This window comes from Sciurus carolinensis, chromosome 3 (assembly GCF_902686445.1).
Source record: "Sciurus carolinensis chromosome 3, mSciCar1.2, whole genome shotgun sequence".
NCBI lineage: Eukaryota > Metazoa > Chordata > Mammalia > Rodentia > Sciuridae > Sciurus > Sciurus carolinensis.
The window spans coordinates 39780121-39851557 of NC_062215.1; the positions used below are offsets into that span (position 1 = coordinate 39780121).

At 48.7% G+C, this 71437-nt stretch overlaps 2 protein-coding genes across 2 annotated transcripts in view; one reads left to right on the plus strand and one right to left on the minus strand.

The window, feature by feature from the left end:
* Positions 1 to 19848: 19848 nt before the first annotated feature.
* On the minus strand, positions 19849 to 45558 carry Map2k3 (mitogen-activated protein kinase kinase 3). The gene is made up of 12 exons (XM_047546336.1): positions 45332 to 45558; positions 32588 to 32654; positions 32248 to 32296; positions 31225 to 31338; positions 30892 to 31011; positions 29501 to 29617; positions 28646 to 28697; positions 27556 to 27683; positions 27064 to 27141; positions 22481 to 22620; positions 21453 to 21498; positions 19849 to 20894 (listed from the first exon to the last, which is right to left on the minus strand). The coding sequence occupies exons 1-12, from the start codon at positions 45378 to 45380 to the stop codon at positions 20811 to 20813; spliced, it is 1044 nt and encodes a 347-aa protein (XP_047402292.1). The 5' UTR covers positions 45381 to 45558; the 3' UTR covers positions 19849 to 20810.
* A 21715-nt stretch (positions 45559 to 67273) lies between these two features.
* Natd1 (N-acetyltransferase domain containing 1) overlaps positions 67274 to 71437 on the plus strand; it is a 13832-nt gene continuing 9668 nt past the window's right edge. Inside the window, exon 1 of the mRNA XM_047544781.1 lies at positions 67274 to 67523. Coding sequence (XP_047400737.1) covers positions 67418 to 67523 — 106 coding nt within the window. The 5' untranslated portion in view covers positions 67274 to 67417. The remainder of the gene's footprint in view (positions 67524 to 71437) is intronic.

A 71437-nucleotide genomic window follows, 5' to 3' on the forward strand; every position in this document is an offset into this window, starting at 1 on the left:
AAGTCTTTGTCTTTCCAGTTTTCTGGCTATCTGCCACTCTGCTGCCACACCAGTGCCACCTATTTCAGGAGTTTGCTATGGCCACATTTCTCTCTGTGTAAGTTAGTTTTTTATTGTTGTTTGTTTGTTTGTTCGTTTTTGTTTTTCAGTGCTGGGGGTCCAACCCAGGGCTTCACACTGAGCCATACTCCCAGCCCCTTCTTAGTGTGGAAACAACAGACCGCTTTAGCAAAGGAAGTGCATTAATGTTCAGTGCCTACACTACAAAAGTTTACTTTTTGTTCACACACTCTTGAACATGGATTGAAGGGAATGAAGGACTCGGATTCAGGCAGCCATGTCTTCTGAGATGACAATAGCAGTGAAGAAAGGAATGGAGGAGGGACACCAGGTTCTAATTGCCTCAGGTTAGAGGTAACCTCCCTGCTAACACCAGGACTTACCACACAGACCATGTGTGGTCATTGCAAGGGGTCCAGAGCGAGCTTGGCAGGACTGGAGCATCACAGGCCCCATAAACATGCTAAAAAGTGAAAACTCCCTTCTAGGTCAGGGCTTATGCCTAGAACTTATTGAGAGTAAATACAAATTAGACAGAAAAAAGACAATAGGAAATAAAAACTAGATACAGAAGGAAGGGAGGGAGGGAGGAAAGGTCTAGGAAGAGGGGAGCAAAAAACAAGACCCTATTTTTCAACATTTCATGAAGACAACATAAGAGAGAACCATAGAAGGGTGACAAGCCACAGAAAAATGATTCTGGCCCACCCTTCCTTGAGAGTTCGGAAAACGCATTTCACATAAAAATGACCAACAGACAAAGATTGTGATTACATCTCATACAGTTATTATTAGGAAAATGGAAATAAGGAGCAGTTCTCCTCCAGATAATAAAGGAATTCCAGAAATACATGCTCCAAAACAAAAAAAGAAAAAAGAAAGAATTCATTTTTTAAAATGAGGCAAGAAAAATTAAGAAAGTAATAAAAGCTATAAATGGATAACAAGTAGAAATCAGAAGACTTCAGAAAAGATGTGCTAGAACTAAAGAAAGAATTAAAATTCTCATTGCAAAATGAAGAATAATCTAGAAAGAACATGAGAACAAGCAATCCAATAGATAAAGCCTTAAGAGAATTATGAGATAAAATGGTGAAATAAAAAAAATAAATAAATAAGGAAAAGATTGAAGAGAAAGTGTCTGTGTAGGAGACAGGCAAAGGCTTTAACATATGTATAACAGTTCTCAAAGAATAAAACCAAAGGCACATAAAAAGTACAAATCAAAAACACCTTGCTGAAATAAATAAAAATTTGAAACAACAGTTTGTAACTGGAAAACTGACCTACTACATCCAAAAGAAGAATCCTATTATCTGACATGTTCTGTGGATGCTACTGAGGCTCCAGGGAAAGATCAAGTCCCTTGTCAAGAAAATCAGATTCTCTTCAGTCTCACCTACACCAATAGTTCATGGCAGAAGGTGAGGGAATAGGATTTCAGTGTTAAAGGGATTAAGTATGGTCCAAGAAAGTAAATTGACAGTCAAGGTGGCATTCAAGTATAAAGACCATAAATAATTACCAACACACAAGAAGTCCAGGAATATTGCTCTTGTGAGCACCTTCTGAGGACCCTATTAGAAAACAAGCTTCATACAACCTCAATGACCAGAGAAACACCAATATAAGGGATGATAAGTACCGAACAGGTAGAACAGAGAGTTACTTGTAGAATTAGGACCAAATATTGGTTGTAAAGTACAGTATGATATAGCACAACTATCAAATATTTGAAGAAATTGGGAAAAGTATGTCAAAAGTAGAATAAGCCTATAGCTCATATCTGGTAGTAAAAGGATATTAACTCAAAAGAGATCCTGTAGGAGAGAAAGGGAAAGGAAGAGGATAGCAGCAAATTTCAATATCTCTAATAACAAAGGGAACAATAGACATAGAGGAGGGGGAGAGAGGGGCTGTCAGGAAGCTCAGTAGGAGAGTGCTTACTTAGCATGCAGGAGGCTCTGAGTTCTATCTCCAGCGCTGCAAAAGATAAACAAGAAAAAGAGCAGGCTGAAAGTATCATATGCAGATATTAGTATAAAGGTAATTATTTATACAAAAATATGAACTTTCTCAAGTACAGAAACATACAATTAAAGGTATAAATAGAAATAAACACTTAAATGAAAGACAATTTGTTTATAAGGCTTGCATAGGTATAAATGCACAAAATCAAAGCTAAACATATTGATTATACAGTCTTAACTCACCTATTAATAGAAAAAAATTCAAATTGTCTCCATGTTTTAAAACTCCATGATTTAAATCTCTCCATACCAATGGCCAGGACATATTTTCTGTTGAAAAGCATGAGGTAAGGTCACTATCATGTCACCCTTTGTCTAATACAGAGACAGATACATATATGTATGAAACCATTTGTATCAAAAATGAAAAAGGAAGGATGTTCTGATTATCTATTGCAGCTTAACAAACTATCCTACTGAGTTTGTGGATCAGAAATTTAGGCACAACAGCCTAGTGAAGCTTTTAAAATAAATAAATAAATAAATAAATAAATAAATAAATAAATAAATAAATAAATAAAAAGAAATTTAGGCAGGACCTGCTGGATGGTATTTCTTTACCATGAGGCATTGATGAGGTCACACACAGGCATCCTGGTGCTGACTGAGCTGATCTGGAAGATCCATGATTGCTTCACTTGCACAACTGGTTCTTATGAGGATGGCTGGAATACTGGGATTACCTGGGACTGTGGAACCCTGTACCTACATGTGGCTGCTCCAGAAAGGGGTCTTGAAGTGGTGGGACTTCCTCACATAGTGGCTCAAGAGGTTTTGAGCACGAGTGTTCTGAGTGAGCATTTGACAACCCAGTTGGGAGTCCTGAAAATCACTTCTGCCACATTCTACTGGCCAAAGCAGTCACACATCCCCTGGATTCCAGGGGAAAGACACAGACTACACTTCCCAATAGGGTGAATGTTGAAGAATTGTGACCATTCTTTATAACTGCTGTAAATAATAAGCCAAATGTTTTTTAATGGTTACATATTGGGAAGAGTTGGAACAGGGTGGAACAGAGATTGAAGTTAGGCTTCTCTAGATCTGATTTTAGAACCATGTTTAAGTATATACAAGAACAAGCAAGTATATATGTACTTACGTGTAATCATAAGTTTTACAAATTCCCTAAACACCAAAAGAAAACAAATAAACCTGATTTGTACCCAAGTTTTGCAACTGTTACCATCTAAGGGTGCTGGGTTTGTTGTCTCCATTCAGCAAAGAATTGAAGAACAGGACAGAGGTAGCAAGCAAAGTAGGTTTATTGCAAAAGCTACAGGAATAGATTTTTCTGAAGAGAAGGGGCCCCAGAGCAGGGAATCCAGTGGGGGAGTTTTGGCCTGTTCTTTTTATGGTCTCTGGAATTTCCACCTTTCCTTATCTCCTCCCCTGTTAAGCACAGTTTCAATATTATTGATTGGTACTCCCTCTTTCCACGCATCTGTTTTCATTTTTCTCTTGGGTCCCCTGCTTAGGAGCACTAGTATAAAAGTATCTTTCCACTTGAGTCCCCCACTTGTGTCCACAGCACTTTCATCAAGCAGGAAGTTGACCTCATCAGAAGACCCTCTCCATGCTCCTTTATTCTGGCCCTGCCCCCCACATTCTCACTTGCCCTCTTGCCCTGGCTGCCTAAGCCCTTCTACATCTCCCTCATAACTACATGGGAAGAACTATTCCTAGGGACTTAACGTGCCATAATTTGACTATCCATCTCTAGTGCAATATATCCTAATATCAAAAAGAAATGCAAAAGAAAATCTTAAACTGTTTTCTGACATTGTATTGTGGGTAGTGGTGGTGGTATTTTAATAATATTGTGGTAATATGTACCATGGGCTCACACAGATGGTGCTTTAGTCAGTTTTTTTGCTATTGTGATTAAAAGACATGACAAGCACAATAAGAGGAGGAAAATTTTATTTGGGGGCTCAGGTTTCAGAGGTCTTCCATAAAAGGCTGGCTCCATTCCTCAGGGCTCAAGTTTAGGCAGCACATCATGGCAGAAGAGGGTGTAAGGGAAGCAGCTCAGGACATGATCAGGAAGTAGAAAAAGAACTGCACAACAATGTATACCCCAAAGGCACTCCCTAAGGACCTACCTCCTCCAGCCACACACTACCTACCTTCAGTTACCACTCAGTTCATTCCTTTCAGAGGATTAATTCACGTATTAGGTTAAGGTTCTCATAACCCAAACATTTCACCTCTAAACCTTCTTGCATTGTCTCACACATGAGGTTTTGGGGGATACTTCATACCTAAACCATAACATTCCACCCCTGACCCCATAAAAACCATGCCCATCTTACAATGTAAAACACATGTAGTTCATTTTCAAGAGTCTCCATAGTCTTACCAGTTCAAGCATTGCCCCAAAGTTCAAGTCCAAATTCTCCTCTGAGACTCAGGACAAACTTGCATTGTGCATTCCTGTAAAAATCAAAAGCAAGTTACATGTATCCAATATATAAAGATACAAAGTAAACATTTCCATTCAGAAACATAGGGGCATAGAAAGAAGGGATGAGACCAAAGCAAAACTGAAATCCAGCTGGGCAAACAAGTCCTATAGCTCCATGTCCGGCATCTGGGGCACAGGGCATGGTGATGTTCCATCCAAAGGGCTTGTGTAGCTATGACTCAATGGCTTTGCTGGTTTCAGCCCACATGGCCTCTCTGTTGTGTGTTTCTACTGGATTCTTGCAACTTTCTTCCACAGTGCTAGCGTTTCTTAATCTTGGGTGTCTACACTGCAACTTCAGCTTCCTCCTCACATCTCCATGCATCGCCCTTTCAGGGGCTGGCCGCAGGGACTCTGACCATGCTGCACTTTGCCTGGTCTCCCAGGCCTTTCTTTGAAATCTTGGTGGAAGCCTTCACAAACCCTTAACTCTAGTATCCAGCAATCCTGCAGAACCAGAACCACATGGTTACCGCCAAGGTCTGCCACCATTTCAAGCAATAGCCAAGCCTCCAAGGACCCTTGCTGCAGCAGCCTCTGATTGCCTGGGTGGCTGAGCATAGTGAAAAAACTTCCTCGGTCCCCTTGTACAAGCAGGGTGCCCCACTTGTCTCTTCTCAAGAGAATTTCCTTTTACTCCCTTGAGCCTGAGATGGGTATGCTCTTGCCAGCTCCTGAGATGCCTGCAAGACATTTTTCTTATTGTCTCTAGGCAAAGCCTTTAGCATTTTTTTGGTGGTGGCAATGTCTTTGACAACTGAAACTTCCTTAGCCCCAGTTTTACTCCCAACTTTCAAGTCCAAGTTTTTCAAATCTTTCTGCTCTGATTTCTGCTTCTGATTATCACAATAAATCTGGCTAAAAGCCACCAGCAATATCCATGTCACCACCTGAATGTTATGCTGCCTAGACATTTCTTCTGCCAAATTTAAGAAGTCCGTCAGTTTTTAAATCAACCTCACAGAAAGTCTCAGGACATGGGCAAAATGCAGACAACTTCTCAGCCAGAACATAACAGGAATGGCTTCTAGTCCAATTACCAGTACTGTCCTCTTTTTCCTCTAAACCCTCTCAAGCCCTGTCTTTACTATCCAGAGTCCTATTGGCATTCTGGTCTTCTGAGCTCCCAACAGAATCAGCCACTAAGCTCCTTTTACAACGATTTGAAGCATTTGCAGCTGACACTGCTAAGGATCTCAAAATTCCTCCCACCAATTCCAAAAAGCTCAAAAAGTTTCTGGACCACATGGTCAGGTTAGTCACAGCAATGACCCTACTCTTGGTACCAATTTCCGTTTTACTCAGCTTTTTCATCTCTGTGACCAAAAGACCTGAAAAACATAATTAGAGGAGGAAAAGTTTATTTGGGGGCTCCTAGTTTCAGAGGTCTCAGTCCATAGCAAGTAGGCTCCATTCCCCAGGACTCAAGGTGAGGCAGAACATCTTGGCAGAAAGGCATGGTGGAGGAAAGCAGCTCAGACATAATCAGGAAGTTGAGGGTGGGGGCAGCATGAAGAGTTAGGGAAGAAGGAGAGGAAGAGAGATATCTGCTCAACAAAAACAACGCCCCAAAGGCATGCCCCCAGAGATCCAGTTAATCCCTATCAGGGGGATTAATTCACTGAAAGAGTTAAGGTGCTCATAACCCAATCATTGTACCTTTAAACCTTCTTGCATTGTCTCATACATGAGTTTTGGGGGAACACATATCTAAACCAAAACAGATGGTTTTCTGATTTTATTGATTCAGTGTCATTGAGAACCAGAATCTGGCCTAGAGAAAGGAAATACAGATAAATCATAGGAATAAAAGCTCTGTAGTCCTGAATTTGAATCAGAAGTATTGGTATATATTAGTGATGTGGAAATTATGGCTAACACAGCAGTTTTGTGCATTTCTAACACCAGACTGTGTTTCCAAAATACTATTTCTCATTAAAAGACCTAGGGCTCCCTGGAGAAATAGTTGACTCCAGTCTAAACATGTATAAGATGAGCTTGTAACAATTTTCCAAATGAAATAGCAAGCACTCTCTTAAAGAATGGAGGGTCAGGTCCAAGGACTCAAAAACAACTCGAAAGATGGGACAACATGAAAGATGGGACAACAGCCTACACAAGAGTAATTATTCTAATTAATTAAAATACATCAAATGTCTTTAAATTCATGCATGCATTTATTTTTATCTGTATTTGATGGCAAAATTGATTTATAAAACTTCAAAAAAGACCATGTCAAGCATATAATCTGCCTTTCCTTTACCAACCATAACACCGGCCAGATGTGGTGGTGCACAACTGTAATCCCAGCAACTCAGGAGGCTGAGGCAGGAGAAGTTGCATGTTCAAGGCCAGCCTGGGCAATTAGTGAGACCTCGTCTCAAAACTTTTTGAAAAAAATTTAAATGGCTGGAGATGTAGCTCAGTGGTAAGGCACCCTTGGGTTCAATCCCCAGTACCAAAAACAAAAACAAAATATAGCATCAGGTAGCCAAATAGTAATTGTTTGGCTAAGAGGGAGTTTCTCTGCACAGAAACATTTCAGCTAATAATGAAGAAGGAAAGGTAGAATTAGACTCATCATTGCACAACCACTAATTTATTTTAGATTTATTTGCAACCACTAATAAATTAATGAAACCATCATTGACAATCAGCAGCTCTAATACCACAATGAGATGACAGGACACTGCCTCCTGACAGAGGGACACAGAACTCTCTACAAAATGTTCTTTCCAAAAATTAAAAACTCCACCTCTTCACCACACTCACACAAAATACTGCAACATCACAAACTAGGCCCACCTGTGCAACTATGACCCCAGCACCCATGCCCTTGCACAGGGGACAGGGATCCAGCAAAGCACAGGGTGCCACCTCCAAGACTTGAAGAACCAAGGTGCTTTTCCTGCCCCATGCCCCAGCCACCTACAGCACTTGCCTGCAGCACCACCATTAGAGCTCACCACTGTGGGGGCATGAGAATGTGTCTCTCAGGTTCCATGCACCCAGAACTAGCACTGATGTTGGAAGCCCCCACCACCTGTGATGCTCACCCCTGCATTCCTAGTAACATGTCCTTCATTCTCCACACCTTTGGTGCCACCACTAGCATTGCCAAAGGATCCCACAACAGTAGATCTTGCCCAAGTGAGGCCTGAGAATGTATCTACTGTGCTCCATGCTTTTGGCACTACTGCTCCCATTGTTGGGAGTCCCCATACAGCCAGAAGTTATTTCTTGAAGACATATACCCCATCATCCACACCTTCTGGCACTGCCCTGGCCATGACCAGAGACCCAACAAATATCAGCAATCAGCACTCTCCCCACTGGGTCCTGAGGTCATATACCCCTGTCATACACAACCACTGCATCTATTACCACCACAAATACCTGCAATCTAAACTACTGAGACACTCTCAAACACCACTGATGTTGATCACAACTGAGGACTTCACACAGCCTATATACCTTTGTGTTCACTTGGAATCAAAGCCAAAGTACCCTACCCAACCAACAACTTAAAACTCATTTACAAGAAAAAGTATTTATCCTCTGAAAACTAGTCTGTAAAATTGGAAGAGATGACTGTTACACCAGAAGCACAGGAGTGAACATAGCAACACAAGAAGCAAGGAAGCATGACAACTCTAGAGGAACAGAGAAATTTCCTAGAAACAGAGTGCAGAATAAAGGACATCTATGAAATGCCTGAAAAAGAATTCAAAACAATGATCCTAAAGAAACTCAATGAGATGGAAGAGAATACAGATGGATGAGTCAACAAAATGAAGAAAACAAAACATAATCTCAATGAAAATGCAACTAGGAGTTAAATGTCATAAGAAAGAACCAAAAAAAATCTTAGAACTGAATAATTCAATGAAATAAAAAATGAGATTGAGAACTTCAATAACAAACTACCCTAAACAGAAGAAAGAATTCTTGAACATGAAGAAAGGTCTTTGAAAATAATCCAGTCAGATGAAAAAAAAATAGAGAATAAAAAAAAAAAAAAGAAAACCCATAAGCCAGTTATGTGATTACATGCCTGTAATCACAGTGATTTGGGAGGCTGAGGCAGGAGGATTACAAGTTTGAGGCCAGCCTCAGCAACTTAGCAAGACCCTGTCTCAAAATAAAAGATAAAAAGACCTGGGAATGTGGCTCAGGAGTTAAGCACCCCTGGTTCAATCCTCAGAACCAAAAAGAAAAAAAAAGAAGAAAGCCTATGAGATTCATGAAACACCATAAAGTGATAAAATATTTACCTTATGAGAGTTACAGAAGTAGAGGGAAGGGGAATGGCATAGAAAACTTACTCAACACATAATAGCCAAAAACTTCCCAAGTCTTGGGAATGATATGAACATCCAAGTTCAGGAGACTCAAAGAACCCCAGACATATTTAGCCCCAAAACAGGTCCTTCTCACAGCATATCATGGTCAAACTGTCAAAAACCCAAGACAAAGAAGATAATTCTAAAAACAAAGGGAAAACACCAAGTCATATTTAAGGGAACTCCCATTACACAAATAGATTTTTCATCAGAGACTTTACAGGCCAGGAGGGAGTGGGATGATATATTCCAAGTTCTAAAAGGAAAACAAAATCCTAACTAATTATACTATACCCAGCAAAGCTGTACTTCAGAAATGATGGGAGATAAAGACTTTCCAAGACAAGAAGAGAACTAAAGGGATTCATCGTTCATCTGTGACTGACCCTACAAGAAACAGTTAAGAAATTCCTGCAACTGAAAAGACAACTACCATCATGAAAACACAAAATGATAAAACTCACTGGTAAAGCAGATACACAAAAGGAAAAGGGAAAATAATCAAAACTTATCATAAAAAAAAAAAAACCACCAAACCAGTAAGATAAGAAATCTGCTTTTAGTACATGGGGGGGAGTTCCCTTAAATGGGAACTGGTACTTTTTTAATTCTCTTTGTCTTGGACTTTTGACATGCTGTGAAGAGGATTTTGTAGGTCCTTGTGGGTAGGTAAAGGTGTGTGGGAGTGTGCACACACATGCATGCACTGGGAATCAAACCCAGGGCTTCATGAATACATAGTTTACCATTGAACTACCCCACCAAAGAGGACTTTCTTTGGTCAAGAGGGCTTTCTTTGGTCAAGCTTCCTGGACCTGAATGTTATTATTTTCAAGTCTTGGGAAGTTTTTAACCATTATTTCATTGAATACGTTTTCTATTTCTATTGTGTCAGCAAAATGATAAAATGGTGGGAATCGATTCTTCTACCAGTACTAAACTTGGATGTAAATGGACTAAATTCCCTAATCAAAAGATGTGGAGTAGCCAGGTGCAGTGGTGTATTGTAATCCCAGTTACTCAGGAGACTGAGGCAGAAGGATCACAAGTTCAAGGCTAGCTCAGCAACTTAGTGAGACCCTGTCTCAAAATAAACAAAAAAGAACTGAGGATGTACCTCAATGGTAGGACATTCCTGGATTTAATTCCTGGTCAGTACTGAAAAAAAAAAAAAAAAAAAAAAAAAAAGGAGGAGGAGGAGAATAGAATAGAGCTCAGTAGAGACTAGAAAGAGGAGAAAAGAGGAGGATAGAGAGGGTGAAAAATCCTGGTCACAAAAATAAAGTGGGGGGATAGTTCTCATGTTCTATATAGAACAGTAAGGTAACCATAGTCTGCAACAACTGACTCATATTTCAAAATAACTTCAGAAGAAATTGAAGGTTCTCAACCCAGAAATGATCATATTTTAGGAGATAAAAATATTAATTACCCTGATTTGATCATTATGCTATATATTTTTTTCAATTACAATACTGTGCCCCCTAAATATGTACAAACAGTATATATTTAATAGTAGTATTAAATAATAAATTTTTAAAAAGAAACATTAGTTATTAGTGTTTTCCTATAAAGGTTAAAATGATCACAGTGTTATATTCCAAAAGAGGGTGATGTTTTCTTTATATTTTTATCTTATTTAACTATAACAAAGCACAATATATTAAAATAGATATTTTTAGGGCTGGAGATGTAGCTCAGTGACAGAGTGCTTGCCTAGTGTGGAAGGCCCTGGATTCAATCCCTAGCACAGAATAAAGAAATTAATTCTGACCTGAATCTGATCAAATCTCTAGACACAGTTACTAATTTACAGGAAACATCAAGAGTTTGGGAAACTACAATCTAATAACTCAATTTCTTCAACAAAAAAAAAATTATAAGGAAGAAAACATGGAGAGGCAACCACCAGATGAAAAATACTGAGAAGAGATATCAACCAGTTGTGATGTGGTGTCTTATTCAGTTCTCAATCCTTTTATTGCTTTGGATATTTATGAAAGTTAGATATTTGAGGGGCAGAGGATTCAGCTCAGTGGTAGAGTGCTTTCCTAGTATGCATGAGTCTCTGGGTTCAATCTCCAGCACCACAGAAAAAAGGAAAGGAGAGGAGAGGAGAGGAAAGGAAAAGAAACTTGAGGGGAGATTGTGTATTGCCAATGTGAAGAAATTCCTTGATGTTGAATTATAATAATACTGTCATTCTTTTTTAAGATTTTAATCTTCCAAAATACTCTGGCATATTTATGGATTAAATTATAATATGAATGGAACAAATATCCAAATACTTTGAGAGGGGAAGTGGGAGAGGGTACGTATGAGATAACTGATTCCTCTAAGCTGGGTGGTGAGTTCCTAAAGGTTCATATAACACTCTCTCTCTCTCTCTGCTGCTGCTGCTGTTCATGTTTCAATCATTTATAATAAAAATATGTATGTAAATTTGTGTATATAAATTTTCACACAATTAAAAATTTAGATGTAGAATAAAGCTGGAAGACTCTAAGTCAAAATGTTAGGCATAAATAATTCTGATGATGGTGTTATAAGTAAGCTTTCTTTTTAAATTACTTACTATGTTCTAATAGTATTTTTTAAACCTGGGAAAGAAAGATTAAACCAAACTAGCCCCTCATTCCCTTCGGGCGAAGGTTTCTCCGGGCTCTGCAGGTGACAGGGCGAATTGGTACAGCTGGGCCAGGAAGCCATTTGGCTTCACAACCCATGGCCCTTACAGGCAAATGTACTTCCCCTCTACCCCACTTCTTTTCTGGGAATCATGCCCGAGGAAATCATCCAACATCTGAAATGTCAACAAAGCTGCCTATGCTAGGATGTCCACGTTGGAGTTATTTACCAGAGTGAAACCTTGGAGTCAGGGGCCACTTCCCACATCAGGGAATTGTCCCAGTCAAGTACAACTTGTGATGATGAAATGATAAGAAACCATCAGAAATGTAATCATGGGATAGAATGCCTTGGGTTCAATTTTTTGAGAAACAAGAATGCACATCTGTAACATCTGACATGATTCCAGTTTTGCAAATATGCGTGGAAAACAAATGGAATTCAGTTAAACCTCATGGGACACCCAGCTAATATCTAAAATTTAAAAGTGTCCTAGCCTCTTATGGGGAAAATTTGGCATTCTCGGCGCTCTTCCAGCAATTCTCATGAGACAAAAGTTCCCTTAACCCTGTTTGTTCCAATGTTCCACGTCTGCCTCATTCTCAAGTTGACTCTTTTCAGCCTTTCACTCTGTGTGCCTGGTGAGTCTCCATCCACACTCCACTTCTTTTCCTTGATCTCCAACACCCTTCCCAGGCTACTGTATGTGTCTGCCTGTCCCTGAAAATTAGAGAAAACTGAATGCTAAAGTGAGCGTCTTCTCATACTAGGCAGAAATTCCCTACCTTCTTCTTGTCCCTTCCACCCCCCTCTAACTTCTTGTCCTAGGGTGCCCTGGACAGTTAGATACCTCTAGAAAAATCCTCCGCTTCCTACTTCTCCCCTGTGCCATTTGGGCCCTCCCTGGTAAGAACTCTCCTTTATCTACCCTCTGAATCCTTAGCATATTTCCTTTAAAAAGAAAAAGACCTTTCTCTCTAAAAGAATATTATTTCCTCTTTAAAGTAACATTTGTCTCTACTTGTGGTGAGAATGGATAGTTTCCCTCCATATCTATTCCCCTCTCCTGTAGCCACAGAACCCCTGGAGTTCAGGCAGTTGCCCATCTATGTGCAAAAAAAGACTACATTTCCCAGCTTCCCTTGCCAACACAATGACCATGTGACTGAAAGATGACCAGTGGGACGAGCATGGTGTATGCTACCTCTGGGGTGCACCCTACCAGGGAAGGAATATGCTGCCTCTTTAACTTTCTCCTTCCTGTCACCTGGAATGTGGGTTTTGTTTTAGAACCATCTGGCTTCAAATGCCCTAGGAAGGGCAAAGCAGTCATGTAGAAGGAAACTAAACTGTGGCACCATGAAAACAACTTTGTTGCTACAAACCACCAACCCTCAGACTATTGGAAGAGAATAATTGTTTGTCTTGTTTAAACCACCATTAATGTGGGTTTTGCTTTTATTTTTTAATAAGTAGGCAAACCTAGATCCTAACCAATAAACTCACTTTATTAAAACCCACTTATGATTCATTCATACATTGCTGGTAAGACTGAAAATTTGTGCAACCACAATGGAGAGCAGTATGGAGATTTCTCAAAAAACTGGGAATGGAACCACCATTTGATCCAGTTATCCCACTCCTTGGCCTATACCCAAAGGACTTAAAATCAGCCACATCAATGTTTATAGTTGCTAAGCTATGGAACCAACCGAGGTGCCTTTCAACAGATGAATGGATAAAGAAAATGTGGCATGTATACACAATGAAATATTACTGTTCCATCAAGAAGAATGAAATTATGGCATTTGCCAATAAATGGATGGAACTGGAGACTATCATGCTAAGTGAAATTAGCCAATCCCAAAAAACCAAAGGCCAAATGTTCTTTCTGATATATGGATGCTAATCCACAATAAGGGTGGGGGGGGATATTGGAAGTTCATTGGATTAGACAAAGGGGGTGAAGGGAAGGAAGCAGGGGTGGGACTAGGAAAGGAAGAATGAATCATATATAACTTTCCTATCCTTATATATGAATATACAACCAGTATAACTCCACATCATGCACAACCACAAGAATGGGAAGTCTTACTCCATGTATGTATAATATGTCAAAATACATTCTACTGTCATGTAAACTAAAACAACAAATTTTTAAAAAATCATCTATGATACCAGTGCCAGCAATTCACCTTATCCTTTTATCAGTTTCTCCCAGAAGCAGAGTCTGAGAAAGAATCAGGATAAGGTACTTCATTAAGGAAGTTCTCCCAGCAGAAACCAGGGAGCAAGGCAAGCAGAGGTAAAAGAGAAGCCAAGCAAGGTGCAAGGTCCATCCCAGTGAAGCCTGACCTGAGGGAGCCCTACAGTATAAATTACATCTCGGAGTTTGTCCTGCTTTAAGCACAGGCTGGGTTTTCCTACTGCCACTTCCCTGAAGTAGGTCTGAGATATAAGGATTTGCAGCAGAGCATAGAGAAGTTGGGAGGTTAGCTGTGTCCCAGTAAGGAGGTCTGCAGTCACTGAGTGAGCCCAGATTCTTGGCAGTGGAGGCCCATTGTGATTCCCACTCATCTCTGCCCACCAAGATGAATACTCCCTTGGGACTCTCAATCAAGCACTCTGTCCCCCGGTCTTCATTGCCTGACTCCCATACATTGATGGCAGACACCATGAGACCTGGAATCCAGTTGCTTGGTAAATCAGGCTGGGACTTGCCCTGAGAAGGCTGAAAACATGGAGAGTCAGAGAGGTACAGTAACTTTTGGAAGGCCACACAGCTAACATGGAGGTGCTGGGATGGGCAACAAAGCTGCAGAAAAACCTAAATCTGTGAAAGAACCTAGAGGAATAGATCCCGGACACCCAAACAACCAGGAGAGCTTATGTGGAGGGTGTGAAACCAGTGGGGCAGGAAAGATTCCAGCAATGGTGACAATGATCACCTTTTCTGTTCTTTGATGGTACTGTGGATTGAACCAGGGGTGCTCTACCACTGAGCTACATCCCTAACCCTTTTTATTTTTCACTTTCAGGAGGATCTCACTAAGTTGCTGAGGCTGGCCCCGAACTTGGAATCCTCCTGCACCAGCCTCCTGAGCAGCTGGGATTACAAGCATGTGCCACCATACCTGGCAATAATTTTTAGTTGTCACAGATTTGAAGCACTATTGCTTTTTTGTTTCTTTCTTTCTGTGCTAGGAATGGAACCCAGGGCCTTGCACATGCCAGGCCAAATACATGACTGCCCTTGATGGACCTTAGCAGGTTCGAGGGGTTCACTGAAGCCATTCACCCCTGCAAGATCAGTATTAGTAGCACCAGTTAGCAGAGAAGAAGCCAGGTCTCAGGAGGTGCTAGGACATCTTCAAAGTCACACAAGTTGCAGCAAGAGAGTACAATTCAGGGATGTGTGAACTGGGGGTGACAGCAGAGACAAATCTTCACGTGGGTGAGGGGACAGAGAGCAGGCCTTGGGGATGTTGCAGCAGAGTACCCTTGTTCTTGTTTTTCTTCATGTCAATCAGATCATGTGTGTCCCCTACTTAAAAACTTCCAGTAACTTCCCGTGCAATCTGCCCTCCAACCCTGCATCCTCTTCAGTGCCGCCAAGGCCCCGAGCACCTTGGGAACTTTTAAATTCAAATATAAATCATTTAATTAATCAATCTAATTGAATCACATAATTATAACTAAGCTTAATGTGTTTGAATTATTTAATTAATTAATTTTAATTTAATTTGATGTTTTTCCTTAGAGAGCAATCATGGGGGAAAGGTGGGGAAGCCTGCTTTATGCATTTGTGAGTTTGCATCCACCATGTCTGATGTCCTCACTGAGCCTGCAAAGGGCAGGCCCAGGTCTGTCTTAGCCCCTCTGTATCTCCAGGTCTAGAATGCTGCCTGGTGCATAGTAGATGCTCAGATAAAACCTACCATGTGCCAAGTCCTGACGAGAACAATCCAGAAAAGATTCTGCTCTAGAGAAGTCATTCTGGGCCTCCTCTTTGCTGGGTGCCATGGGCAATAGGCAGCCATAGAAGGTTTGGAAACTGGAAAAGGGAAGAACTTCCTTGATACACAGAGCAACGCTCCCATCCCCAGAGACTGCTGCTACCAGGAGCTGCTGCTACCTCCCAAGCCTCACCCAATACAAGTCCCCCACAAGGCTGGCCCTGAGCAGGAATAGAGCAACCCACGGTTTCTGTGATGCCACAGGGGGCGGCTGCAGCTAAAGCTGGTTTGGCAGGTGTCCCTCTCAGGGTGGGGCAAAGCTATGACCAGGGAAGGATACCTGAGTTTCCAGGATCTATCTGACTTTGCCCACCTTCTGGATGGCCTCCAGCAGGATCAGAGTCTCAACGAGACTTCAGAACCTCTAGTAGAACCGGGATGTCCCAGGCACAAAGCTAAGCACACTCCGATAAACATAGTACAGCTGATGTATATATAGACCCTCCCACCTGTTTTCCAAAAGGATTTGCAACCGCTTTCACAAGAGGCAGGGAAATGAGCACTTAGAGTGTGCCAGAGTTTACACACGGGGCCCTCACATCACAGGCTTCAGGAAGAGAATAGGGCTAGAAGAGGGATCTCAGATTCCTCCAGGAAGATTGTCTGTGTAGGAGTGAGCTCCCCATTGGGGGAGGTATTCAAGCAGAAACTGGCAGGTCTTGGCAGGGGTGTGGCTGGGGAGGGAAGTGGACATCAGATGGAGGCTTGGGCAGATGCTTTTATATCCCTGCTGCGAGACAGGTGCCTCTGGCCCTGCTTGCCCAGCCACAACTCCTGCCTATAGTAAAGCCAGGAAAACAGCCTGAGATAAAGCTATTACAGGGAGCCACTTCCCTGGGCCAGAATTAACCAAATGGGTTTGTTTGTTTGTTTGTTTGTTTATTGGTACTGGGGATTGAACCCAGAGGCCTTCTACCACTGAGCTACATTACAGTCCTATTTTTTTTATTATTTTGATACAGAATCTTGCTAAGTTACCCAAGCTTGTCTGGAAATTGCAATACTTCTGCCTCAGGCTCTTGAGGGATGACAGGTATAAGACACCGTACTAGGCTCCAGAAAAGTTTTAAAAACTGGAGGGAAGAGGGATTTCAGTTGGTTTCTGGTACTGTGGTGTTGCCAGGTGAGCAACAGAGGCCTCTCCCAAAATACACCCCCAGGAGGAGAGTTGGGCAGCAAGTTGGAGGGGCAGGGTGGATCCCACTGGGTGCATATGGTTCCCAGCTGTGTGGTGCCAGCTGTCTGAACCTTCCCTTCTGAAATGCAGAGTCTTGGGTTGGTGCAAGAGAAGGGGCCTCACTCCTGAAGGACTCCCTCCCCCAGAATCAACAGAACCACATATTCCACCTCAGCCTAAACCTTGGCACGGTTCTAGCAGGATCTGGCTCTTGGACCCCACTGCCTGCTTCCTGGGCCCCGCCTTGGGCTTGGGGGCCAACTTTCTGGTGCCTGCCGTGTGTCCTCTATCATCCTACTGATCCCCACCCACCCCACACACAACTGAAAAAGACCCCCATCCCAGTTCAGTCCCAGAGGTAGAGAATGAACAAAAAATAGATAAATATGAAGAAAACAGGGCGGGCAGAGGACAGTCATGGAGGGGTCTCTGAGGAGGTGGCATCTGGGAGAACATCTCTGAGGAAAGCATCTGGGAGGAGAGGACAGCTAACTCACAGACCCTGAGGCACTTCCAGGCTTGGTGTGTTTGAGCCCATGTGAATGAAGATCAGGGAATAAGGGGTAGAGTGGTGGGCCTGCTCTGGGACATTATGGGCCATCTAGAGGGTCTGACTGGAGAAAGTGGGAGCCACAGCAGTGTTCTGAGGAGAGAAGAGACGGAGCTGATGTCTAACAGAGAGGCTGCTTGCCTTCGCCTCCAGAAGGGAATTCACCAACTCTTCCCTCCAAGGCAGCCTGCCTGTCTGTTGCAATTTTAATGCTGCCTTCTAAGGAGGCTCTCATAGCTGTAATTGAAACCAAAGTCCACATGCCTCTGCCATCTGTCAGTCCAGAGAGACACATTAATCCAAGGTCCGGGAGCAGAGACTGCCCTGACCCTGCTTCCTGATGGGAAATGGAGACACTTGGCCTCAGCAAAGGCGCCCTCAGCAGGTTCCTATCCCCCAGAACTCTCACCTCAGGGCCTGGGAACAGGGAAGAGGTGATCCTGAGGTAGGCAGCATGTTGGAGGGAGACCTTCAGTGAGGTCCTGGGTTGTATAAGCCCAACTGTAAATGTAAACATGATCTTCACGTTTGATGCCTGGACACCATAAATGTTAACAGTACCTGAAAAAGACTGGTGTTGGCAGTAATATGTTCACGAATCTGCAAACTTCAAAGTACAGTGCTTTATAACCCCATCGGGGGTTTGCAAACTGTAAGTTCCTTTGCAAACCCAGTTTGGTAAACTGTAGAGCTCTAGAAGCGGTAGCGATTTGTCAGCTGTAATGGGGACTGCACCATCATAACCTATGTGAGCCAGGCTTCCTGTTCTATCACCCGCATCAGCCTCTGAGCCAGGTCCACGCGTGGAGTACACGGATAGATCAGGTGACTAACCCTCTAACCCATACAGAAGAGAAGCCAAGACCGCACTGAGAGAATAGCATACCCAGGCAAGCCAAGTCCCCGCCCTTTCTAGGACCAGGGCGCTTAGAGGCCGGGCGGAGCGCCACAGGCACGCGGTTAAAGTCCGGGCTCTGCCGCCTCCTGGCGGCTGCAGGAGAGGTGACTGGGGCCACGCCCCTGGAATCCAGCAGGCCTGCACGCTCCGGGATGGACGCGCGCGTGCACAAACGCACTAGCACGCGGACCAATCCGTGCGCGCGCCCCTACATTCAAGGCTGTGGGACTCGTTTCCTCCCTCCATTCATTCTTCGGTAATTCATTCAACAAAGGCTAAGCCGTCGCTAGAGGTTAGCAGTTTTCTCGCGCAGAAAATAAGAATGGCAGGTAAGATCTGCCCAGTTAAAGCAGCCATTGGTTCAATTGGCTGGACCAGGGGGCCACCCTTAAGTCAGGGTGGTCCCAGAAGAGAGACCTGAAACCAGACACAGGAAGATGGGGGAGGGAGTGTTTTAGGAAGACAGCACAGTGAATTTCAAGGCCCTGAGATGAGACCCAGCCTCCACCATCGAAGGATTGAGAGAAAGAGGCTAAAAAGTTCTTGGAAACTGTTAAGTGCAGTGCCAGGGAAGGGTTAATGGGCAGAGGCCTGTTCCAGACTAAAGGCTGGAGATGAAAAATGGTGGATGGACAGGGAGGAGACAAATCCTATGGAGGCCCTGCCTTCACAACTCGAAGTGTAATGAGCTAATTCTTTCAGGTCCCATCTGTGCCTGAACAGTCAGTCATTCTTTACCCTCCTGGCCTGTAATTAACCTGGGGATGAGCATGTTACCCTTTCCCAGTGGATAAAAGCCACCCTTAGGACTTCCAGTGGAGTTCTGGGCCCATTTGCTAAGCTGGGAAGCACCACTGGATTCTGACTTGTCCCTATGAGGGCAGTGTAAAACTGAGAACAGAGCTTAAGGTGGACACAAGTCCTTCAGGACATTAATCAAGCTCCTGGATCCAATAGAAGCTGAAGTACAACACATTCCTGATTACATGAGCAAATAAACTCCCTTCTGCTTAAATCTGATGGAGGAGAGCCCCATCTGCCCCAGTCCATGCATCAAGATTCAGAGTTGGACAGACTCTGGCAAGGGTGACTTTACTGGGCTGTCCCAACACCCCTCAGAGCCTTCTCCACAGTTCTGCTACATGTCTCCATTTTACAAGTCATGTGGCTTTGGGCAAGTTTTCCCATGGGATGTGTGTAGCATTGTCAATGAGGCGCCCAGGGCCAGCCCTGGGCAGTGTCCAGGTGTGCTCGTCAATCTCTCTCTGGCTGTCATCACTCTTTGATGATGATAGGACAGGCAGCCCTCACCAAGGGACTCTGTTCACTGTCCTGTCCAGCAAGGGTCTGGCACCTGTATGGTCACACACTGAAGTACCTTGTCAGAGCTCTCTGGGAGCTTCTGTGTCCTCATATGGAAGAGGGCCTGCCAAGTGCAAGGCCCTGGTGGGTCAACAGGTCCCCACTCCCCTAATCACAACACCCTGGGACCCTGGGACTGTCCTGGAATGAGGGCTCTTTCTAGGAACCCCAGACCCTCCCCAAGGAAGAGTAGGGCTTGTGGCTGTCACTCAGTCTCACACAACTTTTTTATCCCTTTTTTTTTTTTTTAATTAAAACAGCAACCAGGTACCTGACCTGACCCATCCGGGAAAGAACCCAGGATGGGTAGGACTTTGTTCAAAAATATATATATATATATTCTTTCTTTTTTTTTTTTTTTTAAAACACCAAAGCAAATCCATAGCTCCTGTGGAGCCAGTCACTCTCCAAGAGAGGGAGGGGAGAGCTCCCCTGGCATACTCTGAGCAGAGACCTTGGGCCCTACTCCCTGGACCCCATCCTGAACAAAGGCACAGTTCTCAGCCTGCTGGCACCTAGAATATGGAAGTGATCAGCTCCAAACCATGCAAGGAAAAACAACAACAACAACAAAACAGCCAAACCCACAAAGCAAAAGAAAAAGTCAACATAGGATAAATTAAAAAAAAAAAAAAAAAAAAAAAAGTGGACCCACAACACTAGAGGTGTCAGGCTGGAGCCAAGTAACCAATGTGCTCCTCAGAGACTGTCTCAGTGCTGGGGTAAAAGCCTCAGGTGGCTCAAGGCACCCCCCTCATGGGAGTCTTGGGAGGATTCACATGGCTCATCCCCCTACTGTGTCCTCCACACCAAGGCCAGGAGAGAGGAGTGGCCACTATGGGCCAAAGTGTGCAAAGTCCATTCAGTTGAGAGATAAAAAAAATATACAACGTGGGTGCAGCCATGGCTGGGCTGAGGCAATAGTCTTGTCCACAGGCCAGGCTGGCTGCCTTCTCTGTGAGGGACAGCAGTGTCCAGCAGGGTTTTCCAGGCCCATCAAGTCCAGGGGCTCAGGGTGGAGACTTGGGGTCCTTACAGCAGCTGGGGCAGAGGCACTGAAGGGGTCCACATGGGACCAGCTGGGAACCCCCACAAGTCTAGTTCTTTGGCACTTGGGACAAATGGCTGGTTGCAGAGTCAGTTGGAAGCAGCCCCCTTGATTCCTCCCAGGACTCCCAGAGCCAGGATGGCAGTAGCTTATGGCTGTGGGAAAGCACTGTCGCAGCAGAGAGGGCTTTGGGGTGCTAGAGGGCCAGAGTCAGGTCCCAGGCCCAGCTCGCTATGAGTCTTCTCCCAGGATCTCCTTCACGAAGGCAGCAATGTCCGTCTTCTTGGTTTTGTGCAAAGTGAAGAAAGGGTGCTCCTGATGGGTGACAGAAGACACAGTCACCAAAGGGGAAACTTCCCCCTCCTTGAACCCACCCCAGCCCATGTGCTGCTCCTACCTGGCAAACTCCTTCCCACCCTTCTAGAACCTCTGCCCCTAGGAAGCCCTCCATAACCATCAGAGGACTCAAGGCTCCTCCTCAGCCCTCCTGCCGTGATCCTCCAGGCACACCAGCCTGCCTTTTCCCCACATGTGCCAGGCCTCTGCCTCTGCTGGACCCGCTGCCTGGAACAGCCTCTCCGCCCTTCCTTCCCCCAGCAGTGAACTCTCATCCTTCCTTCCAGGCTCAGTTCAAATGGCAACTCCTCCATGAAGCTGGCTCTGTCACAGCACTGACCTGAACCAGGATCAGGCAGGGAGGAGGATGGATGGAGCCTGAATGAGTGACTGAAAACCTAAACAAGTGGTGCATTGGCCAGGATGAGGAGCTGCCCCTCTGTAGCCTTGGGTTGCTGCTACATCCCCAGAGAGCCCCACCCAGCCACCATCCAGTCCCAAAGAAGAGCAGAGCAGGTCCTTTCTGTCCACACTCACCATCAGCTCCAAGTAGCTCATGCGCTCTGCAGGATTCTTCCTCAGGCTAGAAGAGAACAGGGTTGAGACCAGGATGTCACAGAGGAAGTGAGTCTAGATAGACCAGGCTGGCCCTTATTGGGTAACAGGGGGCACATGCTTCTGGGGCTCAGGGAAGAAGGGGCAAGACCATCTAGGGGTCTCCCAAAATAGAGGGGAAGCCATGTATGCAAACCAGAGACTTGGAGTCTTAGGGGTTTTTTGATTTTGATCTCTGCAGTGATCCAGGGAATTTCCATGATACCAAACCCTAAAATACTCTACCTAACAATCATACTTGATAGTCTTAATCAGAAGAGGAGACTCTGGGAGAAAAAGGCCTCAATTAGAAAGGGTCAAGCCAACTAATAATTCTTATCATCTGTTTTCAGTGTTTCCTATTTTCCAATTAAAGAAAAAAGACTATGAATTTTACTCTGAGCATCTCTGCCACAACACATAGATATTCATATGTTCTCAACATTTTTTAACTTCTAAATATTTTTAAAATCTATTTTGTTTTTTTTTTTTGTGTGTTTGTTTTGGTTTGGTTTGGGTCTTTGGTACCAGGGATTAAACCCAGGGGTACTTAACCACTGAGTCACATCCCAGCCCTTTCTATTTTTTATTTGGAGACAGGGTCTTGCTAAGTTGCTGAGGGCCTTGCTAAGTTTCTGAGGCTGGCTTTGAACTTGTGATCCTCCTGCCTCAGCCCCCTGAATCACTGGGATTATAGGTGTGCGCCACCGCACCCGGCTTAAATCTTTTATAACCCAATAGTTACTTAGATAAATTTACTTTTAAACTCCATGTAGCTTTTTCCTCTTTAATTATTAATTTCTTGTTCTGTTTAACTATGGGCAGAAAACATGGTCTGTATGATCTTGCTTTTTTCCTAGTGCCTTTGTGAACTGAAACATGATTAGTTTTTACAATGCTCCCGTGAGCATTTCCTAATTTGGTTCCAAGGGGTGGGGAGGCTGACTGGGCTCAGCAGGTCAGAAACTCACCACTGGGCAGTGAAGTCCACAAACTCGGGGGAGAAACGGTCAGCTGGGAGCTGGGGGGATGGCTCCTCCACCACCTGCTTCAACTGCTGGAACGGGGTCCCCCAGGACTCATACGGGAATCGTAGAATGGCCATCTCAATCTGCAGTGGGGACAGTGAGGTCGGCAGGTCCCCCAGTCACCATTATGAACCCACACATTGCAACCAGAAGCAGGGAGGTGGGAGGGACCCCCCTATCCTGGTGCAGTGCCCACAGCCACAAGACAGGCCGAGGGACTGCTGTCACTGACCTCCCTGATACAGCACCACAAACCAAAGATGGAAGCCAGGGGACACCAAGTACTGAGCTCCTCCAGCAAACCCAGCTAACAGGGAATTCAACCTGGGCTATGATGGGTTTTAACTATCATTGGTTTTTCAAACAATCTGATTTTGGAATACTCCCTAACAACCCAAGTTCCAGATGCTCTGTAAAATCTGAGGAGCTGGTGGTCATGCTCACCTTTCTGTGAGACAGCAACCAGCAAAGCACCATAATTAGATAGTTCCTCTGACCCTGGATAGTTCCTCTGCCCCTCTCCTCCCTAATGTCTTCCCAGCACAGACTTATAAGTGTCTACTGCCATTAATTTGGGTCACTGATTTTACAGAGGGGGCAAACAGGAAATAAAATAACACATACACAGCTCTCTTTCTACAGCTGGAAGGAATGAGAGACTGTGGCGACCTGCATCTGATGGGTTCACTTTGCACAGCCCAGTGGGCCCCATCAGGAATGCAAATCTACAGTTCCTTCTCTACAGAGTGTGTTCCCCCATTCAGGGATGCTGCCTTCCCTGAGCAGCCTTGCCCTCTCCATCCCTTTGCTATTGCTCTGACCCCCAAGACAAGTGGCTGGCATAATCTCACCCCTCCTGCTGGGCTGGACCTCTGCAGGTGACATGGGACCAACTGGTCTGTGCACCCACTTGTACTCCTAACCCCATGCCCTGCTTACAGTGGGTTGGAAGACATTGTGGGAGAGACTGGCTAGCCTACAACAAATTTTGGGTTGTCATTTTGACTGCTGGGATGAAAACACAAATCAGGTCACCCTGGGACCCTGCCTGGAATAGCAGAGAGCTCCATAGTTCAAGCACAAGGCCCCTCCACGACAGGCCATAATCACCATAATGAATGGGAGAAACCGCAGTCAAACAAATGCTTGTGTTGGCAACTGGCTCCCAAACAGAGCACTAATTAGTGTGCTGAGAAAGGGCCTTTCCATTAGGCCACAGGCCCCTTCCAGCCAAGACATAAGCATGCCCACAGATGCAGCGGCAGTGGGGATGACCCTGTGTGCACAGGCTGTCCTCCACACGAACCCACATGGAGTGGGTACTTTCTCCCAGAATTTTCACTGATTCAATGTGCAGAAGTGAGGCCCCTCTACAAGCTGCAAGAGGAAGACCAGTGGCTACTACAGTTTACAGTCAGAAAAGTGAAAAAGTATCCAAAGCCTTGACATCGTAATCCTTGTTCAAAAAACCACAAGAAATGAGAAATAAAAACTGCCTTTGGGCACAAAGATGCCTGGTAAGGTGTTACCTGCTGAAGTATTTAGAAACAGCCTGGGTCTATTGCCAGAGGGCCATCCCCTGCAGGCAGCAGGCTTCCAGCCAGGGAAGCAACAGTGGGACCCTGTGAGGCCCCTGTGACACCAGCCTGGCCAGCACTTGGCCAACACTTCCTGAGTGTGCCCAGGTCTATGCCCTTTATGTCACATGGTGTGTGCAGGAGGGGGGCACAAGTGGATGCCCAGAGAGTTCCTGACACCAAAGTCACCTAGAGGGATGTTCCTCGCTGCCTCACAGTGGCTCCCCAGGGAGACTGAGGCTTTCCAGTGGAAATGAAAATCAGAAACCAGGGAAATATCCTCCCTTAGGTCCAATAAATGGTTGTGGGGGTCTTTGGAAGAGATACCTCTAAGGGTTTATAATAATTCAGAGGAATATAAACCATAGGTAATACCAACTGAAAAAGGCAGAATAAAAGTGTGTGTGTGTGTGTGTGTGTGTGTGTGTGTTGCTGGAAATTGAACCCAGGGCCTCATGCACACTAGGCCAACACGCTACCACTGAGTTACATCCCCAGTCCTCCTTTTTCCTTAAGAATCCACACAAAATTCTAGAAGGAAATTTACAACACTGGCAGTTGGTGGTGGGAAAAGAGAGGTGTATATCAGTAGACAAGTATATTCATTTTTGTCCCCTTTTCCTCTCTATTTTTATACTTGGTTTCTATTACTTATGGAAACTCATGGGCGATTAATCTACCCTGTACCATGGCAGCTGGTCTCCAGAGTGGCCACCCCGCTTCTCCCTGAGGACTGGCATCTTCCCCTCACACAGGGAGGCTGGTCTCACAACTTCTCTGACCAATATGAGGAGGCAGCAGCAAGGCTGGGTCAGTGCCAGGGCCAGCACGCCCCTTCAGGAGCCAGCCACTATGAGTTCAATGCCCAGTACCAAAAAAGAAAAAAGAATTCCAATACGCCAACACAGCCATGCTGTGAGGAAGCCACAGGGAGAAGCACAGAGAGGAGCCCTGTGGTGAGGCCTTCTTGGACCTTCCAGCCAAACCAGCCAGTGTCAGGGTAGCAGAGCTCCCTGACTGAGCCCGGCGTGGTCACCAGAAAGACCAAGTGATTAAACCAGCCCCACCTGCTGGTTTCCTGGAAGGGAGGGTGGAGGCTGGAGGTGAAGCTCTATAAAAACTCCATGACCTCTTGGTCTGGTGAACACGTATGTGGAGGTGCTGGCAGGGCGGCAGGCCTCCCACTCACACACCAGTCCTGTGTACCTCTTCCGTCTGGCTGTTTCTGAGTTGTGTCCTTTATGATGAACCAGTAAACAAAATGTCTTTTTTTCTTTTTTGGTACTAGGAATTGAACTCAGGGCCACTTAACACTGAACCACATCCCCAACCCTTTTTATTTTTTATTTGGAGACAGGGTCTCACTGAGTTACTCAGGGCCTTGTTAAGTTGCCAAGAATGGTCTTGAACTTCCAATCCTCCCGCCTCAGCCTTCTGAGTTGCTGGGATTTCAGGTGTCCACCCCCACACCTGGCAAACAGTAAAGTCTTTTCCTGAATTCTGTGAACTGTTCCAGCAAATTATCACATCTTAGAAGAGGGGTATAGGAATCCCCAGGTAACAGCAAGTAGGTCAATGGTATGGGAAGTCTAACTGGCAGTCTGGTGGTACTGAGCCCTTAGCCTGTGAGGTCTGCATGAACTGAAGGTAGATACTGTCAGAACTGGACTACAGGTCACCTTTTAGAGGTCTAGAAAATCTTGGAGTACACTCCCACACATCTCCACAACGCAGATCCATTCGACTAATTCTTGCTATACCCTGCCCCCAACAAACAACTAGCCAAAGAGGTGGGGGGCAGCCAGAAACTTCCCTGGGTCAGGTTCTCCCAGACAGGGAGGGTGCTGATCCCAGGCCATGCTGCAGTAGTCCTGAAGGCTAGGATGTGGAAAAGGGACTAAAGACCACTCCAGCTGGCCATGTCAGTGGACCAACCCAAACCCACCAGAGCCACTGTGACAGCAACGCTCTTCCAAAACATGCCCTTGTCCCCTGCACATCCACCTAAAATGATAGGGGGTGTGGATACAGCCCAGTCATGTTCCTATCCCTCTAATCCATTCTCCACATGGTGTCACAGTGACCCTTTCCCTCCCCCGCCCCCCACAATGGAGATGGAACCCAGGGGCTCCCTACCACTGAGGTACATCCCCATCCCTCTTTTTAACTTTGAGACAGGGTCTCATTAAGTTGCCAGGGCTGGCTTGCAACATGCAATCCTCCCTAGTTGCTGGGAATACAGGAAAATGCCACCACGCCCAGCCACAGTGACCCTTCTAAAGTAGCTTGACCTTCACTCTCCCTCCTGAAGGGTGGGGGCTCTGCCAGGCATTCTAGAAGGAACAAGAGGCCCATCCCTACATCTGGAGCTCAGAGGCACCCCACTCCAGCTTAGCCCTGAAGGTGGCACACCTGCCCCCACTCGCTAAAACCAAGGGCCCTTTCAGTCTTCGCTGGCTCAGGATCAAGAAACCTCACCAGCCTCACGCTCCCAAGCCATGAAAAGCACCAGGATCCCACAGGCGATACAAATTCTGAACTCAGATCATGTAGGACTTTAATCGTTGAACAAACGAACCATTAGTAGCTGTTGCACCTGCAAAGACTTTTGCCATCTTGCTTTGGAGATTATTTATACAGCAAGAGCTCTCTTTGGGATTAGGTGGGATTTCCCAACATGCACCATGAGTGCAGTGGGCCAGACCAGGGGCTGACATCACATCACAGAACATGGAGAACATTCATGATGGGTAAACTGAACCATCGGGAAAGGGACAGTGTCATTCCTAGATAGGAGTTTTTCATTGCACATTTTCTTCTTAGATTTTGAAGCCAACACTTTTCTAGGACCTAACTATTTGACAGACTCCCAATAATTCGTGGCCCCAGGCACAGCCCTAATCCAGCCGCACCTGACCAGTAAGAGCTGGACTCAACCCCAGGCCATACCATGGTGATGCCAAGACTCCAAACATCAGACTTGACATTGTAGCCCTTCTGGTTCAGCTCAGGGTTGATTCTCTCAGGCTGCAAAGGGAATCAGTGAGACATGAACAACCTTTCCAGGGTAATAGAAGCCACCCAACACTCCCTCAGTTAAGTCTTGCCTTCCCCACCCCAAAACTGAGTGTACATTGTGTCCCACCTGTCCATCTGACAGAGAAGGAAACTGAGCCAGGGCCTAATGCTGCCTCGAAGTGAACCCCAGCTGCAGGGAAGGCCAAAGAGGTGCCACCTTACTGACTAACAATGAAGACAGGGCAGGACCTACCCAGACCACACAACTTATCCAATCTGGGGGTGCAGGTAACAGCATGGGTGAAGAGGATGGCCCTCTGTGGCAGGAATCACAGAAGCTAGGGAGGCCCTGCCCTGATGGATGAGGCAGTTCCTGCCCAGCCCTATCCTCTCCCAGCCTGGGGTGGGCACAGAACCACTCACAGCCATGTAGGGCTTGCAGCCAGCATCCATTGTCTTAGCAACAGAGTCCACCAAGTAGCCACTGATGCCAAAGTCACACATCTTCACATGACCCTCCTTGTTGATGAGGACATTGGATGGCTTCACATCTGTCAAGTAGAGGACACACCGTTCTCAGCCCTTATCTGCATAGCCCCTCCTGGAGGCAGGTGCCTCACTCCCATGCCGTGACCCAGGATCTACCAGGGCCCCAAGGATCAGGCAAGGGAACTGAGGCTACAGGAGATGCCACATCAGATACCAGGTCACAGATGGGGGCTCACAGCTAGGATGTGACCCAACTGGGCCCCCACCACTGAGAGGAAGACAGGGTTCTGACACATGGTCCCAGGAGGCACATGTGTCCACTATCCACATTCTGGACATGAGACCTACTGAGCAGAAGGTGACAGGTAGACAGACATGTCAGTGAAAGCACAGGGGACAGGGTCTGTGTGTACAGACACTAGGTCTCCCCACAGATGCACAGTAGGTGACCAGCACAGCAGGAGTCTCCAGACAAATGTGCACATGAAACACACACACATACCACATGTATGACAACATGAATAAGGGCAAAATGTGCAGAAAAAGACCCAGAAAGTTCCATGCCAAACTGTCACCCCAATGACCTGGGGTAGGAGCTGAGATGGTCAAAGGTAACTCAGCCTCACTTGTCTGGATAAGCAGCTGGTCCTCAGCAGTGCAGAGGAATAGCTACAACAATATCAGCAACCTGGTAAGTCCAGGAACTAGCAGCCAAGTAAGAGGCTGGTGGCTAATAAGCATGACCGTCACTGTAGGAAAAATCAGAGTCATGGCCACCACAAGCATGGAGGCCAGGAGGGAAGAATCCTCAAGTGTGAACTGGATTCAGACTCAAGGCCTGGCCTGGACATTTCACAGTATGTAAACTGTACATCAAAACCTTGGCCAGGACAAAAGTAGTTCCAGTCCTTGCTCCAAGCACGACCAGCACAAGGAGATGTGGGCAAAAGCAGACTGGACCCCACGGGACACATTACAATCTACCCCTCCCCAAACCTTAGTCTGGCAGGGTGGGGACACTAACCTCTGTGGATCACAGACAGCTTGCTATGCAGGTGCTCCAGGGCCCGCACGATCTGGGTGGGGATAAGAGGAAGAGACAGGACTGCTGTAATTCCAGGCTGCATCCACCATGACACACCCCCTACACACAGGACACAGCCCTTGTCACTTAGGCTCCTACCCACGCCCCAACATCTGCCCCAGCCATCTTGGTGCAGACATGCTGGGCTCCTGCCTTCCTCTCACCCACCAACTCTGATATGAATTGCCAGAGACCCCTGCAGATCCAAGCTGCATCTTCCAAGGGGCCATCACCGCTGCCTACCACGCTCCCTGGCTCCTTTCCCTCCACTGGCAGAGCCATCTCCCTGGGGGCTAGGTGGTGGGGGAGCCTGAGGCTTGGGCACATTTTAAATATTTCCAGATACTGTCAGGATTGAGACCCACAGGTATTCCTGGCCCCATTTCCCTTTTTCCTTTGGCTGCTGGGATGCCCAAGTCCAGAGTTGCTGCCTTCCTCTAGGAATGTTTAGGCTCAAAAAGCAAACACTTTCCTACAGCTCAGCTTATAACCCTGTGAGTTGGAACATTTTCAGTATGAGGCAGTAATAAATACTAAGTCCCTTTTACAAAAATGGTCCCAAATGAGAGTTGCATTCCATGGCCTGGAGGCACCTGCCAAATCTATGGGACTCTAGGAGCCCAAGGCCCTGGTGTCTCCTCAGTAATGCAGGACTGGTCCAGGTGAAGGTGACAGACCTCTGAGGGGCAGTCACTGTACTCAAGAGTCATCAGTTGGGCTGTGTGCCTGATGGGCAGAGTCTGGGTCTCTGCCGTGGATCCAGAACACCTAGCCCACTAGGCCCAGGACACTTACAGACACAGCAATCTCCCCCAGAATGTCCTCTGGAATCGTCATGTTCTTATCTAGCACCTTCCGGTAGAACTTGTCTAGGGATGTATCCATCAGCTCCATGCAGATCCACACATCTCCCTGCAGGGAAGACAGCCAGAGCTCAGCCCAGCCATCAGAGCTGCCTGTGCATGGACGACCACAGGCCCACCTCACCTTCCTGGGCCCCACCTCACACAATCAGCCTTCTGAGTGCCAGCCTTGGTCTCCACCTGAGAAGGGATGGAAGGGACAGAAGGGACATGTGCCCACCCACTGGCCCTCAGGTGATCCTGCAGCTCCTGGCCACTGCCATTCTGCCAATCAGCTTCTCTCGCCTCTCCCCTTCCTTTCCCCTAGGCTGTCCTACACTGCCAATCCATATGCCTGTCTCCATGGGCTCTGTTGCCTTGGCCTCCTCCACCTGACCTGATTCCATGGCATGTCCAGGAATGAAATCACAAGGCTGACAGTGTCCCTTCAAGAAAGCTTTAGGATATAGAGGAGACTGCCCAGCTCCACGAGCTGGCCCTGCAGCCCCTACCACTGTTCCTCATGCCAACTCAGTCCAACTCTGCCCTTGCCTGCAAGGACCTGCTCCCTCTTCCCAGCATGTCCAGCATACCCTTCAGGATGGTCTGCTGGGAAGGCAGAGACCCAGGGCCTCCCTGTAAGTCAGTGGTGAGGAAAGCATCCCACTGGGATGTGGGAAGGGGGAGATAGCCAGGGGGCCATTCAACAGCTCCACAAAGGGGGAAAGACACCATCAAAAGCCCTCCCATCCAACCCAGCTTCTATTCTCCCTCCTCACTCTATGTCATCACCTCACTCCTCACTCAGGCTGATTATTCCACCCACCCAGCTCCCTGGGCCCTGTTCCCTGGCCTCACCCTCGACTCCCCTCTTCCCCATGTGTACTTCTTCCCAGAAATCTGGAGTTCAACCCAGAACCTTACACCTTTATGGATGCTACCTGCTTGGGGCCCGCCCCACCCACCAGGCACTACTGCCAGGAAGGCAGATGGCCATCCAGACAAACCACAGCACTCACTGAGTGCCAACCCCCTGGCCACATCATTGGACCTTCATGACCACTTTGGGAGGCATGCACAGTCACAGGCCTCAAGGAAACCAAGGCACAGAGCAGGGCGATAACAGCTGGGTAGCAGGGGCGGTGGGCAGTCCAGCTCAGGGTCAGTGATCTCAGGAGCCCCTCTGTCTCCACCTCAGGTGGATAGGGAGCGACTGACTTTGGCTCCCCCATGTCCCCCTGAGTCCCCAGCACCTGGCACACAGGAGGGAACTGAGTGACAGTGGATCACTGGCCAAAAGATGAATTGATGGCAGGGAACATCCCCTCTCCTGCCATGCTGTACCTCTCTGAAGAGAGCCCCATAGAAGGTGACAGTGTAGAAGCAGTCAACTGTGCGCATGTTGATGTCCAGGTCCATAAGCAGCCGCTTCTGTTCCTGCGAGTTCACTGTGGCCCGGATCCGCTGAAGGGAAGGGTTGTGGTTCAGGGGTCACTGTGGCAGGGGCAACACCCCTTACCCATCACATGAGGGCCAGGAGTTCTGCAGGCCCACAGCCTGGGCTACCCTAAAAAGCTCAGCCTTATCACTGGTCACAGTGAGGGACAAAGCCACATAGCTGTAAGTCACCCTTCAGGTTCAGCCCCCACCTCCCTGGCAAGAGAGGGCCCTGCTTACCTTCACAGCCATGATGGTGCCACTCTGGGCATGCCGCACCTTCTCCACCACCCCATAGGCTCCACGGCCCAGCTCTGAGATGGTCACTAGGTCATCAGCCTCTACCTCAAAGTTCTTGGGGGACATAAAAGACAGGGGGTTGGTGGCCACCAAGCCAGGAGCTGGTCCTTATCCCTCACTCAGTGGAAAGAGAAGATGACAAGTTAGTCAGATCTGGGCCAAACCTCATATGAGCCACTCCCTGGTGTGTGGCCTTGGGCAGATCACTTGAGCCTCATATTGCTCTCTATTGAAAGGTGAAGCACCAACATCCAAGGGACCTCATGAGAGGCCCATTCCCTCTTTCCCTCACCCCACCCTGACAGAGCGATCATTCACTCAACTTCTATTTACTAAGCACCTACTATGTACCAGTCCCTATTTTAGAACTGGGGACTCAGAACAGACCAAAGGTCTGACCCATACAAAGGTTCCCTCTACTGGGAGACACCCACACACACAGGAGTAAGCCAGCAGATGAACAGGACATCAGGTGGTAAGAAGTGCCAGGAAGGAAGGACAAGCCCAGGAAGGGCTCAGCCAAGGAGAGGGGTCTGTGTCAGGACAGCCTGGCACATGCTATGAGCACTGCCTGGTCTGAGTCAGGCTTCTCAGTGGCTGGTGTCCTCCTGAGGGACCAGGAGTGCATAGAGTGCAGACTCCAGGGTCTAACCCGAGAGATCTGGGAGGCCCAGCAATCTGTGTGTCAACACACTATTCACAGGTGACACAGGGGTGGAGGGGCTCATAGCCCTCAGTCTGAGGTCAAAGAACATGCCATCTCTGGGCTCCCCACAGCCTCCCAAGGCTGCAATGATCCCCATTCCAGACAGGAAGGTCAAGAAGCAGGTGACCCAACACCAGGGGAGCAAGATGCCCAGCTATCTGCCACCCACAGTCACCTCCCAGTGGCCCTGCAGAATCAGCATGACCCCTTATCAGATGAAATGAGGGAGCCCCACCCAGGGTCCAGCCAGCACCTACTCTGTCTCCAATGGTGATGAAGGTCCGCGAGTCCAGGTTCCGGGGGGGTCTATGGAGAGAGTAGAGTCTGTGAGCTTGGGGAGAGCCATAGACTCCCTAAGAGAAGGAAAGGGCAGGTGGCCTGGCCTTTGGGGGTGACTCTTAGAGTGACCTCCTTTCATCAGTTGCTAAGTATCCACTCAGGGCTAGACATGGGGAATGGGGGGGCATTGCTCATGAGCCCCCAATCAACCACCTGGCCTGGTGCTACCCAGCCCCACTCCCTGTTGGCTCCCTCCACTGGGCCCCCTCAGGAACCCTTTCTAGGCTGAGCCAGGGTGAGAAACTGAGGCAGACTCACGTGGGGTTGGGCACAGCGGGCTTAGTCATACAAGATATCCTTAAGTCCTTCCTTCTCTTGGATTTTCCTAAAAAGAAGAAAAGGTGAGATATCTGGTCATCAGATCCATCAATGTTCCCTGTGCTGGACAAAGCTGGGGACAGAGATAACTCAGGTCCCCAGGTCAGAGTTGCCCAATGTAGTCAGTGCCACAGGGGGACAAGGCTCAGTCTACTGTCCTAGAAGGGAAAAGTGGGCAGCACCTAGCACGGGAATGGGCTCAGGTCTGCTCCCTGACGCTGGGAGAGCCCAAGCCCCACCTGCCCCCTAGAAGCTATGCCACAGCCAGGAACCATCATCTCAGAGCTGCCTGGCCCCACACATTTCCCATATTCTGCTGGGGGATGGGGATGGAGAGGGGGCTTGGGCAGCCCACCCAGGGACACAGCCTCGGTGATGAAGGCCAGGTCTGACCAGCTGAGGTTTTGCCAGGCACCAGCACTCCCGACCCTGCAGAAGACCTATGTCTTGAGTTTCTGTTATGGGTTGAACTGGGTCTCTCAAAAATTCGTATGTTGAAATCTTAACCCCAGGACCTTGGAATGTGGCCTTATTTGGAGATAAGTTCTTTACAGAGGTAATTAAATTAAAATGAGGTCACTAGGGTGGGCCCAAATCCAGTCTGACTGGTGTCCTTATAAAAGGGGAAACTGGGACACAGAGAAAGGGAGAGAGGGAAGGCAAGGTAAAGAGACACAGGGAGAGATGGCCACCTGCAAGCTAAGGAGAAGCCTGATGGATCCTTCCCTTGCAGCATGAGAAAGAACCAGCCCTGCCCAACCTCCATATCAGACTTCACCCTCGATGGTGAGAGACAAATTCCTGTTGCAGAAGCTGCCCAGTATGCTGTGCTTCACTGCAGTTGCCCTCACAGCTCCCCCTCCACTGTGCCAACCTTGATAGAGGCATCTGAGGCAAACCCAGCTCTATTCCGGCCCCAGCTCCACTCCCATCTCCTCCCCCAGCCTTGATTTCCCCATGTGTCACTCTGTGCAGACACCCACCTCAGGTAGCTGGGGCAGGAACAGGCTAGGGAGTCCTTGGTGGGGGCAGCAAGCCCTGGGCATCATACGCATCGCAGCTCAGGGATCTCCACCCAGGTCACACCTGGGCTCAACTCCCATCTGCCACCATGGGAACCCTGCCTCTCTCAACCTCAGCTTCCCCACTGCAGCAGGGACACTGACCCCAGAAAGGGCTCTTACAGGAAGAAAACTATAGGGGGAAAAGATATTGGAGTAAGACACCAGCCTGCAGCTCAGGAAGCAGGGACTTCCTTCCTCCCAGGATCCCGCCTGCCCCAGAGGCCCATGTTGCCTCACTGCTCAGATCAGGAACCTGAGGGCCAAGTAAAGTACATGTGGCTACCGGCATGCAAAGCATAGGGAGCAGGGCTGCTGGCTCCCCAGTCTGGTGCCTCCTGGAACAAGAGGCTGTCCAAGTGCCTCAGCTTCCCAACCACGAGGTGAGGGCACCAGTCAGGGTGAGTTCGGAGCAGTGGGGCCTGGGGCCTCCGGAGCACTCCCATCGCCATGAATGTCCCACTTTTGCTGCCCTTCCCAAGGCTACCTGGGAGGCCCTCACCCCTCCCCACAGCAGCCCCAATCCCTGGGACAGGCAGGAGGCCCTGCGCCCACACCTTCCTGGCACTGGGTTGGTACTAAAGAAAAATCTACATTTCTGGAGGGAGCAGGGCATGACAGGGCTGGCACACAATGGAGCACTCCTGAGTTAGGACTGCCCTTTGAACATGGCACAGCCATCATCTGATCAGCAGGAAAAGCAGGCACCAGGGAAGCCGGGAGCCTGCCAGGTGTTCCCAGGAGCTCTGATGTCAGGCTCCAATTTCTGAGCAGAGAAGTAACTTGCCCAGGGCACCAAGTATCTCCTGGGTGGCAGAGCTGGGACTAAACCACAGCAGAGATGTGCCAACCATAGACCTGCCCTTGGAGGAGCTTCCGCCCACTTCCCTGCCACCTGCCCTTTGTGCCCTCACCTACCACCCCACAGCAATGGCCACTGGGGCCTGGAAAATGCCCATGGTCCTGCCACCACCTGCCAAGGAGACCTTAAGCCACCTCTGAGCCACGTTCGGATCCAGTCTCAACCATGCCACAGAGCCATGTAGGTGGAGCCCATGCCATCAGACCCAGCTGGGAGTGACATAGGAGGTGACTGATTTGCAGACACCAATAGACCAGGCACAACCTCAAAGCAGCCCTGATACACCTCAGTGGAGAGACAGGCCCAGGTCTAGGATCTCATGCAGCACAGTGAAGTGGTCTCGGGACCCAGAGGCCACCCAGGATTTCCCTGGTCTGGCATATTCTACATGACAAGAAAAAAAAAAAAAAAGAAAAGCCAAGGTGTGCAGGACCACCATCTGGGCAGGGGATGCAGGTTACACTGCAGCTGGAAGATGACAGGCATTGTAAATCTTTGCACCCAGTGGTGACAGCAGGACACAGACTCTGAACCTCAGGCACTGTATCTGCAAAAGAGAATATGGCAGAAATGCCACCCACCCTCCATAGAGGTTGCAGGACTAAGCGAGGGGGCCTCTCGGCAGGGCACTGGGCACAGGGCTGGGCACACAGGAGGTGGCCCTATAAATGGTCACAAGGTTACTACTGCCACTAGGTAGAGGTGGAAAAAAAAATCCACCTTTAAATAATGAGAATTATAGGTAGTTTTTAATCTTGACTTGAGGCTCTTTGTAATGATAATATAGAATCTCATGATAAAAAGTAAAACTCTGCTGGGAGCACCCAGAGCTCAGCCTTCACCAGGTCCAAGCAGACCTGGCCTCTGCGGGGTGCACAGCAGCACCTGCCCTCCTGCACTGCTTCTGCTCTTGGCTTCCACCCACCTTCCTTTGGCTCTAGCCTGTCAGCCACCTCACCCCACGGGTTTGGAGATGTCATAAGATGGCCCCCTCCCCAGGCCTCAGTTTCCCCATCAGTCAAGGGCATGTCCACACCCGTAGCTGGACTGGGTGGTGAGGCCAACCCCTCCTCCCCAGCTGGCAGCACACAGCCTGGTCTTGCCACCTGCCCTGAAGGGATACGGGCCTGCGTCAGGAGTGACCTGGGCTCCATGGGGCAGCCGTACCAGCTGTCAGAGTGGGTGAGGCCACCATGGAAACAGCCCAGAAACAGGCCTCAGGCCACCAGTGACTGCCACTATCTGCTATCAATGTCAGGGCTGGGCCAGATGGCCAGGCAGCCTGGGGCTACCCAGGTGTGGCTCAAGGTGGCGACCGTCACCACAACAAACAAAGGCTCTTGGGCTACCATGGGCAAACCACAAGCCCGCCAGCTCCAGCTCGCAGGGCCCTGGTACAGGCGAGCCCAGTGCCAGGCGGCTGCATGTCCTCAGATCACTCTAGACTCACAGCGGCCCCCCAGGCAGGCAGTGAGGAAGTCAGACTAGGAGAAAGTCAGAGAATGGTCCAAAGTCACACCGCGATGACAAAGGTGCCCATAGACAGATTAAACTCCTGTCCTGTCTCCTCCCACCGCCCCTCACTCAAGCCACTGCCCACTCACCATTCCTTGAAGAAGATACCTTCTTTCCCACCTCAGGTCCTTTGCCTCTGCCATTCCCACTGCCCAGAATGCTCTTCCCTGCAGCGCTATCTAAGCTGGGACCCAACCCTGCCCGTTGTCAATTCAGAGGATCCCTGGCCACCCCAACTAAGACCCTTGTGACTAGCTCTCCCTAACTCCTCCTGGTGTCTTTCACAAGTGACCACTCTAAAGCCAAGTGGCCTGGTGGCCTGATTCAACTGCAACTCAGGCAAGTACTGAATCTCTCTGGGCATCAAGACCTCACCATGAAGAAGGGATAGCAGACTGAGCGCCAGGATTCTCAATGCCATGCCTTAGCAGGGCCTGACCGGAGGACATTAGAAGGGGCTGCCTGTGGCAGAGACAGTGCCAGGCCCTCCACCCAGAGAACCCCTCTGTCCACGCCCTCCACAACGCCCTGAGGAAGGGTTTTCACAGGTCTATTGTACCACGTAGATCAGAGGGGAGGGTGACTTGACAGAGGTCACCCAGGGAACTGGCAGGTGTGGACAAGAAGGTAGATCTGCTGGCTCCAACATCCAACCATCCACAGAGATTAGGCTGCAGGGTCCCTCACACAGGGAGCCCGCATACACCATATCCAGTCCCGTCCTGTGATTTCCAATGACAAAAATAACAACTGCTCCTAGTTCACCATCCCTGACTCCTATCTTTTGGGTATTCTGGGTGCTTCTCATGGTTCCCGATTCCCTGGGTCCTGAGTGCACCTTAGGAGTAAGGAACTGATGTGGCTGCCGAGATGTAGGTGGCAAGATGTCCCATCCTCACCTAAGCTGGTCATCCCATCCTGCAGGGTCATAGGGAGACCTCAACCAGACCAATCCACAACCACTCTGAGGGGAGAAGTTTCACCTCAATAGCTGATGTTTATTGACCACAATGAGCCAAAGCCTGTGCTGAACACCTGACATTCTCCCCGGGGTCCCAGATGCTCTCAGAGAAGTCCCCAAAGAGCTTTTGGGAGCCACAACTGCCAAGCATTCACAGGGAGCAAGGAGAGACCTAACAGGGCCCCCCTTTCCCTCAAGGCCCAGAGGTCCTGTCCTGGGGCTTTGGAGAGAAAGCGTGGGGATGAAGGAAGGGCCTTTAATTTACTGAGCACCTACTACATGCCACTCCCAGGCCTTCCCCATCTAGCCTCATAGCCATCCCATGCCCCCAGCACGGTCTGTTCTCCTGCCTCACAGGTGAGAAACAAGCTAGGGCCAGAGAGGGAGCTGCTCAAGGTCAGTCACTCATGCCTTGCCCTCTCACTGCCCAATTGCCTGTGGCTACCTGGTCAGGCCCTAGCGCCTGGGCCCTGGGCACCTCCCCATCTGTTCAACTCATAAGGCCTGCTCCTCTGCAGAGTGCAGGCCACCATGGCAGGGGGAAGGTAGGACTGGTGTCCAGCAGGCAGAGGTCAGGGACACACAACACACACACAAGCCCTACCACAGCAAAGTGACTCTCCAGTCAGAGATGTCCGCAGTATTGAGGCAGAGAAAACTACACAAACAAGAACCACCAATGCTTAGAGGAAGGGAGATCGGAGCTGAGGCTGACGCAAGGAGGAGGTGGCACAGGAGTCAAAAGAAGCCAGGTACAGGAACAGGGAGCAGACCAGGGAGAGGCTTGCTCACCCAGCAGGGGGACCAGGCAGCTGGCCTCACAGAAATCAACATGAGCGATAGTCATCTCCTTCCCCCACTGGACCTCAGTGGGCTGGGCCCTTCACCCCCAAGTGTACCAAAACATCCATCTTGCCAGGCAAAGTGGCCCACTCCTGTAATCCTAGTGACTTAGGAGACTATGGCAGGAGGACTGCAAGTTTGAGGCCAGCCCCAGCAATTTAGTAAGACCCTGTCTCCAAAACAAACAAACAAACAAACAAAAACCCAAGAACCAGGGGTATAGCTCAGTAGTAAAGCACCCCTGAGTTCAATCTCCAGTTTAAAAAAAATCCATTCCCCTTGACCCAAAAACTGTACCTCCAGCCACCAACCCCTACACTATAACTCCCACTGACATTTAGTGAGCACCAACTACATGCCAGGCATGGGTCATTCACTGAGTGCCAGCAATGCTCCTCACTACCTCCTGATTATGCCCAAACTTCTGCACTGACATCCAAGGCCCTTCACAGCCCTGTCCCAAGGAACCTGGCCTGTCAATTCATGCCTGCTGATCACACACTCCTCATGACAAGCATCTAAAGCTAGTAACATAAGCACAGTGATGCAGGTAAGGAAAGTCAGAGCTGTTGATACAGCTGCACAAGCTGAGCACTGCACAATTTGCATTACATCTCATCTGAGCCTCTCAGCAACCCTATGAGGCTGGAACTAATGTGATCTCCATCTCACAGATGAAGAAACTGAGGTCAAGGGTTTATGAAATCAAAAGCCTGGCACAGAGGATTGGTGAAGGTTCACTGGGGCGCCAGGAGCTGTCTCCCAGGCACAGTAAGCACTGACAGCAAAAGAGCAGTTTGTGAAAGAAAATGCTCTGCACAGAACGTTCCACAGAAATGCAAGAAACTGTCTTTTTGTTCCTTTGGGATTTCTGTGCACAACTTCAGCTACTTAAGTGTAAGGAATTTAAATAAAATTAATGAAAAAAAAGAGGCCTGGTTAAGTCTGGGTCCTGGTACTGCTGGAGTCTGGGCTCCAGTGTCCTCATCAGTCAAGGGGCAACTGTGTTCATCGTGCGTGACAAGGGTACCAAGCAGCAGGCTGCTCAGAACTGCAGTCAGTGCCCCAGAGACTCACCTGATGTGATACACCAGGGCAGAAACAGAGCCAGGCCTGAGCCCTGCCTTCCCCAGACCACAACTGAGTAGTCACAACATCTGCCCCAAACCACTCTGAAAAGGTCAAATGACAAGGAGTGGTATCAGGAGACCTGGCTGCTGTGACACCATGGACAAATCAAACTCTCTCTGTGAGCCTCAGTTTCCTCCCTTCATGTGTGGGTGCAATGGCCATGACCTCCAGAAGAGGGCCAGGAAGGGTAAAGTGTTGTTAAGATAAGCCTCTGCTCACAAGACAGACCTTTGTGACCTTGGGCAAGTCACTCCCCAACTCCAGGCCTCAATTTATTCATTCATAAATGGGGGTGACGACAACACAACACGTTACTGGGTTACCACGAGAGCCAACTGAGATTGTGCATATAAAATGCCTGCACAGATCAGGGGCTGCTCTGACCTGGACCCCTAAGTGCATGATGAGCCCCATGCACCAGGCTTCAGGAGGCCGTGACTGGGAGGGGGCTTCCATGTGAAAGGGGCACTTCCTCCGGCTCCAGCTCTGGGCTGTGCTCCCAGAGGCCTCCACCTGGGTAGTATGAGATCAGCCAGGCCATCCCAGGCCCCGTGCTGCACCTTCTGCAGAAGGACCTTTCCTTAACCAGTGCCCTCTTAGCTTTCATTGTTACCATCACTACAAAGCAAAATCTTACAAAGCATGGGGGCATTGGAGAAAGGTGTTCTTGGTAAGAAAAAACACCAATACATGGCTCAAGTTCAAATTCAGCACTGACCAGTAACTCCAGTGTCCCCGGACTTGATGTGTCTCATTGCTTCTCACTCTCAGCAGCAGCCCTGGGAAGTGGCTATTTCTCATCCCTTTCATTCAAAAGAAGAAACAGGCTGGAGAGGTCACAAAGTGGGTGGGGGCAGAGCCAGGCCCAGGACCATCCCTGCTGTTGGAAGTTGCTGCAGGTGAGTGGGGTTGGGGTAAGCCGTGACAGCAGAAGTCTGCTCTGGGGTCCACAAGAAGGCTTAGTCACAGAGAAGGACAAGGAGGGCAGGGGGCATCCCCCATCCTATGCCAAAGCTGTCCTTGACTGGCCTCTGTCACACCACCATCAACAAAGCACCTCCTTACTGGGTGGCAGCAACCCTCCTTGCTCCCACCAGCCTCCTGATGATGCCCAAACTCCTGCACTGACATCCAAGGCCCTTCACAGCCCTGTTCCAAGGAGCATGCCTGTCACTTCACACCTGGACTGGGAATGTGGCTTAGCGGTAAAATTCCACTGGGTTCAATCCCCAGTACAAAAACAAAAAATCGATTTTTTAAAATGCCAAAGAAAAGTAAACAATGATTAAAATAAAAGTTAGACAGCTATTGAGGGAGAAGGAAGGGAGATCGAATTCACAGGGGTTGGGATCCCAGTAATGTTGGATTTCTTTAGCTGGGTATTATGTACACAGAATTCATTTGACTCACTTTTTTAAATACAGAGGTACATTCAATGTATCCTTTTGGTGCCTGCAGATACATTTACAATTTTTTTTTTTAAAAGGAAGAGGGAAGGCCCACCTGCTGGGACAGAACACCAAAAGAAGGGGTCACAGAGCAGGGTACAGGCCTGACCATGGGCCCATACATGGCAGGAGGATCTGGCCAAGCTACCCAGGGCAGGGGACTGGTGGAGAGAGGGGCAGTTGGACACAGCCTTCCCAGAGAAGCCAGGGCAGGCCCTGGGATGCCAGCTCAGCTATGACATCCCAGAGAGGAGTCCACAGGGCAGGAGGAGGGTGACAGGAACTAGTGATGGGGACCAGTGCCTGGCACTGAGGGTGGAAAACTGATGATCCTCTCAGGACTGGACAGGACCCAGACTTGGCATCTAAGTCTCAGAAGTCTCTGCTCTGCTGTCTGTCCTGCGTCATGCTCTTGACATGAAGTTCCTAGGTCCAGGAGGCTGTATTCCAATTCCCATACCATGCCACCCACATGTCCCCTCCAGTTTTCTCTCATGCTGGATGCCAAAGTTAGGGTCAGGGACAAACCTGCAGAAAGACCCAGTCACCCCAGTTCTCTGCTCCCCACCTGCCCTTCCCAGGACACCCAGAAGGCAAGCCCCCAGCTCCAACTTGGGGACCAGAGGAATAAGAAGTTCTAAAGCCTGATAAATTCTGGCCAGCATTAAAACACCGTACAGCTAGGGAAGCCTCATGTCACTGAGCCCACAGTGCATAATCAGAAGCCCCAATCCTGTTGATTTGCTCTACAACGAACAGTAGTCACAACCATAACAATTATAAAACAATAACAGATGCCATTTGCTTGACAAACACTATCTCTGATCTTCACCACCACACTGCCAGGGAGGGGTGTTTACTCCCATTTTACAGAAGAGACCGAGGGTCAGAGAGGGCATGCCACTGGCCACGGTGAGGAAGCTGTGGAGCCAGGATTGGAACCCAGTCCCACCCCACTAAAGCGGAGGCTCCACCCCCACTTCCTGCCTCTCTGAGGAAGGGTTCCTTGCCAGTAGAGGCAGTCTTGCTGTGAACAGTACCTGACACTTCGTCACTGGGGAAAGAGGCTGTCTGTATTCACACAGGCAGAGTCCCCATTCCCATTCTGAAGGTGAGGGAACTGAGATTTCTCCTCTGAAAGAGGGGCCACATCCAGGAAACAGAAATCATTTACAGAAAACATAAAATATACCACATGTGACTTGTCTGATGTTACACTGCAAAAGGAACCTGGCTGGGATCTGAGACCAGGTAGTCAGGCCCCAGATCTGAGTTCTCAACCTCTCCACATCTGTCTTCTGGGAGCTCAGGTGGAGATCCACCCTGGCCAACCCGGCTGACCCTGTACCGCCTCCACTCTTGGCCCTCCCTGAGCACCTAGCTACACATCTTAACCCCAAGGAGTCTCTTGGGCCAAAGGCAGTAAACATTCACTGCCACCTGTCCCTGCTCAGTGAGCAAGAGGAAGCAGAGCCCTTTGCCTAACAGAGGAAGTTCCTGGGTGGGACAGAGGGCCTACCCAAGGGGTCCTGGCCCAGCCTGAGGAGGCCAGGCCACATCCAGCACCTCAGCTCAGGGCCAGGTGCTGCCCATGGGCTGGGCACACAGCCCTCTCCCACCCAACAGGCCCAGCATCACCCTGTGTGCAGCAGGCAGCTGCTGGCTGGCATGCCCAGGGTGAGTCAGCACCACCGGCTGCTGACTCACCCACCGGAAGCCCAGCTGCCCCAGCCCTCTCCCCACACAGGCCCACTGAGAACTTTGCTCCCTTCAGGCCCTGAGCCACGGGCTGGCTGATAGAGAGTTTCCTGTGCGTCACACCAGGGGTGGGGAAAGTCCCTGAGGTGCCACCCTCCAGTCTTTCCAACAGCCGGGAAAGGAGGGGGGACTGAAACCACAGAAGGCAGGGCCAGTCCGGGCCAGGCCAGCACAATGCTCCTTAGAGCCTTACAGGGCAGCCAGGAACTATGCAGCCACTATCCAAGCCATGTGAAGATGAGCCATGAAATGCTCAACGGGTGGCACTCCCAGAGAGGCAGGGGGCAGAAGGAGGCCCTGTTGTGAACAGCAACAGAACACATGTGGTGCCCCCCTAGGACACAGGTGGCTGCAGACTCGGATCATGCTGACCACATGTGTCCTGCACACCAGCCCCAGCACCAGCTGCCCTTGCCCTCTGACCCCAGCCAGAGATGGTATGGGGAAAACAGCAGGGTTATGGGACCTACAAAGAACTCTCCAGGCTCCTGGCACAGAAGATAGGACAGGTGCCTGCTGCCAGGCAGAAAGCCCAAAGGCAGAGCACCCATAAGGTCCAGTGCCAGCCACTCCCTCCTTGTTTAAATTCCTGAGGAGGTGGAAAGAGCTCTGTGCTGGGGCCCAGTGCCCAGGACAGGGAAGGCATGGGTGAGGACCCCTATTCTGTGCATTCAGTTAAGTTAGTCCCCTGTGAGATCTTGGCTTTGCATCTGTCAAATAGGTCAGGTTGCAGTGGCACACACAATGTGCCAACCGGGAAGGGCTACACACAGGAGAGGCAGCCTCTCTGTCTCAGTCCATCCTCCAGGTCTGGCCTGGCCTTCAGAAGATGCCCAATGGACATGGGGGTGGTGGAGATCAGCGGGTCAAAATGTCCCACAGCTTAGTCAAGCATCCAGCACAGGAATGGGACACAACAAAGCACTGGAGAGACCACTGTGAAGACAGAGTCCTGGTGGAACCCCAACTCCATGTGTCACAGTGATGCATCCTTTCTTTATCTATAAGCAGGTTATGACAAATAAATGAGACAACACATGGCAGTGGATAAAAGCTTGTTAAGTGGCAGCTCTTAGGATTTTTGGACATTGTAGTTCTCCAGACCCCAAAGAGGATACAAGGTCCCTGGGTCTTGGTCCCTGACAGCCATGCAATCCACTGATCATCATGCTGGAAATTCATCCTGGCTCTCTCTGCAAAGGCCCAGTGAGGGCAATGCCAAGCCTCAAGTCACACAGCACACAGTGGGGGGGAGGGGTGTCCAGCAGTGTCCCCCCACAGTGCTTTCTACCAATGACCCCTTCTCCCTTCACAATCTTGCAACTGCAACTATTATCTTGATGAGGCATCTCCTGCCTGGAAGAGCTAAAATGTCTTCAAAAGCAAAGAACACTTCCAACCCCTTCCCGTGCTCTCCTAAGTGGAGAAGTATCTGATTTCCCGGTTCCCAAGATCCATGAGGTCTGCACAGTGCAAGTTCCTCCCCAGCCACCTCCCCCAGCGAGTGCCTCCTGAGTTACTCACAGCGGTTGGGCAATGGTCAGGGATCCGGCCTCCCACTTATGTAAGACGTAATTACCCTGCCCACCCAGCTCCAGCCCACAGCCACCGCAGCCGCCAGCTGCAGGGGCCAGGAAGGGCCCACACCCTCCCCAGGACCCCACCGGCTCCGGGGGTCTGGGCTCCTCCAGAGAAAAGAAGGAAAGGAGACAAACCCTGAAGAGCTGGCCCTCTAAGTGCTTGCTGTTACCTTCTTCCTGCTGGCTCTACAGCTAAACCAGAGGTAAGGCCCTGACCCCACATGGATGAAGTTTTTCCAGTAGAAGAAACGGAAATAATAAGATGTGCAGCAACTGGCCCTTCCTGAACACCTATTATGTGCCACACATTGCACAGTGCTGAGCTCTTTACCACTTCACCACACTTGCTCTTCTGCATTCACAATCTCATGTCATACTCCGAATATTCAATTTATAGATAAGGAAACTGAGGCCCAGAGGTATTAAAGGGTTTGCCAGAGGGAGGCAGCAGCAGGTTGAGAGAGCTGGGAGTCAGCCCATTCATTACAGACGTCCGGTTTGGAACTCTCTCACAGAGCCCAGCCTACTGAGACTCAGACATGCCAAAAACATCCTTTCCTCTTCCTGAAAAAAATCCCCCTTTTGCCCTCCAAGTCTTGTCCTTCCCCCGCCGCATGACAAATCCTGCTGCTGCTGCTGCTACTGCCACAGCCACCACAGCCACCTCACAAAAATTTCCAGGAAGGCCAGTTACTTGGAGAAGAAAAGAGCAAGCCCTGTGCACGGCCAGCATGCTGGCCTGGCAGCTAGCCCAGGTCCCAGGAAGCAGGGACAGGCTGGGAGCAATCAGCCTGAAGACACCAAGTACAGGAGCGGTTGAGCTCCCCAAGTGCAAAGAAAAGCTGCAACTCAAGTCCAGGGGGAGCCCACAGAGAGGGGACTATGCTAGGGAGGGGCGGGAGGCCAAGAGACGTTTTGGGAAGACAGGGTTGCAGGATAGGGTGCAGAGCAGCCAGAGATGGGGCAATGTAGAGCCTACAAAGATGGACAGAGCTGGGGGAGGGGAGGACAGAGCCTTCTGAACAGGGGTGTAGTCAGGACACCTGTGTTGGGGACACAGTGAGGGCCCCCGAAACAGGAATACCTTTGGATGCCAGGTGGAGAGTAAAGTTAAAACCCATTCTGGACACAGCCCCATACCAGGGGGGATGGCAGACATGGACCCAGGAGGGGATCAGAATGAATCCCACCTGGGTACAGCTTAATTTCTATCCAGGCTGCAACCCTGAGGCCTAAATGAGGACGTCAGGGAGATGGTCCTGATCTGGCATGGGGTGGGCAGAACGAATTCCTAGCTCGAATCCAGCCTGGGAGATCTCGGCCTGGGTGCAGTCCCAAGGCCTAACCTGGGGATCCAGGTGAGGTACCAGGTTGGCACAGGACCTACGCCAGAACAGGGAGGGTTTCTGAGTCGGGGTGTTGCTGCCGGGGCCCGGCACAGGACGGGGTAGGACCACACAGAGGTAGGGGTTGACGACTGGAATTGGACGCGGGATTCAGGCGTTGTCCTGGCGGGCGCGCCTACCTTTCGACTGAGGCATGCTGGCAGGCTGGCTCGAGGCAGGCGACTCCATGCTGCAGACAGGTCCCAGGCGACAGAGACTAATCTAGAGGGCGGCGGGCTCCACCAGGACCGAGAGCACTCATGGCTGCGGGCGGGCGGCCCGGGCGCGACGAACGAGCAGAGGCGGCAGCAGTGGCGGCAAGTAAACGTCTGCGACGGGCGGTGCCACAGTCAGACTGGGCAGTGCCGCAGGGGCCTCGGCCGGACGGCGCCGACTCAGGTCCCGCCTCCTCTCGCCGATTGGCCTACCAGTCTCCAGGGCCCGCCCTGCCTATCATATGTCGGCCTGATCCTGCCTGTCAAGCACAAACCTCGCCCACCGTGGGCCCAGAATCCGACCCTGCCCACAATCTGTCAAGCCCGACTGCCACTCGGGAAACCCAAGCTCAGTCTAGCTCCGCCCCTCCGCGGCAAGAGCTGTATCATTCTCGCTGCCTATCAAGACACAAGCCCCGCCCACCACCCCCGGACATCCCTACCGCCCTCTGTCTGTTAGGCGCAAGCCCCGCCCCTTCACACCCCCGGTCCTGCAGCCCCAGCGAGTGCGCAGCGTGGGTGCCTCCCTCGTGCGTAATCTAGAAAAACCCGGAGATTCCCCAGGGTAGCCCCACTGCGCTGGTGCTGCCGGGGTTAAAAGTGCGGTCCTGAGTGAGACCCGGGTTCAGGTCTAACTCAGCAACATTGTAGCGGGGGTGACCTTGGGCAAGTCTCTGACACCCAGGGCCTCCGTTTCCGCCTCTGAAGAGCGGCGATAACCGCCCTGCCTCCGGGCGCGCCAATGAGAACTGGAGCCAGGCATCGGATCCCGATCCGTAAATGTTTGTTGACTGACTGTTGTAAAGGGCTTAACACCTTGCTCCGCGTGCACGCACTTATGTCCTGCATCAGCAAACATCCACGAGCCCCTCCACGTGCAAGGAACTGCTCCAGGGTGGAGAAGCATTGGTGAACCTGGTGGTGTCTAATGACAAGCCAGTGCAAGTCGCTTTCTTGGTTGTATCGTTAGGGCCCCAGTTCAATGCGGAGTGGAGGCAATTGAGTCTCAAATCAGGTATCATTTTGCTCCCTTTGGCAAACCCTGATCAAGGTCCCGCCTTGACTCCCACCTGGGCTTTGTTTCTCTCCTATCCTCCTGCTCATCTGTATAATGCCCAGCTAGGTCAGTACTCTCTCTACTCCCACTTGGAGGACTTTTAGGGGCCACTGACCAGTCTGGTGCTGGGATCAGGTGACTGGATTGTGAGGTCAGGAAACCCGGGCAAAGGCCAAGGGGTCAGGCCTGGCATCCAGGCTGGCATGAGTCTGTGTCCTGTCAGGGACCTCACCTGAGGGAAGCAGATTCCACCCCCTGCTAGGAACACTTGCAGCAGCGGGGTGACCTCTGCTTGCCTGTGTGTAAAACAGGGACCCTGCAGGGCCTCACCCACACAGTGGTGGGAAAGGCCAGATGAGATAAGAGGGAAAGACCTTATAATTATCATTATTCTCTTCCTGTGTCTCTTGCTCATTCTTTCCAGGCAGTAGGATGGAAAAACATGAGTGTTGAACTAAAAGAGATATGGGTTCAAATGCCAGCTCTCCCACTTCCTAGTTGGATGACCTTGGCAAAGTCACTTAGCACCTCTGAGCCTCAGTTTACTTAGCTATCGTGTGGAACAATGAAATGCTCTGAAAGTATTTCATGAGTTCAAGCTTGGAAATACCTGACCTAGAACGTGGCATTCACTACATGTCCAGGAAATTAGTTCATAAACAAACTGTAGCCCACCTCCTACACGAAGTCATCCCAGCTGCACACCCGCGTGTTCAGAGCACCTTGGGACCTGCACTTACCTTTCTGAAAAAGGGGCACCCAGTAGAAAATATCTCCCTACCAGAACTGCAAGCCCGGTCTGGCAGGTTTTCTGGGTTTAGGCCCCCTGCCAATTGCTCCAGCTTCTGCTTCTCTCAGTCTCCTCCTTTCCCACTGTGCTTCTTGGTATGTTGAAAGGTGTTAGTGCTGCCCCTTGAGTATAGCAACACAGGTCCACCTCAGGGCCTTTGCCCTTGCTGCTTCTTCTGTCTGGAATTTCTGGATGCCACCCCATCGATATTTCCTGGGGCTGGGTGCCTTTCATCTCTCAAACCTCCTCCTAAATAAATGTCCCTAATAGGCTTTCCCAGTTATCAGACCCAAATTAGTCTTAATTCTCTGCACAACATTCATGCTGCCCGTGCTTTGCTTATTTCTTCTGTTTCTAATGCATCTCTCCCACCAGCCCATCCACCTTTTCTGAGCAGGAATTCTGCTCATCTCGTTCTCTGTTGCATTCCTGAAGCACAGCCCAAAGCAGGGCATACAGTAGGTGCCTAATAACTATTTGAGGAATGAACAGAGGAAGGAGGAAAGCATGCCACAGACATGGGTGAAGCGACTCTAGTCCCGTGCTCGACTCCCAGGCACTAGGATGACTCAGACAAGGTCTTCACATATGAGGAGTTTACAGATTAGTCAGGGAGGCTGACGAAGGGCCCAGGAATCACAGAACTTTATGCGGGATGCTATAAATAGATGCATAAGCAGGAGTCCCAGGAAGGGGCCTGACTCTGCCTGGGTGAGGTCAGGGATGGCTTTGCAAATGTGGTGACCTTGACACTGGACCTTTAAGGACCAGTGGCAGAAGCTTGCCAGGCAGAGAGGCAAGAAAGAGCATCCCTGCACAGGTGAGGAATGCAGAGCTGCTGGGATGAGGAGTATTGCTGGACAGCTGTCCACTCTTTTTCTGTTGCTGGCTTGTGACAGCAATATCTGTTCATCTCTTTCTGTCTCTGAGTGGCAATTCAGGCTAGGGAACTTCACAACCATTCAGAAACTGGAAAGGGGCATTGGACACGGGCCCCAGTAGGCTGTGTCTTATCCTGACTCCCAGCAAAAAAGTTGCAAACACCCCTCTCTGCAAATGAAGGGAAACTGAGGCATTGGATGGCAAGGGGTGTGACCCAAATTAGGACAAAGGTGTGAACTGAGGTGGGCAGGACCTGGGGTGAGAAAGAAATGGGAAGAGAGGATGGCCCAAACTCAGGGTTGAAGGATCTCATTCATTCATTCAGTGAATAAATGTTTATTGAGCACTTACTGTGTGCCTAACACTGAGGATAGACCATTGAAAAAGACAGCAGCAATCTTGCCCTCAGGAAGAACAGAGAAGCAAAATGCCTAAGTTAAATTATAGGATGTCAGAGAATGACAAATTCTAGGTGTAAAAATAAAGGAGAGGACAAAGTGTGTGTCTGAAGATGCAGGTCTGTTATTTTAAAGAGGAAGACCAGGACAAGCTTCTCTGGAAAGTGACATGTTGGCAGAGACCTGAGGAGAGCAAGGAGAGGAAGAGCATTACAGGCAACAGGAACAGCACATGCAAAGGCCCAGAGGCAAATGGCTTATACCGGAGAAAGAAGGTGCCTACTGTGGCCAGGGTGATGGGAGGCAAGCAGGCCCTGTTCTCACCCTTGCACATGCTCACCATTGCATAGTCTCATTCCTGTGTACTGACCACACACACAAGCACACACTCAGGAACATGAATGGGGTGCACAAGTCTATACACAGTTGTGGGCACATTAACAGACACAACCAGTTGTTAACAGCATACACAGTTGTGTTGTGGAACGCCCTGCCACAAGCACCATCCACCATGACTTGCTGGTCCTCAGCGCCCTCTGGTGGTCATTCCTAGTACAGCAGTGCTTAGAGGTGCCCTGTTGCAAGACTTTCTATCCTCTGATTTGATTACCATCTAGCCTCCTCCTCTCCGTGCTTTCCTCTCGGAAGCCCTCTCCTTCCTGCCCTGCACAGTGCCTTCCACACTGCAGTGAGAGGGAGAGCCTTATAAAACAGGGCTGGTCATGCTCCAAACCTTGCCATGGCTTCCTAGGTGGGGAATTTTCCAATACGGGCACATCCAACCCAAGCTTTCTTCCTTGAGCCTTTCTTTGCAAAGGCTGTTCTCTTGGCCAAGAATTCCCTTCCCTGCATGCTTCAACTGACACGTTCTGCCTCTTCCTTGTCCCACCCTGCCCAGTACCCCTGCCTGGGACCTTCTCATCATGGATCATCTGTCAGTGGCTAAACACATCTGTCTCTCCTGTTAGGCTCACACTGCCCCAAGGCAGAAAGTGGGAGTGGTTCCTCCCAGCCCAAAATCAGACCAGGCTGGCGGTAGTGCTTTGGAAAAGTACTTCCAGGAGTTTGGAGGCAAGTTGAAGTCTGTTGCTCAGGATCAGTTTCTGAGACCACAATTGATAGGAGAAACCAGAAGGGGAGGGTGCTTACCTGCTTTATTTATCTTTCTATTTATTTACTTATTTATTCATTCATTTATTTTTATTGTCCTTCGCTTGCTTTATTTAATGGTCACAGCCTTGAATATCAAAGGATGAATTCATACAAGTGACATAGCTCCACCAGCAAAATAGTAAGCACCAAGAGTAACTACTATGTGCTCATCCCTCAAAGCACATACTCTTGCAAGCTTCATGAAAGCAGTGCCATGCTTTGATCACTGCAGCATCCTCAGCATGCAGTAGGTGGTCAGCAAACACTTGGTGGAATAGAGGAAAGCTCACAACACCCCAGCAAGATGCCTATTGTTATCATTGTTCTCATTTAGCAGAAGAAAAAACAGAGAATCAGAGAGGTTCTGGAGTGTGCACAAAGCCACTGACAAAGGCAGAGCTATTGTTCAAACTCCAGTCTGTCAGATGGTGACAGTTTCCCCTGCCTTTTCCTGCCTGTGCTTCCATTAAAATGGTTTGCAACACCCTGCTTCTGAACTTCCTCTGCTGCTCTCTGAAAAGACACCAGCTCTTTCCTTCTGACAGAGCCCTCAAGTCTGGCAAGTCCAGGTTCATGCTAGGGTTGCATAAAAACCCTGTGGTCACACAGACACTTATCCAGGAAACCCAGGAAACTCAGCATGGTGCCTGTTTGCCCCCAGGATCCTCAGACACACTGCATCCTCCTGAGAGGTGGAGGACAGGTGCAGGACAAGTGTGCAAGGTCTCTTGACTCCACATTCACCCTCATGAAGCTGGTAAGGTTAGACCCCGAGGCCAAGGCTTCAAGCATCTTGCCCAAGTCTCATCACCAGCAGGATGAAACCAGAGTTTGAGCCCAGATTATCATGATGACTGCCTAAAGTACTGTATATCAGGGTTCTGTCGTTGTTGTTTTGGTGCTGGGAATTGAACCCAGGGCCTTGTGCATGTGAGGCAAGCACTCTACTAACTGAGCTATATCCCCAGTCCTATATCAGTCTTTTTAACTGGAAGGCTTGCTCTTCTTATCTGGAATCCAGAACCAGAGGGGTGCTCTTATCATGATGTTACAGGTGAGAAGTACTGCAAACAGAGACAAGCAACTCCCCCATTATCACACTACCAGGAAGAAGAGAGGCAGAACATTTGCACTGAGCTCATTCCACAGCATGAGCACAGTATCTACCTGAAAAGGGCTGTCTTCTAATCTAAGCCAGAAAGTAACTGAGTGACTTTGAGTCAATCACTCATCTTTGCCAGACCTCAAAGGCCATCATGTCCATTGCCATCATTGCTCTGTCCCCTTTCAGCCATATCCAAACTGGGCTTATATCCCTCCCTTGATGGAGTCTCACCCTCTCACTGGAAGCATCTTAAATTCCCAGGAAGCTCTGACCAGAACCAGCTCCTTCCTAAGTAAGACTGAAGATCCTCAGGGAAATCCTATGCTCATACTGATGCAAGCATGAGTTCAACATGTTTTTCCTGAGCATCTGTTTTTGCCTCACACTGTGAAGCACTGACTATATACCAAAGATGCAGTCAATAGACAAGGTCCTGCGTTTGTGCAGCAAATATTCTGGCATGAGGGGCTGGAGAAAGAAGGTAAATACATCTGTGAACACAAATAGAGAAAATAGTATCCAAATAGTGATAAGGGTTATAGGCAAAATTAAAACAGGTGACACTGTAGAGAAGCATGAATGGTCATCAAGGCCTTCCCAGAGGTGTCTTCTGAGCTCAGACCTGAGAGACAAGAAAAAGTCGTGTGGAACTAAGGGAAGGGTAGGGCTATGACACACAATGGGTTTTTAAAAAGAGGTCAATGCTCATTAAAATCTAAGGAAGATCAGTAGAGTAGAGGAAAGGGACCAGGGGAGGAAGGACAGGAAGCAAAAGGGAGTGATACTGGCCAAATTATATTGTTATATCATTTACATATATGAATATGTAACAACAAACCCTACCATTACATACAATTAGAATGAACCAATAAAAAAATTGGAAAATAAAAGAGAGATCAATAACAGAGACAAGAGGGACAACTTTTCAAAGCTGGAAAATGAAAAGAAATGGTAACCAACTTTAATGGAAGCTGAAACCAAATTCTGGAGGGGGAAGAGCCAATCCAAGGTCAGACTACTGACATGATAACCCCCCATAAACACATACTCTGGAGGTGGAGAGGCAGGTAGGGATGGAAACAAACTGAGTCCAGAATTATGTTAAAGCAGTTATGCCTTTCAGTTTCCCAGAACCAATCAAGTCTCTAGATTGAAAGGATCCACTGAATGCCCAGTTCAAGGCAAGAAGAAACCAAGGCAATTATAAATTCCTTGAAAAACAAATAACACAAAATAGAAAAATAGTCATAAGGTATCAGTCTGGGATGATATTTACATAACCATAATACTGTAAACACCAAATACTGACATATCCCCAAATTGTAATGAAATGAGATTGGGACTTACAGGAACCACATATAGGAATCCCTATGTAAGAGAACTAAAAATCCTTATCTTCCATGTTAGGAAATCATCAGATAAATTGAAAAGAAAGAAAGGCGGGTCGAGTGTGGGTCAGTATAAGCTTGTGATGTAGAACCAAGGAAGGAAGGGTTAGAAGGGTTGGAGGAAGTTACCTTCGACTGACAGTTGTGGGAGGGTGGGAACTTGGTCTGTTTGCGTCACTGTTTTATCCCCAGTTCTAGAAGCCCTGCACATAATCGATGCTTAACTCGATTTGAGTCTGGAGTAGGAGCAGTCCTGGGGAGTAGGTGGCTATTGGTTTGTTTGGGGTTGTTGTTAAGTGTCTTGCCGTGCTAAGTAGCCAAGTGTGTACTATTGCCTTAATAAAAATAAAAAGTAAACTTCAAGGAAAAATAAAAAGGCCAGGGTGTCCAGGGTCGAGGGCATGCTCAAGGGGAGGGGAGGAGGGGGAAGAGATGAGGTTAGGAGGTTAACGACCCAGGTAGTGAGCAGGCAGAAACTGAATATTTTTAGAATCTTGAGTTATTCTGGGACTCTCCTGCCTGCCAACTACACACTCAGGAAAAGAGCCACAAGCCACTCAGCAGAGCCACATGAGTGAAATCGCCACCACTGCAGCAGCAGCTGGGCACCCAGTCACAGCCAGCCTGTGTTGCCGATCCCACCCCCGACCTAGCCACGCCCCCAGTCCTGTCAAGACTTTGATTGCTGTTCCACATCACGTGGCTGTGTGACCGCCAGGCAGGCTGGGAGAGTGTGTGCTCCCAGCTTCTCCGGGTTAGTAACTTTCCGTGGGAGAAGAGATGAGAGAACCCCGGGCCAGGGTCTGCTCTGAGTAGGCAAAATGCGGACCCAGAGCCCTCCACTAGGGTTCTTAGGTAAACCTCGGGCCTTAGCTGGGAGCATGACCTTGGGTTCGAGGTTTGAGTGGCTGCCTCGCTAGCTCCAAGAGAACATGGCGGTCCCAGGAGAGTATCAGTCTAGGCAGTCAGCCAGACCAGAAGTCAAGCCCCATATGTGTCCTGGACGCATGGTGTGACCCAGGAAAACACTTAAACGAGAAGTGCTATCAGATGCTGGGGTTTTCTTCCCCTCTGAGCAACTTTCTACTTCCCCGTGAAGAAAGGAGACTGTTTGTCCTCAGAGGCAGTGAAACTTCCCATTCACCGTGTTTCTAGCGTGCACCGACTGTGGGTCTAGTCTTTTGCTCAGGACTGTGGCCCTCAGGAAATGCCCTTGCCTGCCACCACGACCACCCCAGGCTACTCCAGGGGTCACAGGCTCACCCACCCCATCTTTCCATCCTGTAACTGATCTTGTATAAACGAAGAAAGGGCATTCAGATGGTTGACCTTGGGTAACTGCTTTATAGAGTGTTGCAAAAATTCTTGGGTGGAGAGAAGAATTTGTCCCTGGTGGAGGAGGGCTGCTAGGAGCTTGTGAGCCGCTGATGAAGGGAATTCATTTCCTGTCCCTGGTGCCCAGCACTCAGATGGATTCAGACATCTGTTGGGCGGTCTGCCAGGATGTCCTGGGCATGCTTAGAGCAGTGGCTTCTTTGCCCTCCTGAGGATAGATTTACACTGTCCTGAGTCTGCAGGTTATTTTTTGTGCTTGAGGATTTGAAAACCAAGAACAGTCTGTGGCAGGAAGGATGCGGAGTCTTCAAAGTTGTCCCTACCCAACAGGGAAGAGCCTGTGTTGCAGAAGTGGACTTAGAGGTGGGGCTCAGCCCAATGAAAGGAGTCACTGGGATAACCCTGTGGGGTGGAGGGGATGTGCAGAGGCAGAGAAGGAGTAGCCTCCTGCTGGGGACACTGAGTTATTTTCTTTCAGGGCACAGAGGGCACTGAACTGGCACCCTCCTCAGAGGCTACATGCTCCAAACATGAATTCTTAGGCTGATGGTGTGATCTTTCCCTTTTGCCCACTGGTCTGTTCCCTGCTTGAGCCAGGAGGAAAGTTTGCTAAAGGTTACACCCTGGCCCAAGTGGCATGGTGGAAACAGGAACTACACCGATCAGCCATGGTGGTTTGTGAACATTGAAATTGCAAGAAAATGCCCCCTGCCCCCATTCCTCCCTCTCTCTGTCACTCTTTTTCTTCCTCTCTCTTTCTTCCCCTCCCCAACTTTTTTTTCCCCTTTATTTGAAGTACTGAGGATTGAACTTCTACCACTCTACCACTCAGCTCATCCCCAGAGGGGCACTCTACCCCTCAGCTCATCCACAGTCCTTTTTATTTTTTATTTTGAAACAATGTCTTTCTAAACTGCAGAGGCTGGCCCCTAGCTTGTGATCCTCCTGCCTTCCAAATAACTGGGATTACAGGTGTGCACCACTGCACCTAGCTGTTTTTCTTCTTCACACTTTTTGGTCAAACATTTCTGCAAGAATGTTTGTATGTATTATTTTCAGGATGTATTAAATAAATAGGATTTTAAAATGTTAATACAACTGATTGACATACTGTAGATAAAGTATTTTAATAAAATACCATATTTATTTTAATTTTTCCTATTCTTCACAGTTCAAATCCTGCTCCTTACATGCAACCTTTCTGGATTACCCAAACTGAGACCTCAGGATTTCAGATCAGAAGAGTCTCAAACCCATCTAGTGATTTAAGACCCCAGACTACCTAGGTACAGGGACACATACCTGTAGTCCCAGTAACTCAAGAGGCTGAGTGAGGCGGGAAGATCAAAAGTTCAAGGCCACCCTGGACAACTTAGCAACATCCTGTCTCAAAATAAAAAATAAAAAGGGCTGGATGTAGCTCTGTGGTAAAGCAATCCTGGGTTTAAACCCAGTACAAAAACAAAACAAAACAAAACAAAAAACTCCAAACTCCAATGGTGTCATGAGCTAAATATGGGTAATGGTTTTTGGAGAAAGGTGTAGCTTCCCAGTACATTTTCCCCAGATCTAATCCTTTCCCGTTGTTTTACTGGAGCAGAGGAAACAGTGGTCTGGGGTTTGACCTCAGGCCGAGTTCCAAACCGGTGCTGCCTCCACATCCCCCAGTCCGTTCCAGGTTCCAGCAGATACCTGTCGATAAAGGAATGATGATCAGCAATGGAAGAAAGTCACAAAGTCCTCTCCCTGCCCACATCCTACTACCATCCAAAACAACCCAAATTCAGTGGCAGAAAACAACTGGTACAACAAGGAGGATCTGGCTCTGTCCCATGGGGTCCAGGGCCTCAACTGGATTCATCTGGAGGATCCATCACCTGAATGCCCAGCACCTGGGCAGGGAAGACTCCAAGCAGAGCCCCACCAGGGCTGTGAACTGGAATGACTTATCTGGCTGCTGCCCTGTGGGCCAGGGCTTCTTCAAGAGCACAACTGTCCTAAGATAACCAAGCAATTCTGCATAGCCTTTTCTGATGTAGTATGGATAGTCACCCAATGTCACTTCTGACTAACCCTGTGGATCAAAGCAGCCCACCCAGATTTAAGAGGAGGAGACACTGACCCCTACCTCCCACTGAAGGAATGTCAGAATTTATAGCCATTTGTTCAAATGTCCATCCTCCTTCTGGAGTTTATTGTAGACAGTGACCATTCACAGGGCCACCCACAGCACTTCTCAGTTTGTCAGCATGTCTCATAGTGCAGTGGCCCTGGCAGGGGCTTCCCTCTCCACTGGGAAGGCTGGAGTAAGTATACATGGGACACTGGTGGGCATGGAGTGTGCAGAAAGAACCTGAGAGTCGGAGGCCATAGTCGCTGGAGGGAAAGGGATGGAGACTGAGGGAGGAGGCCGGTCAATGGGGAAGCGTGGAGCCTCCTCCAGATTGAGGGTGGAGAGCCTGTTAATCAAAAGAAAACCAGGCAGAGCAGTAAGCGTGGGAAGAAAAGATAGTGAGCCTGCAAGGAACTGGAAACATGATGACTTCCTCATCTTTCTGGGTCAGGCACCAGCAACACCTTCCCTGGGAAGTCTCCAGGTATACCAGGTGTAGTTCCCTATCCCTCCACTGAGCTTCCCACAAACCCTGTACTGCCCTCATCACACTGAATCAGAGCCCACAGACTTGAGCCAGATGCATCTTTGGGTTCCTAGCTTGATCAAGAGAAAGGATCCCTGAGCTGAGACCTTCCAGTGGGTTCAAGGACAGGGACCCAGGCCACTCTTCCTCAGGAGGCTGCCAAGAGCCTGTGGGATGGAGTTCTCACTCCAGTTTACTAGTATATCATCTGGCCTGTTATGGAATTTAACTGAGACTCCTTCCTCAACTGTAAAATGGGTGTTTTAATCATACTTTCTTTAAAGGTTTAGGGTGAGGATTAGAATGTTCCAGACCCATGGTCAGAGCAGACTGAGGATTGGCTGCTAAATGCAATCACTCCTGAGGTTCGGGGAGGGGCAGGAGGAGTCCTCACCTGATCTGGGTGGGTTCAGTGGACTATTGGCTGAACACATGGAAGGCCCCTAAAGGGCCCTTCCTTTAGAAGTGTCCAGCCACACCCAAAGAGGGGCAAGGTGGGAGCTGGTGGGAGATACCTCCCAAGCGCACATGGGACAACCAAATTTAGAAAAGGAGGGCAATGAACCTCACCTCTAAATTACTTAAATTACTGAGGACATCTTGAGCAACAACAGCAGCAGTGTCCTGGTGGTAGGGGAAGTTTATGTTCAAAATTCAAAAAGTGATGAGGTAGAGGGTGAAAAGTGTGTACCACCACTATCTCCTAACCCCCTCTACACCTGCCTAAGTCGCAGCTCCTTGGAGCTCCTTGTCAGCTCCTTGGATGTCCTTGCAGAGAAAAGTAAATATCTTTTTTTTTTCTTTATTCACTGACCTATACTTAACATTCTCTGTACATCTTTGCCGGGCATACCTGTACTGGGAGACTGAGGCAGAACAATCACAAGTTCAAGACCACAGTGGGCAACTTAGCAAGACCCTGTCTCAAAATGAAAAATGAAAATGGCTGAGGATGTAGCCCAGTGGGAGAGCACCCCAGTACCATACACAAAAAATAATTCCCTTTATATCCTCTATATCCTTCCATTTCAGCACAAGGACAGTACTCTTGTCCTGTTTTGCAACTTCATAATATGCCACTGTTTGACTCTCCCTGGGTGTATGGAGCCAAGCCCTGCTGGCAGGCATTTGGGTCTCCAGCATTTTTCCATGACAACAAATGTCTGTGTGCAAACAGCATTTCCCACATGTGAAGCGCCTCTGAAGAAGACAGTTCTAGGAGGGACTGGTTTGGGCACAGGGGATCTTAGACAGACCTTGCCAAATCTCCCTTTAAACATGGGGCCCTCAACAGAGTCTGAGGCAGCCTGTTTCCACTGAGAAATGTGAATGAATAAGGGTGATTCTCGTGTAGGAGGGTAGGGCCGCCAGCAGCAGCAGCACAAGGAATTATGGGGAGCCAAAACGAGCTTCAAGCAGGGAGGGAAGAAGGGACATCATGGATGAAGTGGGGATTCCAAGAGGCATGATGATTGGCAAGGATGCACACTATGCCTAGGGCCCCCAGAACTGTGGCCTTACTGATGGGGGCAGGTCCCACAAAAGGACAGAGGCAGTAGAATCAGTCTGGCCCCACAGTCAAACCCTCAGGCTGGGAGACTGCCTGCATTCCAGTGCTGCTCTCTACTGACTTATTGAGTGAGTCACTCAATCTCTTTCAGTCTTAGTTTTCTCATCTATAAAATGGGATAACACAATTACATTTATTTTCCTTGTGTGAGATCATTCATGGAGAGCCTGGTGCTTGACACCTGCAAGCACTCAGTAGTCACCATTTGCTCAGGTTGGCCCCTGTGTAGTCTGGCAATATGTGGAAGCTGGAAGGACGTGGGCTAAATGAGAGTGATGACATTAGTGCAAGGAACTGTGTCCAGATCACAAAGCCACCCCTTCTGGCATGTGGGACTTTGGGCAGCTGCATTGGTTCTAAGCCTCAGTTGTCTTGTCTGGCAAATGGAAATCAGAATCTAGATCAGGGTACTATGCTGTGACACTAATGAGGGGACAGAGCTACATGTGTCCAGCATGCTGGGGCTCTGGATGTGGGCCAGGAGATGGGGAGGCAGTGGCAGGAAGGGCAAGGCCAATCTCTGAGGCTTTCCCTCCCCTCCCACAAGCAGCCTCCTGCCAAACTGCAGAAGCCAGCTGGCAGGTTTTGATAAATGAATATTATAAACAACAAACAACCCAGAGAGCGTGACCTGGAGCCCTGCTGGAGGCTGTGGCTCTCTCAGAAAAGTCTGGCTGGAGGGGACTCAGTGATGGATTTCGGGGCACTGAGGAGGCTCCATGGGTAGGTGCCACTGGCAGTTCCTAGCCACATGACATGAAGGAGTAATAAAACAGTGGTAATCATGATGACGATAAGAGCAACCACTCACTGGGTGTTAATGATGCTATTTAGTGCTTAAAATAACCCTGAGAGAAAAATCTGTCAAAACACATCTCAGATAAAAGGTTGGTGTCTAGGATATAGGAAGAACTCCTGCAATTTAACTGTAAGAAAACAAACAACCCAATAAAAAAAAAATGCACAAAATATCTGAACAGATACCTCTCTAGAGGAAATTTGGATTGCAAATAAGGTGCCCAACATCATTAGTAGTCAGGGCAATGCAAATGAGAACCATAAGGAGATTCCACAACACGCCTATTTAGAATGGCAAAAATTAAAATGACACAATCCCAGGTATTCGTGAGAGTGTGCAGAAACTGTAATTCTCACCTATTTCTGGTGAGAATTAAAATTGATGTGACTACTCTCACTGTGGCAGTTTGTCACAAAGTTCATGTACTCCTATTTAAAACTCAGCTGTTCCACTCCCAATAGAAATAACTATGTTTATAATCATACACAGACACACATATATCGGTATGAAAATGTTAATAGCAACTTTGAAGGAAAGAATCTAAACATCTATGAACTTGGCAATGGATAAACAAATTGAGGTCCATCCCTCAGTGGAACATTACTAAACAACACAAAAGGAATGGATTATGAACAAGCGTGACAATATAGATGAAGCTCAAACCATGCTACCAAATAAGAGAAACCAGATAAAAGGTTTTATTCAATATGATTCCACTTCCAGGACATTCCAGAGAAGGCAAAATTATAGTGACACAAACAGATCCGTGGTGGCAAGGGGCTGGGTGTAAGGGGGAGGGAATAAAGGAACCAGAAGGAAATTTGGGAGTAAAGATATGTTCTATATGATGGTGGTAATGATTAGACAACTGTATACATTTGTGAAAAGGCATCATACTGTGCACTTGAGTGGGTGAACTTCATTGTATATAAATTGTAGCTCCCTTGAGCTGGAGGAGGAGGGAAGCCAGTTCAAGGAAGGAAAAATCCCTAAGAAGAAAGGGCCATTATTTCCATGTTACAGATAAGGAAACTGAGGCTCAGAGAAGTGACATGAGGGACCTAAGCAAGGGAAGAAGTCAATGATGGGCCTGGGGTTCGTCTGCCCTGAGACCTGGGTTCTCACCCTTGGACTCTTCCCTGTGTTTGCCATATGACTGCAGGCTGCCTCAGTTTCCCATTCTGTGATGGTGGTGATGAACAAGATACAGGCTTTCCCAGTCAATGGGGCAGACAGACACACATCCAGTTCCCAGACAGAGGCCATTTCTAGTGTCTAGTACCCTTATATTTTTTTTCACCTCCATGGTCTTTTTTTCTTCCCCTTTTCCCCCCAAATTTTTATTATGAAAAGTTTCAAGCACACAAGAAGTCAAAAGTATAATCCCAACCACTGTTCACCTGTAACCCAGTATCAACTATTCCTGTCACTAGGCCTCCCTTGGTAGTGTGGTGCGTGCCAGCTCCCCACCCCCACCACCTGCAGCAAGGTACTGTTTTCTGAATCATTTGGGAATGTCTAGCATCATGACATTTTTTTCCCCCAGAACAAGGACTTTCTCTTACATAACCACTATGTGATTATCTCACCAAATTAAAAAAAAAAAAAAACCACCATAATCCCACAAACATCTAACACAGGTCCGCATTCCAGCAACCCCGTTGTCCTCAAAGTGTCTTCTACAGCTGAATTTTTTGTTTCAAACCAGGAGGTGACCAAGATTCACATGTTACATTTGGTTTTATCTCTCAGTGGGGGGGGGCAGTTTTTAATTTTGAAAAAATTTACATCTCTAAACAAATAGCCAGAATCATGCCATAATTCTAAGCCTTCACTTAGATGCATTGATTAACAGTTTGCCAGATCCTCCCACTCTCTCTCCCCGATTCTCTATCTCTGCATCTTATCTTTCTTTCTCTATCTCTCCCAACCATTTACATCACCAGTAGATGCACATAATTGTGTTTTTCAATCAGTTGGTATCATTTAAACATCAGGAGTCTCCACTATACTTTGATTTCATTTGATTTCCAGCTCCTGTTGTCAACACAGAAAACCTGGAACAGGTCTCCATTGTGGGACAGTCAGCTGGAGTGAGCAGTCACCCTTGGACAGGGCAGCCAGTCCCCACTTTGCACACTCCACACCGTCCCCTCTTGTCCAACACCCAGCTTATCTCCCTCAGTCACAGTCTGCCTGGGCCCGGCACCCATGGCATTTTAGAGCCCTAATCTATTCCAAATGATCTGTAGATGCCTCCCAGGTCTTCTCAGGAGAAGGCCATCTTTGCCCTTGGGGAGGCACCTGGGGATTGGGGCCCCTGTGGGAGGCGGAGTGGTACACCAATTTTGCAGCTGTTTGGCCTGAGCTCAGAGTGTCAGATTCTGGACTTAGCCTCACTGGGGCTCAAATCCCAACTCCATGAGCTACCAAGAGACATTTGGAAAGCTGTCAGACTCATCTAATTGAAGTGACAAACTGGAAGTGACCAAAAGACCCAACAGCAGGGAACTGGTTAGATAGTTAATATACCCATAAAATTAAAGAAGCAAGAGCCCATACAAAGATGCTACATTTTAAAATGATCAAATAGCTATCAGTAAATAACTGTGTCAGAGAGAATGGTTGGTCTTAACATTTGTTGATGTCCTGGTATCTTCATGCATGGAAAAATCACACAGCTGTAGAAAAGAATGGGGCAACCTCAAAGTGTCAGGTCTCCAAGAAAAACTGATCAGTGATAGGCTCAACTTTTAGGTTATATGCTAAACTTCAGGTTAAATAGGTGAAAGAATATATACTTGTGTTTACTTGTATTTATGTGTTGGAAAACTGCAAAAGAATTCAAAGAAACAGGTAAAAATGCTTGCCTATGTGTGGTTGGGGAGACCTGGGCAGATGGCAGACAGGGAAAGGAGGGAGATTATTCCTGGTATCGACAGTTGACCCTTTGTATCCACAGATTCCATGTCTGGTGTTCAACTATGGATCAAAAACATTCAGGGGCTGGGAGTACAGCTCAGAGATAGAGGCCCCTGCTTCCTCCTTAGCATTCACAAGGTCCTGAATTTGATCCCCAGCACTAATAATAATAATAATAATAATAATAAATTTGAAAAACACTGCATCTGTACTGAACATACACATTTTTCTTGTCATGACTCCCTAAATAATACAGCATAACAACTATTTACACTTACATTATATTACATATCATATCTAGAGATAATTTAAAGTACACCCAAGGATGTACGTAGGTTGTATGCAAATACTATGTCATTTTATATGAAAGACTTGAGCATTCATGCATTGTGGTGTCTTCAGAAGATCCTGGAACAAATCCCCCTCAGATACAGAGGAACAACTATATTCTGTTTTAGTTTTTGAAATGTGAATAAACTGCTGTTAGCCAACTTTCTGTCACTATAACCAAATACCTGATACCATCAATTTATAAACATAAAGGTTTATTTTGGCTTGTAGTTTTAGGAATTCCAATTCATGATTGGTTGGTCCCATAATTTGAGGCCTGTGGGGAGACAGAACAAGATGGCAGGTACTGTGTGACAGAGCAAAACCAATCACATCATGACCAAAAACCAAAAACTGAGCAAGGCAGAGGCTGAGGGTCCCACAAGCCCCTTCAAGTGTATGCCCCCAGTGATCTAAGACCTTTCACTAAAACTCCACCTCTTAAAGGTTCCCCACCTTCCAGTAACACCAAACTGGGGACCAAGCCTTTAGCACATGGGCCTTTGGGGAACATTTAACATACAAACTCTAGCAATTAACTCATCCAAATTATATTGAAAAATATTCTTAAGAATAATTCTATGTTTCCCTACATATTAAAAAAAGGAAAAAGCTCACAGTATATTGTTAAATGAGAAAAACAAACAAAATCCAGGGTACAAGCCAGTGAATATGACCTGATAATATCTTTATTGGGAAAAAAAAATCCCATTTGTGTATAAAGATCTCCATATGAGCAGGGGCTTTGTCTTGTTTAGCCTTGCATTCCCAGAATCCAGAACACATAGTAGTTGCTCAATAAATGTTGAATGAGTGAATGGATTAATGAATAACTACAAGACCAGGATGCTGTCTCAAGACACACTGGGAAAACATGAAGAGTGGCAGACCTGAAAGGTACATTTGGGAGGGTCAGGCATGGTGGGGGATGATGAATGCCTGTAATCCCAGTTACTTGGGTGGTTGAGGAGGAGGATCACAAGTTTGAGGCCAGACTGAGCCACTTATTTCAAAATAAAATGCAAAGGGATGTGGCTTAGTGACAGAGCACTTGCCTAACATGCTTAAAGCCTTGGGTTCAATCCCTAGTACCCTTTAAAAAAAATTAGAAGGGACTTTTATTTTCTTAATATTTTTCTATTTTTCTGAACATTTTAAATGAGCATCTCTCTTGCTTCTAATGAGGAATGGAAAACAGTAAAGACATTAAAAGGAATAGACAGTGGGTGTAGGGGTTCGGGAGGGAGAGGGGGAGGAGTTTACTGGGAAGAATGCTAGGCTGGTGACCAGGGCAGGCCTCCCACCACCCCACCTACACTCATTCCAGGTCTGGCAGAGCCAATCTTCCTGGTGGGCAGCTTAGAAAGCAGCTAGGGCTGCAGGAACTTTGTGGGAGGAAGATGAGGCCCAGAGAGGGCCTGTGACGAACCTGAGATCACACTGCAGGCCCAGGACAGATGAGCCAGAGCAGGTGTCACTGAACTCCTGTGGGCACCTCTCCCTGGTGGGGCTTCAGCTCCCCTCTCCTACCAGGGGGTGGCGGCGTTCTCACCAAGCCCCAGTTGCCTGCTCAAGGCAGGGTGCCCAGGTGGTGGTGATGGTGGAAGCTGGCCTTAGGATCCTGAAGTCCAGCTCAGCTGCCTCCCTGCTACTGGTGCTCCCTGGCTCCAGAGCAGAGAGGGTCAGAGCATCCACAAACTTCACAGAGGCCCCTCCTCCCACTCCTGGGGAAGGGATGGAGAGGGGCTAATCTGACTCTGTGACCCAAGACTAGCACCCACCACCACACACACACACAGTGTCACTATGAGATCAAAGAGTTCACGACTGTAGGCATTGGCCACTTGTGGGGACCAGTACAGGGTCCTCTGCCTCCCCTTCTCCTCCAGGTCCATTCCCACGTGTTGGGTAGAGGGGTCCTCAAAATCAAGGCCATTATACCATGTCCTGGAATCCTGTGCAGCCATGGAAAGGGACAGTGCTGGTCTGCACAACACTCCAGACAAACCACAAAGGCTTGCTTGGTGCAGAGTGAAGGAAGTCAGGCGTGGAGGCCACATGCTGCACATCCTTGCATATGACACTCCAGAAAAAGCCAAAGAATAAAGGCAGAAAACAAGTCAGGTGGGGTCGGGGAGGGGTTGAAAGGAGCACAGGGGCCTGGGGAGTTGTGGTTCACTGGCCAGATGTTTTTGTCAAAAATTGCAGAACAACATGCTGAAAGGAGGAATTTTTAATGTATGTAAGCACTCCTTTAATTTATAGGGGTTTTGTTTGTTTTGGTACTGGGGATTGAACCCAAGAGTGCTTTACCACTGAGCTATATACTCACTTCTTTTTATTTTGAGGCAGCATCTTGTTAAGTCGCTGAGGCCGGCCTTGAGCTTTCAAACTTGCGATCCTCCTGCCTCAGGGGCCCAAGTCCCTGGGATTACAGGCTTGTGACACCACTGCTGCTCCTTTAAACTAAGATCACCCCAAACCCTCCTATGGCTCCTTCCCATCTCAGAATCAAAGCCAAAGGCTCCTCATTCTGCCCTCTCCACCTCTTGGGCTCATCCCCACCCTCTGCCCCAGCCATTCTAGTTTCCCTGTGTTCTTTAAACATACCCCAGGGTCTTTGCTCTGGCTGCTCTCTCTGTCTGGACTGCTCTTCCCCCAATAACACCAGACTCACTCCTTTACCTCTCTCAAATTTTTCATAAAAAGAGTCCATCTGAGCTGAGGTCTGTCCTGGTCACCCTTCTGAAACCATGACCTCCTGAGGAGCATGCCCATTCACCTTCCAGATCAAACTCCCTTCAAGGCACTCACCTCTCTCTAAGGGACACTATATTTATTTCCTTCTTTCTTGTCTTCCTCTTCTTCCCCCACCCCTCCTCTAGAACATTGTGAAGGGAAGGGGTTTCGTCTGTTTTGTTTAGTATTGTGTCCCCTTAGAACAGTGCCTGACATATAGTAGGTACTTAATAGTCGGTAAATTAATTAGAAATTGAGTGAATAAATGATACCTCATATATATGACCTGGTCTCTGCATGACCCCAGCAGGCCCCAGTCACAGGGGCTTTCATATACAGTCATTCAACAACCCCAGCAAACATTAATTGTTCATTTTACTCTTTTACTTATCCTTATCTGAGGAAGGATGTTTGCAGGGTTTAAAGACCCTAACAAGCTAAGAGCCATTTAAAAGTAGAATCCAAAACAAGGAAGAGACAGCAGTATTGTAGGCCTTGGCAGGGATTTATCAGACAGAAATCTCCCAAGTCCAGGCCGGGGGTTGGGAGGACAGACACAGACACTATGTAAATAAGTGCGATGGCAAAGATGAGGGCTTCTGAGAGAAGGTGATGCTTGGGCAACAGCACATGCAAAGGCCTGGAGATGGAAAACCGCCTGTTCATGAAATTTCCAGAGCATGTTCTGGCCTCTCCAGCCATTTCAGTTCTTTGGAGGCAGGGAAGTCACCTGAGACACACAGGGTCTTATCTCCCTTGCTTAAGCTCGCAGCCAGCTCTGACTCAGCTGAGGTCAAGGCCCTCTCTGACCCCGGGTCCTTTTCTATCTCCTTGTATGTAATGACTCACCCCCCCCCAACCCAGCACCCCACGTGTTTTGTTTCCAAACTGCCTGATACGCCTTACCTCCAAGGTGTGCACTGATTGAAAAGAGGCCCTAGGGAACCACAAACTTGTAAAACAAAAATAAAGTATCCGCTAGAAGAATATATTCCAGGTAGGTATATCACAATCTAACAATAAAAAGAATGACAATAATTCAAAAGATAAAAAGTTAATTGGCTGAAGTGTTCGCAAAAATAGGTAAGCAAATGACCAAGATGTATACAAAAGAGGCTCAAGTGTAGCTTGTGGTAGATACCTGCCTGGCATGCAGGGAAACCTTGGGTTCAATCCCTGATACTGAAAGGAAAGAAAGAAAGAAAGAAAGAAAGAAAGAAAGAAAGAAAGAAAGAAAGAAAGAGAAAGAAAGGAAAGAAAGAAAGAGGAAAGAACAGGCTCAATGCAATCAATCATCAGGCAATTAAAGTCCCAGCAAGGAGGTACTTGATGCTCATCAGAATTACTAAAATTAAAGACACCCAACAAAACTCTCAAAATTGTTGGTAAGAGACTAAAATGATTCAACCACTTTGGGGAAAACTTTGGCAGTTTTTCACAAAACAACACATTTAGCCACTGTAATATCCTTTGCTGGTGGCTACACAAGGGGAATGCTAAATTGCAGACCCTAAAAGATGCCCCAAAAATGTTCACAGCATATTTATTTATAATAGTCCAAAACCAAAAACAACTCAAATGCCCTTCAACATGTGAATAAAGTGTCATATGCACACAATGGAGTACTTAGTTATAACAAAGATACAAACAACAGCACAGACACATCTCAGATAAATGTTGAGCAAAAGAAACTGGACACTAAAAAGTACATGTTGTTTGATTAAGGTTAAAGGGTGTTCTAGAAAAAGCTCTCCAGTCATTAATGCTAATAGGGACAGTGGTTACCTCCAAGGTGTGTACTGATTGAAAAGGGGCCCTAGGGAACCACAAACTTTCTCTATCTCCATTTGGATGGTGGTCACATGGGTGTAAATATCAAGTTTACACAGTTATTACAAAACTGTAAAAGTAACCAGCAGGCCTGTGATTTCAGTGCAAAGCTAACCCGAACTTCAGACACAAACAAGAGGAAAGGTTTGGGGTCTGAGGGGTGGTGGGTGGGACGATTGGTTAACTCCCCCCCCCCCTTCCCGCCCCAAGGGTCCTGTATCTTCAAGCAAGTTCCTGCCTCTTTCTAGAATTCAGCCTCTCCCCACTTCCCACCCAATCTGTGGAGTGGAGCCAGGGATTCCCAGAGATCTCTGGCACTGTTCCAGAGAGGTGGCATTTCGCCCCCATCCTGTGGGGCTAATCTCACCCCTGCATCCAGCTGCGCATAGATGGATGGGTGCCACAAGCTCCAATCACCACCTGGGCCCCCAGCATCATGTAGGGGTATAATTTCACTGCTCCCGGCCTCGATTTGTTCATCTGTAAAATGGAGTCAGGCATATTTCTCAGGTTTGTGGTAAAAATTTTCACTAAGCACAGTGACTCCTTACAGGCCGCTTCCTGCGTAACAGGGCATGGCTACTCACAGGCTGTGCACACAACAAATTTTTAATAAGCGATGGTTGTTGTGGGGACGATTAGAATATTCCTACAGGTTGTTACATCTTTTTGAGAGGGTCTATGTAGGGATCCCAAAGATGCCTGTGGAGCAAAACAAGAGGGAAGAGCAACACAGCCGCGAAGGCAGACGCGTTGTTTTGTTTGGGGTTGCAAGTGGAACGCCGCCAGCTAGGTGCGCGGCCCCTTTAAGAGTCGAATGGAATGTATCAAAACAAAAAGGCCGCGCGCCCATTGGCTGCACGCTGCACGTGACCTCACAGCTGATTTCCTGGCCGCCCCCCCCTCCTTTTTGTTGCTGCCGCCGCTGCTGCCGCCGAGTGTCAGTTTCAGCGCCGCCGCCTGCGGTCTCTCTGGCCGGGCTGCCCGGCCGCCCCGCGCCCAGCTGCCGCCCCGCTCCGCGTGCCTGGACTCCCGACCCGCGCCCGCCCGTCCAACGGCGCAGCACGGCGCGCAGATGGCGCACTCGGCGTCCTCCGTGCCGCTGGGCGTGCTGGAGCAGGGCTGCCCCATCCGCGTGGAGCACGATCGCCGGCGCCGCCAGTTCACCGTCCGGCTCAACGGTAACGCGGCGCCCGGCCCGCCCCCACCTTTTGTTTGCGTGAGAGCGGGACCCGCCGAGATCGCCCCTAGCCGCCCGCGAGCCGTGGTCCCTGCCCACCGCCCGGGAGGGACTGCGCTCGCGGACGCGGGTGGCCTTCCTCCGACGGCCCGGAGCTCCTGGCGCGGGCCGGGCTGCGCGCGGGGCCGGGTGGGGGCGCGGCTGCTCGCGGGCCGGGCGAGGGCGGGTTTCCCGTGAGAGGCGCGCGGGTGCAGAGCCCTCAGGCGGGCGGGCACGCGAGGGGGTCCTGCAGGAGCGTCTCGTCTCAGCCACAAGGAACCCGCACCTGCTCCGCCCGGCTGCCTTCTGATGTAGGGCACCCAGCTAGGGCTGCTGCTTCAAATCTTGAGGAGCGGGTCGGGTGTGACCTGCCCCTTCCCAGCCTGTTTGTCGCTGCTCCGGGAACTTTAGCTTTTTTACACTGCAGAATCTACACTGGACCTGGGGGCTGACAGGAAAGGGGCTTCTGCCCTCGTCGGAGTGTATTCGTGTGTTCGTATATGGGGGTTAATAGATGTCTCTGAGCCTTTGGCCAGTTTGCCTCATCTCTACGTACCTCGGTTTCTCCACTTCTCCATCTCTGGGAGTAGCACTTGTGCACACTTCACTAAACGTGAAGTTGGGAACCGCTTATTTGGTTCATGGCAAGTGCTTATAAAAACCTGGACTGATCCTTGTTTTTTAAACCAGAAGTCCTGATTTCCTGTAGAGAAGTCTTACCAGCCCACACCCCCTCCCCCAGAAGGTCTGAGGAGTTGGAAATAGAGTTATGAAATTGAGGACATGAACTCTCCAAATCTCACCCCCAGGTCAGCCCTCTCTAGTAATGCCCAAGACCCTTAGAAGCCACTGTACCCATTTCCAAGAAGGAAAGGTGGAGGCCCAGGAAAAGAAGAGGCTTGTCAGAGGTCAGCCCCTGAGTTGAGATAGCAGTGGAATAGCATTCTGTTTGGCTCCTGCCACTGGCTCTTGATGGCAGTCAGGAGGGGCCTGGATCTCCTGTTTTTGGGCATCCTGAGCATGGAGCTGGGTCCCACCACTTCCGTGGCCTCTTGGATGCAACTGTCATAATGTCCCTGAGATGTGTTGTGACACACCACCCCACATTACAGATGAGTAAATTGAGTTTAGGGCTGCAGGAAGTGACTTGCCCAGTGTCACCTGAGGCCAGATGCAAAAGCTCAAATCTGGACCCTGCTGACCCTATACCACAGTCTTCCCTCATAGAAGCAAGTCTTTCTGCTGTGGTTCTGGCTGTGGCCCAACTGGCAATGACATTCAGTGTTCTGGTCACATTTGTGGGGAGAGGCCTTGTGACTTTTCACATCCTCTCTTTTGAGGTTATCATGAATTCCAAGGAGGTTCTGGTCCCCCTGGTGGCTCAAGAGGCCCAGTAGGCTTGCAGAGAGAAAGAAAAAGGAATACTTGGGATTTTTTGGTTGTTTTGTTTTATTCCAAATGGCTGCAGCCAAAGGACAGTCCTGCAGGGCTGGCTGTAATCAGACTGTATTCTTAAACTTGTCCCTTTCTGGAACTTACTGCCCTGTAGCTAAATGTAGGTGTGGTCAGGGATCCTCCCAGTCAAACTCAGGGGAGAAGAGGGAAGCTGGAAGCTGGCAGCTCCTTTTCAGGTCCCCAACATAGCACTGCCCAGCCTGGGGCAGGCCTTCTCAGGATATCCAGGAGGCTGGGGCTGGGTGTGTATTTGAGAGCTAGTGTATATCCAGCCTAGGCCTGCCTGAGCTGGCTGGGAACAGGCAGGCACTCAGAGGGTTTCCTACCTATAAGGAAACCTGAGGCTGGTGCCACTGTGCCCATTAACAGATGTGAGCACTGAGTCTGAGCTGTCAAGCTGTCAAGGAAACCTGAGGCTGGTGCCACTGTGGCCATTAACAGATGTGAGTCTGAGTCTGGCAGTGCAGGAGCATGGTGGGACTGTCATTCTCTGGCTTCCAGAGAATTCTTGTTCCCCAGGCTCGCCTTGTGGCAGAGCTAGGCTGTTTATCTTCCTGCAAGCTCTGGTTCTGAGTGAGGGAAGATGTTTAGGCACTTGTGTCCCAGTAGGCCTTGTACATATGGAGTCACTTTATGTTATAGAAGGCTGGGAGGAGACAGAAAACAGCTCCACCCATTTACAGATGAGACTGAGGCACAGGGAAGTGAAATGGCTTGCCAAAGTCTTATGTCTCAAGGTGGAGGAGCTGGAATTTGTTTCACAGCTATTTAATTGGGCACCTTCTGTGTGCCAGTACTCTTCAAGGTCCTAGGGACTCATGGGGCTGATAGTCTAGAGTGGGGAATGGGTAATAAATTGTGAAGAATCCTAGAAAATAAGGACCCTGGTGAGAAAAGAAGCAGGGAGGATTGGAGGGTGCGTAGGGATGAGGCTGCTGTTTAAAATCAGGTGTCCAGGAAGATCTCCTCCCAAGAAGATGACATTTAAGTAAAGACCTGGAGGAGGCAAGAAACAGCTGCAGCAGCCAAGGGAACATCAAGTGCAAAGGCCCTGTGGGTGCCTGGTGTGCATTCAGAGCAGCTGGGTGTAGTGGAGGATGGTAGGTAGGAAGAGGGGCTGGATCGTGGTGCGCAGATGGTGCAGGGCCTTGGAAGCGTGAATTTATATGAATTTGGCTTTGACTCTGAGTCTGGTGGATGCTCAGAAGGGATGGCCCCAGCTCCCTCCACTGTGCTGAGAGGAGCAGACTGTAGGCAGGACAGAACAGAGAATAGCTACTGCACTAGTCCAAGGAGTAGGGGTGGGGAGAGACATCCAGGGCCTGGACAGATCTGGAAGGAAGAGTGAATGGAACTTGTTGACATGGTGTCTGAGAGGAGGGTTAAGGTTAAGCTCAGGCTTGTTTGACCCCAAATCAAGGTTCTGAAAAACTGCCTTTTATTGTCACCATTTTGTAGGTAGGGATACCAAAGCACACTTCTGAGCCCCAGCTTCCATCTAAGGGTTGTCATCTGAAGATTGGAGAAAACTGGAAAAGGCCCCTGCTACCCATTAGCCTCTTCCTTGCCTTCCCTCTCCATTCCTCAGTCAGGGCGTGTGTCCAACTTTCTGCAAGGACAAGGATCACCCAGGAGTCCCAGAATCCTGGAATTTTCCACATTCTCCCTGTGCCTGTTTTGCAGATAGGAAGCCTGAGGCCCCAGAGACTTGTCAGTTGCCTCTGGCCTCCCCCAGCACCTTGAAGGCAGCAGGGCTGAGAATGTAGCGCCTAGCCTCACGGGGAGGAGTTTCCAGCCCCAACACAAGGCCCTGCGTGACCTTACAATGCCTCCCACAAGGTCCCATAACCCCAGGAGCCCCCATGTCTCACAGCATCCCATAATGCCCACCAAGAGCAGATGTCCTGAGTGGGGGATGCCTAGTGATACATGCCTCCTGACTGTGTCAGGCTGAGAGGTCCCTTGAGCAGGGGAAGTGACCCACTGTGGAGCTTCTCCAGAGCCCCAGCCACCTCTGCCTGAACCACTAACAGCCACCCCCTGCAACCAGGCTGCACTAAAGAAGCTATTCAGGGGCTTCTGGGACCTGTCACTGCTCTGCTTGTCCTTGGCCTGGCACCTCAGTTCCCAGGGACCAGTTGCAACTTTACCTGTGCCTCAGTCTCCTCATCTGTACAGTGGATGCTTTCTTTTAGAGCAGGTGGGGCAAAGCGGAAATGGTGGAGGTGAACACATTTCACCAAGACTCCCTACCTCCCTTTTCTCTGTGATTGCCTTCCATAACTACTTCCTGGGCCCTTTGATACTGCATTGGGGATGGGTACAAGGCACTGGGGTGGCGAGCCACAGGGAAGAGCCACTAGTAGCGCGGAGGTCTTTGACTTCTTTTATTTGGTTGGTTGATCGAGGATAGCTCAGATA

What these genes read in the sequence shown, in the direction of transcription:
- Map2k3 (XM_047546336.1), bottom strand. Translation starts at nt 45,380, where the DNA reads ATGGAGTCGCCTGCCTCGAGCCAGCCTGCCAGCATGCCTCAGTCGAAA. An exon ending in TCATCACCATTGGAGACAGA is followed by an intron (nt 31,339 to 32,247) that starts GTAGGTGCTGGC and finishes ATGTCCCCCAAG; the next exon opens with AACTTTGAGGTAGAGGCTGA. An exon ending in GTGGACTTCACTGCCCAGTG is followed by an intron (nt 21,499 to 22,480) that starts GTGAGTTTCTGA and finishes GTTCTCTTCTAG; the next exon opens with CCTGAGGAAGAATCCTGCAG.